At 49.7% G+C, this 54,545-nt stretch overlaps 1 protein-coding gene across 2 annotated transcripts; it reads left to right on the top strand.

The window, feature by feature from the left end:
• Positions 1-17,196: 17,196 nt before the first annotated feature.
• TMPRSS2 (transmembrane serine protease 2) lies at positions 17,197-51,835 on the top strand. 2 transcript variants are annotated; one of them, XM_082393626.1, is made up of 14 exons: positions 17,197-17,594; positions 26,161-26,231; positions 28,973-29,195; positions 32,683-32,769; positions 33,458-33,571; positions 37,237-37,363; positions 38,530-38,640; positions 42,073-42,116; positions 43,144-43,315; positions 45,316-45,491; positions 46,174-46,269; positions 48,255-48,397; positions 48,825-48,977; positions 50,303-51,835. In XM_082393626.1, exons 2-14 carry the CDS (start codon positions 26,217-26,219, stop codon positions 50,312-50,314), a joined length of 1,473 nt encoding a protein of 490 aa, XP_082249752.1. In that variant the 5' UTR covers positions 17,197-17,594; positions 26,161-26,216; the 3' UTR covers positions 50,315-51,835. The 2 variants fall into 2 exon arrangements, with proteins under 2 accessions (XP_082249752.1, XP_082249753.1); XM_082393627.1 differs by lacking the exon at positions 17,197-17,594 and adding an exon at positions 17,827-17,907.
• Positions 51,836-54,545: the final 2,710 nt, after the last annotated feature.

Here is a 54,545-nt window from a genome sequence, read left to right on the forward strand (position 1 = left end):
GCAGGTGTTTCCCAGCCAAAAATCATGCATAAATCAGCTTCTCCCCAACTTCCTGGGAACAGTTTCCTCAGAGCTGCTATAAGGCTGTCTACCGGGCTATACTCCACAGAAAGTCCCTGAATAAAACTTAAACTCACAACTCATACGTGCTGTGTTTTTTTCTTTAAGTAGACAGGCACGGGGCTCCTGGGGCCACCCCAGTTCCATCTAAAAGGTGTGGGCCCACTCACCCAGAACTTTCAAGTCTTAAAGAGAAGCTGAAAAGCTGGATTTATGTGACGTTTCCTGATTTTAAACTGTTGGTTCAAAATGGTTTTAGAATGTTGTGTTTCTGGGAAGACATGTCATACCTGGCTTGGCCACTACAAACAATTAAGAGCTTTGTTCTAGATCAATCTAAAGTGCCTTGGCACATTTTTAAAGTGATTGACACTTTTACGTCTGGCCTCTAGCCATATAGTTAAGTCAAAGAGAAATTAGGACACAAAAACAGTGATTTAACTTTGCAAACCATGGAGAGGAGAATACTGCCGTAGGGTTCATTCCTCCTACTTACAAGATGCTGTGGGGACAGGCAACCTCACCACTAGCTTGTTCAGCACTTTCACGTGAATTAGAATGTCACTCTTTCCACAAGACACTTTCTGACTTCTGCTGCAAACTGTCATGTTAAAGATACGCATCCCTCATGACTACAGATGTGACCGGCACCCCCTGGAGTTGTGCAGTCCACAACCTGCACATCCACACATGACACCCTAGGTATGGATGCCTCTCTCCAGCCCTTTCCAGACCTACACCAGTTTGAGAGTTGTCTGAATTCTCCACTCCTTGGAAAAGATGAAATCTTGGATTTGCCTAGCTCTTTTCAATTTGCAAAGTCTCTCCTTATTCACTGGTTAATCTAACAGAAGTATTTATGTTATTATGCCTATTTTGTGGATAAAGGCACTAGTTAAGCAATTTGCCTGTGAGATTACAGAAGGAGTTAGAGGCAGAGGGAGCTGGAACCTCAGCGCTCTGACCTCAGGGGTCCCTGGAGGTGTGGAATGTTCCACCCTGTGTGGCTCTGGACATCCCCTTCCTTATCCTTTGGGTAGGTGGTGCTTTCACTCCCATCCCAGCACCCAGAGTTCACTGGGGGGCCATCTCCAATCCCCACCAGGGCACCTCCTGGGGGGGACTGGAGAGGACTGGGAGCCATCCTTTTTGAAGGACATAGTAAAGGAGAAAAGAGATTGTTGTTCTCTTCCATCTTTAATGCACAGTGATTTATTGTTTTACAGCAGACATTTTGTACCCAGGATTGAAAGACTTTTACAGCCGGGAACATGACTGCTGTTTAATTTTCTTTATTAGCTCTATTGAGTAATTTATCACTGTCCATCTACAGAAAATTGGCCCATTACTGTCAGGTGCAGGCTCCCTCGATAGCCCTCACCCTCCGAGACAAAGCCCAGCTCGCTAGTCATGGTGGAAAGGCAGAGTTCGCCTGTGTGGGAGAGGGGGGCAGGTGGGATCTGCTCTGGACTGGAAATTGGGGGCTCTTAGGGGGTGGGGGTCTGGGGGTGGGGACAGGTATGATTAGGGTTGGGTGTGGATCATGCTACCAGAGCCGGATTGGTGGGAACAGCCAGGCAAGGAATTTGAGGCAGGGGTTCAAAGAACCTTAGGGCACAAACTGTTGATACTTTCCATTGAAGAATTGGTGGGCCGAAATGGACAAATTCTTAGAAAGGTATAACCTTCCAAGACTGAACCAGGAAGAAATAGACAATATGAACAGACCAATCACAAGCACTGAAATTGAAACTGTGATTAAAAATCTTCCAACATACAAAGTCCAGGACCAGATGGCTTCACAGGTGAATTCTATCAAACATTTAGAAAAGAGCTACCACCCATCTTTCTCAAACTCTTCCAAAAAATTGCAGAGGAAGGAACACTCCCAAACTCATTCTATGAGGCCACCATCACCTTAATTCCACAACCAGAAAAAATACTACAAAAAAAGAAAATTACAGACCAATATCACTGATGAATATAGATGCAAAAATCCTCAACAAAATACTAGCAAACAGAATCCAACAACACAATAAAAGGATCATACACCACGATCAAGTGCGATTTATCCCAGGGATACAAGGATTCTTCAATATATGCAAATCAGTCAATGTGATACACCATATTAACAAATTGAAGGAGAAAAACCATATGATCATCTCAATAGATGCAGAAAAAGCTTTTGACAAAATTCAACACCATTTATGATAAAAACTCTCCAGAAAGTGGGCATAGAAGGAACCTACCTCAACATAATAAAGGCCATATATGACAAACCCTCAGCAAACATCATTCTCAATGGTGAAAAACTGAAAGCATTTCCTCTAAGATCAGGAACAAGACAAGGATGTCCACTCTCACCACTATTATTCAACATAGTTTTGGAAGTCCTAACCATGGCAATCAAAGAAAAAAAAATAAAAGGAATACAAATTGGAAAAGAAGAAGTAAAACTGCCACTGTTTGCAGATGACATGATACTATACATAGAGAATCCTAAAGATGCCACTAGAAAACTACTAGAGCTAATTAGTGCATTTGGTAAAGTTGCAGGATACAAAATTGATGCACAGAAATCTCTTGCATTCCTATACACCAACAACGAAAGATCAGAAAGGAAATTAAGGGAACATTCCCATTCACCATTGCAACAAAAAGAACAAAATACCTAGGAATAAACCTACCTACAGAGGTAAAACACCTGTACTCAGAAAACTATAAGACACTGATGAAAGAAATCAAAGATGACACAAACAGATGGAGAGATATACCATGTTCTTGGATTGGAAGAATGAATATTGTGAAAATGGCTCTACTACCCAAAGCAATCTACAGATTCAATGCAATCCCTATCAAATTACGAGTGGTATTTTTTATAGAACTAGAACAAAAAGTCTTAAAATTTGTATGGGGCACAAAAGACCCCAAATAGCCAAAGCAGTCTTGAGGGAAAGAAACGGAGTTGGAGGAATCAGGCTCCCTGACTTCAGTCTATACTACAAAGCTACAGTAATCAAGACAGTATGGTACTGGCACAAAAACAGAAATATAGATCAATGGAACAGGATAGAAAGCCCACAGATAAACCCATGCACATATGGTCACCTTATCTTTGATAAAGGAGGCAAAATATACAATGGAGAAAAGACAGCCTCTTCAATAAGTGGTGCTGGGAAAACTGGACAGCTACATGTAAAAGAATGAAATTAGAACACTCCCTAACACCATACACAAAAATAAACTCAAAATGGATTAAAGACCTAAATGTAAGGCCAGACACTGTAAAACTCTTAGATGAAAACATAGGCAGAACACTCTATGTCATAAATCACAGCAAGATCCTTTTTGACCCATCTCCTAGAGAAATGGAAATAAAAACGAAAATAAACAAATGGGACCTAATGAAACTTCAAAGCTTTTGCACAGCAAAGGAAACCATAAACAAGACGAAAAGACAACCATCAGAATGCGAGAAAATATTTGCAAACGAAGCAACTGACAAAGGATTAATCTCCAAAATATACAAGCAGCTCATACAGCTCAATATCAAAAAAACAACAAACCCAATCCAAAAATGGGCAGAAGACCTAAATAGACATTTCTCCAAAGAAGACATACAGATGGCCAAGAAGCACATGAAAAGCTGCTCAACATCACTAATTATTAGATAAATGCAAATCAAAACTACAATGAGGTATCACCTCACACCAGTTAGAATAGGCATCATCAGAAAATCTACAAACAACAAATGCTGGAGAGGGTGTGGAGAAAAGGGAACCCTCTTGCTCTATTGGTGGGAATGTAAATTGATACAGCCACTATGGAGAACAGCATGGAGGTTCCTTAAAAAACTAAAATTAGAATTGCCATACGACCCAGCAATCCCACTACTGGGCATATACCCAGAGAAAACCACAATTCAAAAAGACACATGCACCCCAATATTCATTGCAGCACTATTTACAATAGCCAGGTCATGGAAGCAACCTAAATGCCCATCGACATATGAATGGATAAAGAAGATGTGGTACATATATACAATGGAATATTACTCAGCCATAAAAAGGAACAAAATTGGGTCATTTGTAGAGACATGGGTGGATCTAGAGACTGTCATACAGAGTGAAGTAAGTCAGAAAGAGAAAAACAAATATGGTATATTAACGCATGTATATGGAACCTAGAAAAATGGTACAGATGAACTGGTTTGCAGGGCAGAAATAGAGACACAGATGTAGAGAACAGACATATGGACACCAAGACGGGGAAAGCAGGGGTGGGGGGTAGTAGTGGTGGGATGAATTGGGAGATTGGGATTGACATGTATACACTGATGTGTATAAAATTGATGACTAATAAGAACCTGCTGCATAAAAAAAAAAAACTAAATTAAAAATTAAAAAATAAATAAAATAAAATAAACAGAAAAAAAAAAAAAACCAACCAGTGGGCCTTTTGGAGTTTTCTGGAATGAATGAGCAAGTCATGTGCCTGGGCCTCCTGGAATAGCAGTCATGCTATGAAGCCAGTGGAAGTAAAATCTTGTTGATGCAGAGACAGGGAGGTCTGGGCGTGGGCATGGGTGCTTTCAGTGTTTGTATTTTAAAGGACAGAGTCACTGAAGCAGCTACAATTTCTAAAAACCAGTGAGAAAAGGAATATCTGTGTATTTGGATCTTAAAAAAAATATACACACACATTACATATACATACTGTGTATTTATACGTGTATGCACATGTATGGGTTTATGCACACATACATATGCATACATATATGTGCATAGATATCGAAATTGTGCTCAGTGGGTCACACATCTCAAATGAACTGAACTAGAGGCATGTGAGTGCAGATGAACTGGGCGGCGTATTGATCAGTTACAGTTCGTTTCCACACGGAGAGCAGCCTCCTGCCTTGAGAAGCGGAAGGAGGGCCAGGCGGTCCCTGCAAGCTGCGGGCCACCCCGGGGTTGCTTCTGTTCCGCTTGGCAGCACGTGGCCCCCATCCCAACAGAGCAGCCGCCTCTCTCACGTTCTGCATAGACTCACGGCTGGACACTGTGTCTCTCAGGGGAGAAAGAGATTGAAGGGTTTTATGAAACTTTGGGCCAGCCATTAACAGGGAGAAAGAACCCAGAAAACAGATGCAGCTCCCGAAGTTGCCTTCCTGACCCAGAGCAGGAGGGGTTTTTAGCGGAGAGAACGTACTAGGGGTGGTACATTCAGCCAGTGCCAAGGTCTGACTATCGAAGCTTGGGGATCCCCAAAGTCTCCTCAAAGTCTGAAGGGGCATTTAGGCATGAGTGCCAAAAAGAGCGTCTGTAGCATCACCAGCCAGGCTGAATCCTTTTCCAAAAGGTTATTTGAATGCTTATGAGCCAGAAAAGAGAAATCAGGTACAAGCATGAAAAAATCAAGCATGTTTTATAATGAGAAATACTTGTGAAAAACAAAACTTCTGAGTTTTAGATCTTTAAGAACTTACTATGAATGGAATAACATTTCTAAGTTTTCTCTTTTGCAAGGAAAAAAATTATCCGGATCATCGGCACCACTCTTTGTCAGCAGGGTGAAGATTCAGGGCTCACATAGGGGTTCAGTGGGGTCCATTTCATCAGAGCAACCTTTCTGCAAATATATTGCATTTGGTAATGAGCACCTTTTAATTTCTCTTGACTGTAATGTGCGTTCTGCAAAGAATAATGAAAACAGTATCGCTCATTTAGAAAACAATTTTAACAAAATGCTAAGAAACGTAGGAGGGGTGGAATATTATTTGCTATGTAAATGAAGCTTATCAGAAGAGCCTCCTGGGTGTCTGACCTCACTGAACACCCCTCCCCCACAAGCACCTCCCCCCTCCTGCTGTATACCTGTGGGGGAAGGGCAGAGAGAAGAAACCAGGGCAGCAAATCCATCTCATCTCCCCTCTTAAGCCCTTGAAGGATGGCCCTGCACTGAGGTCCAACCAAGCTCTTCTAATGGGTCTGTGAGGTCTCCGAGGTCTGACCCAACCCCATGTTTTCAAAGCAGCACATTTCCAATGAAATCTTGTCCACGCTCCAAAATGGACCCAAGCAGATGTGGACAAAGGAGAGAGTTCGGACCTGCCGGGATTGTCCCACCTTGGCCCCTATGCGCCCACAGGACTTGGTCCTCTCCAAGCATGTGCAGTGGTTACAGGCCTCCCTGCCGGGGCTGGGGAGAAGCAGCTTCTTTATGCTGTCTCTGTCCCCCACTGGAGCCACTCACTGGCCCCCCTCCTCCCCCATCTTGCCAAGACTGCCAGCCTGGCCTTAGTCCTGGTCCTGGTTGGGAACTCCCAGCCCCTGGACAGTCCCCGAGGGACGAGCTGGCCAGCAGAGCTGCTGGCCTCGGTCTTCTGGAAAGCACGAAGCTTGAAAGGAAAGGATCTGTGACCACGACCTCCCCCGAAAAGTGGCCCTTTATGCCTCAGCACCTGGCCGTATATAATCTTTCATTCAACTCTGCGGTTTTCAAAAAGCTCAAGATGTGGGCTTGAAATGTAACTCTGCTGCCTGACCTTTAGGGAAGTTAATTTAACAATAAATTGTTATTGTGAGAGTAGTGGGGCATCTACTAAAACGCTTTAAAGGGCATGGCAGGCACCTGTATATAAGCTCGCATTTGCACTTTACCTGCAGTTCTGCTGCCATTTCTTGTCTGAAAATATTGGCATTCAACGATATGATGAAAATATTAGTCTTGACTTGATAAAAAAAGTCTTTCACTCACTAAGGCATAGAAACACAATCCACTGGTCTCTTGACAGAGGGTAGGTATTGGGGGGTCTGATGATAACAGTCTTTGGTGCTCTGAGGTAGAAATGTGGTTTGACAAGAGACAGAGCTTGAAACTCACCAGGCTGAGGTTGATGGTTCCTCCATCAAGGGGTTAATTCCAGAGTGGATTAGTTAGAAATGGATGAATTCACATACGTAGGAAGTGAATACCCTTAATTTATGGTTCTTAGGCGCATGGGTACCATCTTGAGAGTCAGGAACACGTCGCCATGATGATGTGGGTCCGAGTCAGGGGAGAGGTTTTGCTAGAGGGGTAGCAGGTCATGTTTTAGGGGGAGGTGCTGTGTCCTGAGAACTACTAGTAGTACTACCAGTAGTAACAACGGGGTAAGAGTAATACTTTTTCTAAACCTTTTATGTGCTGCTCGCTCTTCATTTTAACCAAACTCCCTCTCCATGGCTTTTCCACTGAGGCACTGAGAGGTTGAGTGACTTCTGTCCTGTGCCAGGTTCCCCGGGAGGCGGGAAGTTTCTTGAGGAGTGTTACTGGGGTCAGTGTTTTGGGAGTGAAGGAAGCAGAGTTGGACAGGGGATGGGCTGAGCTGTGGTGCCGTCACCACAGAGGCCTCGGCCACCCCTTGGGGAGCAGAGACCTCCTACTCAGCGGTCATTGTGCAGACGCCCTCCTGGGAGAGGGGGGTCCTGGGTCTGGGAATCTGGTGCATCAGGGCCGGAGGTGGGCGTTTGGGCGGGACGCAGCGGGAGCCGCACAGGATGTCATGGAAGAGCCGGTGCCCTCAGAAGCACTGCAGTTAGAGGGTTACAGGGCTGTCCCTTCATCGTTGTGAGAGGGGACAGTCACGGGTGAATAAACCTATCAGCTCAAGAGTTCATATTCTTGAGAAGAGAAAGAATATCAAGCGAGAAAAAAAGTCACAGAATCATGGAAAAAGCCAGAGCGTGGCGCATGCCCCTGGCCTGGCCGGCACAGGGGAGGCCTTGGGAGGGAGTGGGGTCCCTTCCCAGCACCCTTCGTTGTCTGCACCAGGCCACCGGCCAGTCAGGGCCAAGGACCAGGCCTGGGTCTAGCTGTGAGGAGCCCGTCTGACCAGAACTGGTTGATGGAAACCAAAACCCAGCAAGCTGGCCACAGACCTGGAACCTGCATTTCCAGAGATGCCCCATGCAGCGTGGAAAAGCCATAAAGCCTCCGCCCGGAACTGCAAAAGGAAGTCACTCCAGGGCGGAGCTGGGGGCCACCAGCACCTCTCAGGACGACAGCAGGGCAGGGAGTCCCGGTCCTCCCCACTGGAAGGGGGTAAGGGACGGCCAGGGGGCCACCAGATGCTGCTCTCCTCCTCCCCTTTTCCAAGTGGCATTTTTTATTGCCATTGTCCTGTTTTCTGCCATCATTATGAATCTGGTGTGTGGGGGACAAAGTTGGAACTTAGCCCCCAGAGCCAGGCTCAAGGAGGCCTGCTGACCTGAGTGAGTGCACATCCGCCATTGCCCGGTCCTAGGTCCCTGGGTGCGGGGTGTCTCCCGTGGAGGTGAGAGCAGCTGGGTGGGGAGGGCCAAGTTCACATGCATGGGACCCAGGGCACTGGAGGAGGCCGGCAGAGGGAAGCAGGAGGTAGGGAGGGCTGTTCCTCACTCACTGCCAGCTGCTGTGGGTTCTCCCCACGCCCCTGGCACACCCTGTGCCCTTGCAGTTGTCTCTCCCTGGGTTCTGGGGCAAAGGGGGCCAGTAGGACTTGGGACAGACTGGGAACACTGGCCCCTCCCACATCCTCATGCCAGGAGCCCCGGCCCCTGTCTGATGCAGCCACCCAAGCAATGGCTGAGCCCATAGACCCAGTTCTAGTCTCAGCACCACCTGTGTGTGGAAGGCAGGTCAGGTCCCACCCCCCGCCCACTGCCCTGAGCCCCAGGGTCCTCAGCTGTAAAATGGGGAAATCAATGTACCTGTCTCACAGTGAGGCAGTGTAAACTCCAGTGTGGTGACTGGCACAGTAAATGTTTAACGAAAGGTAATTGTTATTTTTACAGGGCCAGAGACCCAGGACACGCTGAGCCTTGGAGCAAAGCCTTACAACTGGCTCCAGCCACGAAAAACAACAAACATTGAAAACTTTTTCCTTGTTTGAACAAGTGGGATCTGAATTCACCCAAAGAACTTGCTGAAAGCACGGAGACGGTACCAAGCAACCATGGGAGATGCTTTTCCAGCAGTGGCGTTTGGGTAAGGGACCTCATCCACTTCAGAAGGACGGGCCAAAGGTCCTGAGCTCGCCCAGGGATGGCTTCATGTGTCTTCTGAACAGTCCTCCCCATCATTTTGGCTTGGAATAAATTCTCTGTGTCCTGCATCCCTATATTTCAATAGACTCGATTCTTTTTTGCTCCTTCTGAGTCTGGGTACCCATGGGGCTCTTGGAGCTGGTGAGCACCAAAACCACAGCACAGGACTTCCCTGGTGGTCCAGTGGTTAAGACTCTGCACTTCTACTGCAGGGGAAACGGGTTCAATCCCTGGTCGGGGAACTAAGATCCCACGTGCCGTGCAGCGCAGCCAAAAACAAACAGACAAACAAACACCACAGCACAGAATTATCATCTCCATCTTAAGCAGTGTGGGCCCAGAGATGGTCTTATTACTGACAGATCATGACTAGCTCCATCATTCCCATCAGGGGAGTCATGTTCAGTTACACACATTTTAAAACCAATTTGGTTAATGATATCACATCAGTTGTAAAATTATGAAATATTCCATGCATGCAATAGCATATATATAACGCAAAAAGCTATAAAGAAAACATAAAGGGAACCTTTATGTTTACCTACTAGGTAGTCACCATCCAGGTTAAGAAACATGTTATCACTGATACATTATGCATTATGTCCAGTCCCCCCAGTTTGCATCTCCCCCCCACTGAACCCTATCCATTTCCACTGGGGGAAAACCACAATACTGAATTGGGTGTTTATCCATTTCTTTCTCTTTTCCACAGTTTTGTCATGTATGTATATACCTCTAAAAACGTTATTTAATATTGAATGTTTAGAACTTTATATAAATGGAATCCTCTGTATGTTGCCCTCCTGCAACTTGCTTTTTTGCTCCACATGTTGTGAGATTTATCCTTGGTAATGGGTACAGTTGTAGTTTGCCCATTCTAATTGCATCATCTGAATAGATCAATACATACTTATTTCTTTTCCCATTAGAAGGGACTGACAGGAGTTTCCTGACAGTAATTAGGTTGTTTCCAGGCTTTTGCAATAGAAATAGTGCTTCTGTAAACATTCCTGTAGAAGGTTCTGGGCACTTTGCAAGAATTCTTCAGGGCACAAACTTGGGGGTGAAATTGCCAGGTGAAAGATTTAAACAACTTCAACGTTACTGCAGAACTCTGAAGTTTTTCAAAGTGTGTTCATCAATTACATCCTCCTCCTTTATCCTCCCCTCCTCTCCAGCTGACTCAGTTTGGGCCATACATGGTAGCGAGTAATTTTGATTTTTGCCAATCTGGTATGTGTTTGTTTTTGTGGTAAAATATACATTACATGAAATTTACCGTTTTAACCATCTTTAGGTGCACAGGTCAATGGCATTAAGCGCATTCCCAGCGTTGTGCGACCATCACCACCATCCATCTCCAGAATTTTCCACCTTCCTCAACTGAAACTCAGTCCCCATTAAACACTAACTGCCCATTCCCCGCCCCCAGCTCCTGCCACACACCATCTACTTTCTGTTTCTATGCACTTGACTCCTCTAGGGACCTCATATAAGCAGAATCCCACAGTATTTGTGTTTTTGTGTCTGATTTCTTTCACTCAGCATAATGTCCTCAAGCTTCCTCCATGTTGGAGCCCTCACTAAGTTTTAATTTGCGTTCCACATTCTACAATGATATATCTACAAAGATATGTCTGTTCTACAGTGATAACAACCCCCAAAAGGAGTTGGTTAGAGGATTTGACCTTGTGCTTGAGGAAGTTGTCTAACCAGTCTCTGACTGGTTCTTGTGTTCTCATCTGATGTTGAAGCTCACAGACCACAGGGCACTGAGTGATCTCGTATCACTCTGCTCAGGCCACCATAAAAACATATCACAGATTGGGTGGCTTAAACAGCAGACATTTTTTCCTCACAGCTCTGGAGGCTGGAAGTCCAAGATCAGGGTGCCGGCCTGTTTGGTTCCTGGTGAGGACCCTCTTCCTGGTTTGCAGACAGCCGCCTTCTTGCTGTGTCTTCACATGGCCTTTCCTCTGTGTGTACAGAGTGAGAGAGAGAAAGAGATCTTCTTTCTATAAGGCCATCAATCCTATCAGTCACCAATCTACCTATGACCTCATTAAAACTTGATTATCTGAAAGTTCTATCTCCAAATACAGTCACATTGGGTTGGGGCTTCAGTGTATGAATTTGGGGTTCATAATTCTGTCCACAACAGGTGTAAAATGGGGGAGGGCGAGGACAAGCTGTAGCCCACAAGGTTAGACTGTTACCCCTGACCTTGACAGGGGTGTCCTGCAGAAGCTGATGTGGGGCTCATCATCACAGAGGTAAACACATGTGGCCAGGAGTCCCAGAAGTGGGAGGGTCGGGGGAAGGGCCTGGCCACTGCCTCATGCAGGAGGTGAGCCAGCTGACCAGCAACAAGTGTGGGAAACATTTCATTCCTGCTTCATTTCTCCCCAAATCTCCTTTATCAGGTAAGAAAACTTCCTTTTATTTATCTTTGCAAAGGACTTTTGTCATGAATCCATTTTAAATTTTATTGAATGCTCTTTCTGTACATATTAAGAGGGTTTTATGATTTTTCTGTTTTAATGTGTTATTGTGTTGAATTACACTAATAGCTTTTCTAACGTGAAATCAGTATTACATTCCTAGGACAAACCCAATTTAGTCATAATCTTTTTTGATACATTGTTGGATTCATTTTCCTAATTTTTAAAAGGATTTTCACTTTTATATTCATGAATTAGATTGGCTTATAATTTTTCTTGAACTTTCTTTGCTGGCTTAGGCACTGATGAGCTGGAGAGTATTTTCTAAATCCCTATTCCTTGGAAAAAATATTTGAAGACTGGAATATTGTGTTTCTTAACTCTTTCTAAGAATTAACCTGGAAAATCCTCTGGCCAATTATTTGGTGTAGGCATCTGTATATGTCCATTAATAAAGTTTGCTCATTGCATTGTTCAAATCTTCTATATCTTTACTGATTTTTTATTTGTTTGTTTGTTTGGTTGACCTATCATGACTAAGAGAGATGATGGTGGATTTGAAAAGATCTTGCAGTTCTATAAATTTTTCTTTGTACATTTTTTGGAGACTATGTTGTTAGGTATAGGCAAGTTCACAACTGTTATATTTCTCAAGTGATTTGTTTCTTTTACCATTACTAAGTGACTCTCCTTATTCTCAATAAAGCCTTTTATTCAAAAGTCTGTTTTGTCCATTATTAAATTAGCCAAGCCAGTTTTCTTTTACATATGTTCATTCTACATAGGTCTCATAAATTGCATGTTTCTGTCTTTAAAAATTAGACAATCTGGTAATCTATATCTTTCAAAAAATCTATTCATATTAACTGGACAGTTGGGAGTATTTACATGTATTATGATTACTGATGTATTTGTATATATTTTTAGGTTTGTATTTTATGCTTTCTATTTGTCTTATTTTTTTCTGGGTTTGATTTTACTCCTCTTCCTCCCCTCATCTTTCTTTACTTTATTTTGTTAAATTTCACGGAGTGTTTTCTTCCTTATCTCACTTTTTTCTTCTTTGGGTTTGGACTAGGTCAACATACATTCTATTTTTGTTCTTTTACAATTTTCCTTTTAACAAGCATACTCAAAGAAGTCTCAAGTTAAGCTATGTGTTTATTCTCCTCCAGAAGATTACAATTATTACAATGCTGTAATTCTGTTCCTCCCACTTAGAGGAACAGAATTAAAGCATTTTCCAATATTTTAGTTCTACTTTTTGTTGTTGCTGTCACTGCTTTACCTATATAGATTAACCATTATCAGCAGTGCTTTTTTAGGGTGTCAATATTTGTTTAGATTTATTTACATTTTTACCTTATTCTTGCCTCACCATTTCCTTTTGCATGTGAGACTTGCCTTCTGGGATTATTTTTCTTCTTCCTGGACTTCATCCTTTTTCATCCTTTTTCTTTGTTGTGGTCAACACTGTCTTGGTTTGTCTGTAAATGCCTTTTCCCTCTTTCTTGAAGGACAGTTTTACAGGATATAACATTTTAGGTTGACAGTCATTTTTTTCTAACACTTTGAATATTTTATTCCACCATATTCTGTCTTCCATCTGGGGGCTAGGTCTTTCACTTCAGGATGTTTTTTAGATCTTTTCTTTATTTTAAGAGTTCTGCAGTTTCACTATATTACATTTAACTCTGGATTCCTCTTTTTTCTGCTCAGAATTTGTTGTGCTTCAACAATCTAAGGATTCATGACATATCAATTTTGGAAAAAAATTTAATCATTATTGCTTTTACCTTTGTTCTCTCCATTTTCACATTTTCGAGGTCTAATCAGACATATTTTAGATCTTCTTACTCTGTTCTCCATACCACTTAGCTTCTTTGTCATATGTTTTTAAAAATAATTTTGTCCTTCTATGTGAATTTTGGATAATTTCTTCAGGTCTATATTCCAAGTCACCAATTCCCTCTTCAGCTATTGAAAATTTACATTGTTGTTTGTTTGTTTCTAGAAGTTCTGTTTAGTATTTTACCCCTAATTCTGTTAATTTTAAACAATCCTTGCTTCTCATTCATTTTTAGAGTCTCTGCTTTATTTTTTCACCTAGCAAACATATTTATTTTGTCATTTGTATCTAATAACGCCAATATCTCTGGCCTGATTCCACTTTTTGTTATGCTTGTTGATTTTTTTCATGGTGTCTTATTTTAATTGTTTTTAATTAAATCAAGCTCATTTTAATTGACTGTGTGGGAGTTTCTCCTGGGTTGAGGAGTGTATTAGTCAGGGTTCTCCAGAGGAAAAGCAGCCAGTAAGAGATATATGTTATGTGTGTGTGTGTATATGTGTGTGAGTTTATTATTATAGAAATTAGCTCACCTGATTATGGAAAACAGGTCTCATGACATGCTGTTTGCAAGCTGGAGAACCAGGAAAGCCAGTGGCAGAATTTAGTTTGGGTCCAAAGGTCTAAGAACCGGGAGCATTGATGTTGGAAAGCAGAAGATGGATGTCCCACATTGGACAGAGAGAGCAAATTGGCCCTTCCTCTGCTTTTTAGTTTTATTTAAGCCCTCAAAGAAATGGATGAGGTCCACCCTCATTGTTGAGGATAGATCTTTACTCAGTCTATGGATTCAAATGCTAATTTCTTCCAGAAACACCCTCAAACACACCCAGAAATAATATTTTACCAACTACCTGGGCATCCTTTAGCCTAGTCAAGTCAACACATAAAATTATCCATCACGAGTGCATTCCACTAGAGAGGCTATGAGTTTGCTTCTGCCATGTGCCTGGGGCATTGCCAATCTGGGACCACTTTTGAATAAATTCTTGACTTGATGTTTTTCTGACTACAAAGATAGTGGGAATTAGGGTTCAAAACTTAAATTCTCGTAAGAGGACTTGCTGGTAGTTATCAATTCTCAGGAGAGCATTAGTCCCCCTCTGCTGAGAGCTAGGACTAAGATATAGACAAGTTTATTGGTCATCACCCATCAGTGGGGTAGATACAATTATTTTTTAATCATCCTTTTTCTGAGGGTAGGGCTTTTGGGTGTTGACGTTGTGGTATCCTAGCAACCTCCCACCTTGCTGAGGCCTGTGACTTTGTTTGTCATTCACCCCACACCCTGCCCACAAAACTCTGCAGGACTAGAGGTGTTTAGGTGATTTCAGGATGCCTGCCACTGCCCTGACTTCCCTGCATATCTGCTCCCACTTCACTTTTGTGTCTGAGTATTTTCCAAGTTTTCTTGCAAAATCAGCTGTAATTTTAAGCATAGTAACAATATATATTCTATCGAGCCCTTTTGGTTATTTTGTAGTATGAGCATTATTTCAGGATATCTGGCCTGCACATTGCCATGAACAGAATTCTGCTACTTATTTTTAACCTATAATAATATTGTTTTGTTTTCATTGTATTATGGCTACTCCCCTTGGTCGAGAATTCTGACTTCCACTTGTGTTCATGGAAGATGTGGTAAAGGGTGCTTAGCTTCAGAGCTGGTTGGATTCAGTTGTTCAATGCTGTCATCAAGAATTGGGTTTCTTGTCACCTCTATGCTGTGGGTTTTTTTTTTAATTGAAGGATAGTTAATTTACAAAGTTCTGTTAGTTTCAAGTGTACAGCAAAGTGATTCAGTTATATATATATTCTTTTCCATTATAGGTTATTATATGATATTGAGTACTGTGCTATACAGTAGGTCCTTGCTGTTTATCTATTTTATATATAGTAGTCTATATATGTTAATCCCAAACTCTTAATTTATATCTCCCTCACCCCACTATCCCTTTTAGTAACCATAAGTTTGTTTGCTATGTCTGTAAATCTATTTCTGTTTTGTAAATAAGTTCATTTGTACCATTTTTTTAGATTCCACATATAAATGATATCATATGATATTTGTCTTTCTCTCTCTGACTTACTTCACTTAATATGATAATCTCTAGGTCCATCCATGTTGCTGCAAATGGCATTATTTCATTCTTTTTTATGGCTGAGTAATATTCCATTGTATATATGTACCACATCTTCTTTATCTAGTCATCTGTCAATGGACATTTTGGTTGCTTCCATGTCTTGGCTATTGTAAATAGTGCTGCAACAAACATTGGGGAGCATATATCTTTTCAAATTAGAGTTTTCTCCAGAGATATGCCCAGGAGTGGGATTGCAGGATCATATAGTAACTCTATTTTTAGTTTTTTAAGGAACCGCCATACCTTTCTCCATAGTGGCTGTAACAATTTACATTCCCACCAACAGTGTAGGAGGGTTCCCTTTTTCTCCACCCCCTCTCCAGCATTTGTTATTTGTAGACTTTTTAATGATGGCCATTCTGACTGGTGTGAAGTGTATGCTGTGCTTTTTGGTGGAGGAGCTATCTTCATCCTGGTACTAGCTCCCTGGTGATGGAAAGATGGCTATCAACAGTTCCTGTGACTATTTGCTTCTTCTTCCTCCAAGCACAAGGAAGAGGGTCTCTGGAAGCTCCAGCAGAGGAGTAAAAAAATACCAGCTTCCCCACTCTGACCCCAAACCTCAGAAAACCTCTCTTCCAAGTCTCACTGGCCAAAAGTGGGTTGTGTGTTCTCCCTGAAGCACGAATTCGGGCAGGGATGGGATTCAGCTGCTGAGCCAGACACTGGCCACGTGCTCCCCTCTAGCAGTGGGGTGGAGTTGGCTCCCCAAGCCGGTGATCTGCTCCTGGGAGATGTGTAAACTCCAACAAAAGTTCGGGAAAGTTGCCAAAAGAAGGGAAAATGAATAGTGAGAAAACAACCACAAGAGGGATGAAGGTACAGACGCACATACCGCCTGGTGTGTAGGTGGACTTTGGGGTTTGCTGGAGCAATGGTGCCATTCCCAGAGGGCTCCAATTATGCTGTTTAAAACAGAAATAAGTGAGTCGCCACCAGAAGACCACCTGACCTGACCTATCTGCTGGAGACGGTCCTCAAGGGTCTTCTACTTGGACAACCTGGACACCAGCGATGGGAGAGAGATGGGAAGGGCTGGGGCATATGCAGGATGGTCTCCTGTTGTGGATATAAGGATGGGAGCCAAAGGAGAGGGTGAAAAGAACTTACTAGGAAAGTCCAGTCCCAGGTCACCTGCTCAGGAAGGAGCGCTGAGCCAATGCAGCATGTGACTTGGAATGAATCGGGCTTTCTTCAGCTTCTACCTGATTCTAAAGCAATCCACGTTAATTTGCGTATTGCAAACAGCATTGAAAAGAGCCTCTTAAAAGGAGGCAAGATTTATCTTACCCTCTTTCCTCACCCCCTGTCTCTTGCCTTAGGTGGGCGGGAAGACCTCAAGCCACTCTTGGGGACGTTCTGAGGGAGGAGGAGGGAGTTGGGACCTGAGGGCGGAGAAAAGCCGCCCAAGAGGACTGGGGAGGGTCCTTGGCGAAGAGGGCTGCGTCTTGGGCTCTAGTGTCCGGGCCAGCGGCCCTTGGGAGCAGACTCCTGGGTCCTCTCCGAGGGCACAGAGGCCAAGCGGGTCCCCAGAGCCAGGGTTCGGCGGGGTCATACGAGACTCGGTCAGCACTCCCCAGAATCTCCCTCCTGAATCCAGACTTGAGTGTTCGGGCGCGAAGCGCCGGCGACCGGTTCGGTCCAGGGGAAGTGCGGAGGGAGATGCGCTCCTCCCCAACCCTAAAAGGCCGGCTGGGGACGAAAGCGTCCCCGGGCTCCCTCTGGGTCCCGCCGAGAGCGCGTCCCGGGCTTTCCCAGGAAGAAACTCCTCCTCCTGCCGCCCCCGCCCGGACCAGCCTCGCCCGGGACAGCCGTTCCGGTCCGTCCCTCCCCCTGCCCGAGGTGACCCGGGACCGGCGCTTGGGGGTGTCACCCTGGGCACTCGGACACCGCCTCCCGGATTAAAGCGAGAGCCGGGGAGGATCAGGGACTCCGAGCTGGGCCGAGGAAGACGCGAACTCCGGCAGAGGCGGAGGAGAAGGAGGAGGAGGAGGAAGGCACAGGGGCGGGAAGCGCCGGGCCTGGAGCTCCGCAGGTAAGCGGCGCGCGCGGTGGGTTCCTGGGGGTCCAGGGCGCGAGGGAGGCCCTGGGCGCCGGGGAGCGAGCTAACCGCCCCCCGCGCTGGGTGGGAGTAGCGGGAGGTGAAGTCAGGTGTGAGCAGCTCCTGCCCGGCAGGTGCGTCCTGCCGCCCGCGGGACGCACGGGGCTGAGCCGAGCAAAGCGACCTGCGTGAGGTCAAGAGGGCTGCGCGCGCCTGGGACGCCTTGGCGCGCGGGTCAGAGGCCCCCGGCTGCCCCGTTGGCATCACTCGCCCGGGACAGGTTGCCCTGCGGGTCCTTAGCCAATTGGTAGGAGACAAGAGTGCCGCGGGGTCCCTCGGGGTGGGTCCGCTCGGCTGAAGTCGGTTCCTGCTCCCCTGGCCTCTGGGCCCCGAGCTGGGGACGAGGACTGCGCCTTTTCCCTTTGGGGACGAGGAAGAGGGAGGCTCGTCCCTCCGCTTCTTTGTTTCGGGAAAATCTCTGCAGCCCCGTAGTGTTACCTGAACTCCTGCTTCTTGGCTCCCTCCCGAAGTAGGGAGAAACTGGAAACTCTCTGAGATGCCGGGAGCGATACGGCCGGCGCGGCGGGGACGGGCCCGCAGGGCCCCCGGGCGAGGTGCTAACGGCTCGGTAGCCCCGGGAAGGCACTGCCCACAGCCCGAGCCCCACTGCGGCGACCCGGAGGCGACGATCAGGGCTGGGCCGCCCGGACACCGGGCACCCCTGCCCCGGGAGGAGTGGTCCTGGTCTCTAGGCGCACGCTCCCCGCCAGGGACAGGGCCAGGCACCGGGGCGCTACGGTCCACGGCAGGACCCCGGACCGGGGCCGGGAGGCTGAGCGCGCCAGCCAGATAGTGGGCGCCCTTACCGCGGCTTCGTGGGCCCTGCGGAAGAATTGCCTTATGGCCCCAAATTGCGTGCTTCCAGGCCCCAGAGGGGCCGGCACTGGCTTGAGCCGGGGCTTTTGCGAAGGGCCCGCCGCGCCGAAGGGCGCAGCGCGGTGATCCCCAATCCCGAATCCGTTTCAATTCCGTTTCGGACGCCCAGGCGGCGGCGGGCCTGTCAGGTGGAATCCCAGTGGATCGTTTGGGAGGGAAAGGATTGCGACCCGAGGTCTGCCTATCGGGCTGGGGTCCCCCAGGGCTCTGCCTCCAGCCTGCGAAGCCCGCCCGGATCGAAGCCCGCGCGGTAGTCCCCGGGCCAAGTACGGTAGGGGGCACACCGGGGCGCCAGTGCGTCCAGGGTCTGCCGGCGGTCACGGCTGCAGAGAGCCAAACAAATGACGGAAAATTACACAGGCTGCTAAGGAGAGTTTCCAGGTGTTTAGGAAACCTGCCGTGAGGGGAGGGTTGTTGACTTAGCCTGGGAGGCCGGAGAAGGCTCTCCGAGAAGTGAGGAGGGAGCCAACAGCCCACCGCAGCCGGAGGAGAATGGGGGCTGGGAGTGTGCGCAGGGCTGACACAACCAAGGGACCTGGGGGCGCAGGCTCTGCTGCTGCTGAGTGAGGTGGAGGGGTTGGGGGGGCCCAGGGGATCACTGAAGGGATGCTTGCCTTCCTCAGCTTTACCAGGGGCGGGGCAGGCCTGTGTCCCCCTGCCCCGGCCAAGCTTGCTGGACCCCCGAGGTCAGGTTGAAAGGCCGGGGAGCACCAGCAAGTACTCAACACAGGAGTCCGGGAGCTGCGGTAAATATCACCTGGTGAGCAGCGTCGCCAGCAACGTCTTTCTTATTGACGCCTCCAGGGTCAGTCTTCTAGCAAGTTTGTGTAGTTGCCGGGAGCCTACAGAGCCCAGGAGATGGCGTGGAGCTTGGCCCCCCCGGCACCCTGGGCTCAGTCGCCTTAATTGTAGGAGAAAGTTGGGCCGCACTGGTGTTATCATAATAACAGCAAATGTGGATGTGGCGTTTTCTTCCAGCCAGGCCTCATTCCAAGCTCTTTATGATGTATTTAACTCAGGTGAGAGGAAACTGAGGCAGAGGGGTGAACTAACTTGCTGCAGCCCCATGGCCTGTAGGGAGAACTGGAGATGCAGGCAGGCCACCTGTCTCCAGGAAAGCTGAGCGATGCCTGGAATCCTCGCGGGAGGGCGACTTGCTCACGAGCCAGGCTGGCGTCCCCATGACCCAGCCCCACCTGGGCTCCGTGCTGCCCGCTTCCGGGGTGACCCGGGCAGGAGAGGCTGGGGCAATGCAGAGGGTTGACCTCCCCGGGCGATGGGGCCAAGGGTGAAAATGTCTTGCAGGCAAGGAAGCCTAGACACACGAAGGACATTATGTCGCTTGTCACCGTCATCATCCTGTAAGCATACTGACCGCGACTCTGGGCCTGGCCTGGGGCACGGGGGTCTATCAGGATGTGCAAGCCAGGGCTCCGGGCTGGTGTCTGTCACTCTTTTCCACCTAAGCCTGGGGCAGGGGTCCTGGGGGCTTTGTAACCATTTGGGGTCATTGCCTTGGTTTCAACTGCTGCATCAGACTCGGAAGGAATAGGAAATCTGTTTTTCTAAGTCCCCTAGAAAGTTCCAGGCTTGCGAACCAGGGCATGCCTGAGCCTTAGGCAGGGAAGTAGAAAGGAAAGGCGACTGGCTCAACATAGTGTCTGCTCAGCCTCGCTTACCTAAGGAGGGGAAGCTGGCCCTGCTTGAGTGGGGGATGGAGAAGGGCACTCAAGTCCCACATACCCATCTGCCCTCTGCTGCTCTCACAGCTCTGGGTCTCCTGGGGTGCTGCTGCTTCCCACAATTGCTGAGCCTTTGCTGCTCTTCCTGGGCACCTGCCAGGGGACCCCTGCCACTGGGCCGGCCCCAGGACAAGCTAAGTGGCCTCTGGGGATAGGGAGCAAGGGTGTCACACACCTGAGTGCTGAGATGTGAATTGGGCCAGGCTTGGTGAGCCCCTTTCTAGCTCGGGGTTGGGAGCCCTATACGTAAGCCATCTTGGGGAACCCTGGCTTGCAAGCCCCCCGGGGCTGTAGGCCTGGGTGTGTGGGAGGGGACTCCGGGTGCCCCCTGTGCCATTGACCATCCAACTACACATGGAGTAGCAAAGGGCTCGGCTGATCACACAGGCAGTTCCGGGGAACAACCCAGAGACAGAGCTTGAGGTCAGGAGGAAGGGGAGGTGACCGAGGACTTGGTTTGCCCCGGCCACTGGACAGCGGTGGGAGAAGAGGAATCGGGAGCGTGGAAATGTCACGGGCAGCCTTACAGACATCCAGGGAGAACGGCAGACGCCGATATTCTGGTGAGGGTGTGGGCAGTTCCTTGGACTGTAAACAGTGTGGATTTTGAAGAGGGAAGGTGACCCAAGGACATGCTTTTTGCTCCTGTTAGAGGCAAGTCGAGGAGAAGGAGGGAAGGACTTGCTGTGGGTGGAAACTGCAGGCATTTAGTTTGTGTGTACCATCAGGCATCAGTGGGGTGGGGTAGGGTGCAGGAGGGGTGAGGGTGCAGAAGTGTGATATGAAAGCAGGAAATGTTTGAAAGGCACCAGCTGAAGTCTAGGAACTCACGCAAGGGCAGAGTGGACAGAATCGTTGGGAGCTCAACCAGGTGGGCCTGGGAAGAGAGACCGCGCGTGGCCTTCCAGTGGACGTTTGTTAGAGAAATATTTTCTAGTGAGCTCTGATCTGGAAGATGAGACTAAGCCCAGGCTTTGTGATTACTTGTTTGTATGTGACCCCATGTCAGAATCCCTTTAAGGTCCTTGATTCCCGAGGGGCCCTCCTGGCAGGGCTCACACCTGGCCTCATTGGAGACTGGATCTGTACATGGGGCACATGGAGCCTGTGTTTTCTAGGGATGCATTTAGAGTTTATCCTTTGCATTTCCCATCAAAAAGAATAAAAGATCGTCATGTCTGGCCTCACAGCTGAAGCCTAATTTGGTTCTAGAATGTGCTGGAGAAACGACCTTCCAGTGTTGGATCAAACTTTTTCTTTGGTTTGAGGAACTGTTTCTTCCAAGGCAACCCAGTCGATATTGAAACTTTCTCATTGTTGGAAACTTGGTTTCCCTGGATTGAGTTAAATCTGCCTTCCTGATATTTCTGACCATTTTGATCCTGGATTCTTCCTTTGGATTTTCACAGAAAAAATCGAGTCCCCTTTCCACACAGCAGTCCCTTAGCTGCTACCATTATGTTATTCCTGAGGGCGCATCATGTGAAGGGCACGGTGCTAGGACACGTACACACTTAATCCTGGCAAAAACCCCATTGACGTGTTATGCCCATTTCACAGATTGACTCGGGCAAGTTCTTCAAACCTTAGACAGTGGCTTTTGCACTTTGTCGAGGCCTCCTCCCTCCCCGAGGGATTGGGACACCTCTCCGGCCTGCCTGTCGTATTCAGCATGCAGTCAGCTCTGTACACCTGGACCTGTGAGGTCACCCACATCCTCAATTTGGAGGCTGTTTTTGTCCAGGTGCAGGCTTTCCGGCACTCTCTCTTTCTCTTAAATTTCATCCTACTCATTTGGCCTTTGGGATGCAAATATATATATATATATATACGGGAATGCTTTCTTTGTATGGTACAAAGCTAGATTTGAAAAAAAAAAAAAAGGACCAGACCCAATTCCTGCCCTAAAAAGTTTGTAATCTCATTTGCACCATGAGGCATTCATAGAAAAAGAAACTTGGATGACGCAGGCAGTACTTCTGAGCTGCTGTCTCTCTCCCTCTCCCTCTTTCTCTCATTCCTGTGTCAATCACAGTGTGTGCCGTTTTTCTGATGGTCTTATACTTGTTTATATTGAACTGTTACTTAAATCCACCACGGTCTGTTACCTTCCCTCTAACAGCGCATTTTGTCCCCAACAGGACACGAAAACATCTTTACATGTAAGGTGATTTTATGCAGTGGTTGAGGCATAAGGAGTTCCATTGGTCAGGGATCATCGGATAGGGAGTGTCTGTTGGTGTCTGGAGTTTGCAGAAAGGATAGTGGACCTGAGGTCAAGGAAGGTGGGGCTTCTTCCTCCCATCACACCTCATCACACCACCAGCATCTCGAAGGTACCTGGCGGGGCCCAGTGCAGGAGCCCCTGTGTGAACGGTGTGTCGGGGGAAAGTCAGTGGAGCCTTCATTACAGGGAAAACCCCTGACCCCCGGATGGGGGTCAGTATCTATGAGGCTGACCTCATTTGCGTTGGCTTGGTAGTTTTCAAAATAAACCTCCAGCAAATGCGTTCTGAGGTCCAGAGGAAAGACAGGACAGTGTAAGGAGAGGCTCTTCCTGTTTGGAAATAACTTCATTACTTCATGGGAAGCTGGTAGGATTCCACGGCAGCATTCTGTTGAGTGGTGGCCGGGCAGGTGACTCGAGGCATGAGCCAGCCCTCTGAAAGGAGAGCCCGGGGTGGCCCGGGACAGCCGTGCTCTGTTGTGTGACTCAGGTGGGTGAAGTTGGAGCGGGACCTCGCCGGGAACAAAGAGGGGGACCGAGCTTCGGCACACGTGCTCTTTGTCGCTTCAAGGAAAAGTGCTTCATTGAGGCTGGCTTTCTGGAATCGCGGGCAATCATCTGTGTCCTTTAACTGACAGGAAGGAACGTTGGAGAAGCAGTGTTGTCTCTCACCATCTGGGTTGTCTTTCTCCTTTCAGAAACCAGTTAAAGAGATTTACTATCTTGTGTGGGCGTGGAATTGCCTGTTTCAAAGATGAACCACACAGAACGTGATCTCCTGGTCCTTTTGGACAGCAGTGCGTCTCCCATCAGGTCCAGTTCCCGAGGGAGACATTTCCCCCTTCCTTTGTCTTTGGCCACAGAGAGTTAGAGGGGGCACAACTCTCGTCTTTCCTTCCAAAGTCCATGCAGCCGACCTGGGCACACTTGGTGTTCCGGGTTCTAAGGGTTTGTGGGCCGTGGGATCGCTGGGTGAGACCGGCTTGTGCTGCGATTGCTTCTGGGTCCTGGGCTTTTACGGGACAATTCCCGGCCGCGGCTCCCGGTGCCCCTGGAGCTCCTGGCTTCCTGGTCTCCCGCTGTTAGGGATCTTGAATGAATAGGGAGCGTGGATTTCGGGCACTGATTCATCACTCCTTTCAGAGGGCTCTTAAACTGGGAAAGCCGCCAGTGGGATCAAATTTTCATTTCCTGAAACTTCAACCAACCCTATAACTGGCGAGATAGCTCAGAGGCACAGGAGTGACAGTCACCGAGGGCAGAGAAACCAGTGGTTAGAATGTTCGCTGGGGCAGGACTCGCCTGAAACTAATCCGAGGAAGGTGCGAGCTTTTCCTGCTTAGACTAGAGGGTATTGTGCTGCTGTCATGTCTCAGAACCCTCTCTCTTTACAGAGCAGACGTATGAAAGGTTATTAATATGTGATAATCACACCCACTTAAAGGCTTAAACGTCATATATATTCTGAATGGTGATCTCTTCCTCCTGTATATTGCTCAGGTTTATTTCCTCATACTCGGAAAAGTGTTGACTCTTTTTTTAAATCTTAAAAAAATCTGAAAGCTATCAGTACAAACGGGTTCTTTTATTTTATCTTTGCATGAAGAGTAAATAAATGATCTGGTGCATCTTTCTTGTGACTTGTTCAACGAGGTTTCCTGAGATTAAACAGCCATACTTACGTTTTTATTTATAGCAAGTTAATATTTTTTTAACACCTTTATTGGAGTATAATTGCTTTACAATGGTGTGTTAGTTTCTGCTTTGTAACATAGTGAATCAGCTATACATTTACATATGTCCCCAGGGTTTTCTTTTTTTAATGTAACGAGTCAAAGAATAATTTTGCTCTGGAGTCAGAGAGGCAGTGCCTGGCAGGAACTGGCTCAGTTGCCTTTGGCTCCATTGGATTTTCAGAGCTGGTGGAGTTGGTATCTTGAGCACCCTTTCCAGATGCAAATCTGCAAATCTGCAAATGCTACCAATCAGGCCCATCCTGCCTCTGTGGGCTGTTCAACATTTATCAGCTTTATGATCACTTGTTTTTTTTTTTTTGGCTGCGTTGGGTCTTCGTTGCTGCGCGCGGGCTTTCTCTAGTTGCGGTGAGCGGGGGCTACTCTTCGTTGCGGTGCGCGGGCTGCTCATTGCGGTGACTTCTCTTGTTGCGGAGCACGGGCTCAGTAGTTGTGGCTCGCGGGCTCTAGAGCGCGGGCTCAGTAGTTGTGGTGTACGGGCTTAGTTGCTCCGTGGCATGTGGGATCTTCCAGACCAGGGCTTGAACCCGTGTCCCCTGCATTGGCAGGCGGATTCTTAACCACTGCGCCCCCAGGGAAGCCCTTTCTGCTCACTTTCATTTAACAAAAGCGTATGTAGCACTTCCTGTGTGCCAGGCACTAAGAGCTTCTTTATCAACTCATTTTACGGCCCTAACAACCCTGTAGTGGGCGCTACTGTTAACCCCTTTTGCAGACAAGGAAACCAAGGCCCAGAAACGTTAACTGAGTTGCCCCAGGTCACAGGTAGTGAGTGACTGAGCTGGGGTTTGGATCCAGAGTCTAGTCATCTTGCTGTCTGCATCTGCTGTGTGCCAGGCACTTTACAGATGAAAAATGATCAGACCTGATCTGGCCAGCTCTGAAACCCAGAGCTTCCTCACTGTGGATGGGGTCCTGTGGAGGCGTGATTGTGAAGGGCTTTTCTTGGAGTATTGTTCGGTCAATTCAGGGCAGCCAGGAGTGGTGGACAAAGGCCATTATTTGCTTATGATGGGAAGAGTGACATCAGATAAGCCTTTACTATAAAACTTTTTACGTTGATGGTCTTTCTAGATACTGCTGTTCACAAACGTCTGCAAACAAGGTGACCCAGGGCTTTCTCTTCATTACCGATATCCTTAGAAACCACCCAAATGGTTAGTTCTGAATTTCTTTCTTTTCTGGATTTGGGATAGTGAGTGGAGGAGCACGTGGGTATGGGTGTGTTTTATGGAATTTCTCAATATATTTGTTTATTAAGATTGGGGCGGTTCCGTGCGGATTATTTGAAAAGTCAGGTGTGGCCCCCACGTGGGTCTAAGCTCTAGACCACGTGCTCCACGGTGGGGTCGGTGGCGGCTCCATCGTCCCAGTGGATGCTCTGCAGAATCTTATCACACCTGCCATGGCCCGGGCACGTGCGGTGTCTGCCTGCGCCCTCGCGTTGAATCCTCACTTGAGCAATCCAGAGTGATGGCTGCGTCCGCTTCTGTCCGAGATTCAGAGAGGTCGGCTGCCCAAGGACACCTCAGGGTGTGACACTGCCAGGAGCTGACCCGGATTTTTGCCTTCCTTCACCCCCACCTGACTCAACGGTCTACAAGTCCCTGTGCATGTTTCTCTTTTCCTGGATTCTCCTTGGGGTGGAGGTGACGTCGGGGAAGTCTGGGCCTCCCGGTGGGAGCTGGGTGAGTGCCGCAGGCCCTGAGCTTAACAAGCAAGTGGGTCCCAGTCTTCTTCAGGGTAAACAGCGGCAGGAGGAGGTGGTGAGGTGAAGGCAAAGGTGAGCGGGCAGAACTGCCGTGCTTCTGGCGAGAGGTGATCCTTTACTCCATTCTCGACTCATCGTCTGCGAACTCACCGGTACGGAAATAGCACAGTCTTGTCGTTGTTTCTTTCAGGTCAGCTTGGACGTTCCAAACACCTCCCTTTACCTGATGCTGCTGATAAAATCAGGATGGCTTTAAACTCAGTAAGTGGTTAATCATTACCTTCCTGGCCTTTCCTCTGTTCCCGGTTCCTTCTGTTATTTCCAGCTATGCGTGTGGGTCAGCGTTTTCAGGGCTGCTTGCAGGACTGCCTTTGCTCCCTGGGTGCTGTGAAGGCATTCTTGGGGTGAGGGGTGAGCAGGGGTTGCGGGGGGGGGAACCACGTGACAGCTGCACAGCTGGGCATCGCAGAGCTCTTGGAGGGGGTGTGGTTGTGTGATTCTCCCCTGGGCCTCTTCTCTTCCTGTTCAGATTGGGGTGGGGCAAGGGACAGGGGTGAGGGTGTGGGGACAGATAGGGCAGGACAGTGGTGAGAGGGAGTGAGTCCTGGGGAGAAAAGAGCGCTTGGGACACCGCCGGCCAGCAGAGCACAGAGTAGCCTTGCTTCCTGGTAGCCTGAGACAGGCTACGGCTGCCCCTCTCCCTGCGACCCTGCCCCCCCAACCACACACACTTCGGAGACAAATGCACTATCTTTATTCCCCATCGCATCTCACTCATCGTCTCATACCTGGGAATAAGTGCATTTAGTAGTTATTCTACTGGTTAATGACAAAAGTTTTCTCTCTCTTCTATCTGGAAAATAGACGTTTGCTTCCCCTGCCCCTTTATTTAGTATTATGTCTTTATTTAGACTAGATCCTTTTTAAATTTTAAATCCACAGCACAGGAATTCACTGGGCCAAACTGCTGTGCCGGCTCCCACCTTTCCTGGGAAGGACGGCATGTTCTTAGATGCTTCAGATGGAGGCCAAATGCCTGCGCCGCTTTTTGGCCTCTGGTTCCCCCATTTAGATGAGAGATTACATTTCGTATTCCCTTTCTGTTACTGCTCTGGTTTCGAGTGTAATCTTTGGACTTTGGAAGGAGCGCATTGGTGAGTTATTAAACTCGCATTTGGCCCATTGCTTTCTAATCACGCTGCCCTGGAGGCCCTGTTTAAAATTCTCAGCATCAGGTCGCCTCTGCTCAGAATACTGGTCCTCTCTGAGCTCTCAGTCAACAAGGAGCAAGGGGAGAAATTACTGAGTGGGGAGGAGTGTTGCACGTGGACACTCAGATAAGAGGGCAAGTGTGGCTCCCGGAGTGGCCCAGCCAGTGGGTGGTTCAGGGGGGCTGAAGCAGGACAAGGCGGCAGGCTGCGGGGGTCCGGAGTGTCCAGTGGGGGGCAGGGCCTGGAGAGGGCAATTTTTAAGTAGGCAGAGGGGGAGGGGAGGGCATTCTAAGAAGATAGAAACCAGCCAAAGGATGGAGCTGAGAGGGAAATGGAGTAGCTGGGCCCCCCTTTCCACGTTTATGTGTGTACACACTGTGTCCCAGAAATTCCACTCACAGGGACGGAGCTGCTGAACTCCACACACTCTCAACATAAACGCACGTGCCCTAGAAAGATGCTCGTGGGAGCAGATCTGCTAGCCGCCCCCCCAATTGTAAATCCTTCAGGTAGATTTCTTAATCTCTGTCACTCACGTTCCTGTCTGCAAAATGGGTATATCCATCACAGCTGTACCATCTTAGGGGGTTATGGTCACGCTTCAAGGAGGGCATGAATACAGATGCCCAAAGCAGGTGAGTTCTCGAATGTCAGCTATTATTATTCTCATTATAATTCTGGCATTGCTAGCCCATAACTTTGTACCCCACTCTCAGGGGATAGGGTATTGGCTCATTCCCAGACTTCTACACATTTTTTTACTCAGTCTCAATGTCAGCCATTTGTTTTTTTTCTTTATTTCAAAAGATGCATAGTAAACAAACAAACCCAAAAACTATTGCCAATTAATTGGAAACGCTGGTGAGTTTTCATTCTATGTGAGTTCAATGTTTGGCATAATTAAAGATGTCCTAAAAGAATCTGCAGCACTGACCCAGCAATCCCACTACTGGGCATATACCCTGAGAAAACCATAATTCAAAAAGAGTCATGTACCAAAATGTTCATTGCAGCTGTATTTAAAATAGCCAGGACATGGAAGCAACCTAAGTGTCCATCGACAGATGAATGGATAAAGAAGATGTGGCACATATATACAATGGAATATTACTCAGCCATAAAAAGAAATGAAATTGAGTTATTTGTAGTCAGGTGGATGGACCTAGAGTCTGTCATACACAGTGAAGTAAGTCAGAAAGAGAAAAACAAATACCGTATGTTAACACATATATATGGAATCTAAAAAAAAAAAAAAAGGTTCTGAAGAACCTAGGGCCAGGACAGGAATAAAGACGCAGATGTAGAGAATGGACTTGAGGCCATGGGGAGGGGGAAGGGTAAGCTGGGACGAAGTGAGAGAGTGGCATGGACATATATACACTACCAAATGTAAAATAGCTAGCTAGTGGGAAGCAGCCGGCCGCATAGCACAGGGAGATCAGCTCGGTGCTCTGTGACCACCTAGAGGGGTGGGATAGGGAGGGTGGGAGGGAGACACAAAAGGGAGAAGATATGGGGATATATGTATACGTATAGCTGATTCATTCTGTTATACAGCAGAAACTAACACACCACTGTAAAGCAATTATACTCCAATAAAGATGTTAAAAAAAAAAGAATCTGCAGCGCTGTCCCAATGTCTTGTCTGAGTGTGATGGGGTGTATATTTAACCTTCAGGATAATTAATGTTTTGTATCATTCATCTTCCTTTTTAATTTTTTAAAAAAATTTTTAGTGAGGTATAGTTGCTTTACAATGCTGTGTCATTCATCTTCTTTTTAATTATTCAGGGATCACCACCAGGTGTCGGGCCTTACTATGAGAACCATGGATTCCAACCCGAAAGCCTCTACCCTCCACAGCCGCCCATGGTCCGCCGTGCCTACGCGGGGTACCCGGCTCAGTACTACCCGCCCGCGGTACCCCAGTACACCCCGAGGGTTCAGACGCACACCTCGACACCCGTCATCCTCATGCAGCCCAAACCCCCGTCGGGGACAGCATGCACCTCAAGTAGGACCCTTTTTGCATTTATTTCCTCTAATGGAGCCCGAGTTTTGGGTCTGCCTTCTCCGGTGGCCCGTCTGCCCCACCGGCTCTGGTGCCAGCTCTCCTCTGCCAGGCTGGTCTGGCTCTGCATACCTCTCCCCTCCACCTCTCTGTGTCGAAGCTGTGGGCCTGGGTCTCGCCTCCTGTGGGCCTTTGGGGGCCTCTCGGCTGCTAAGACCTTCATCTCCCACTAATGCTCTGGTACTGGCTTGGCCTGTACCACCCAGGGTGGTCTTTCTAGCTGGGCTTCTCTGAACTGCTTCTTGTCTGTGTGGTTTATCGCTGAATCATCTTGAGTAGATGGTAAACCCCAATGCAGGGAGAAACGATTTCACCTTTCTCTGTGTACCATTCCCTGGGCACTGCAAGTCACATTCAAGGTGCTCAAAGAGTAGCTTGTGTATTTTGTGTTTGGTGAATGAAGTGGCCGGTGGAATTGTTGTACAGAAGCCTCTTCAACATTTCTCTTGGCTCGAAAGAGTAGCCAGACCTGACTGGGCCACGGAGGAGGGTTGAGGGACTGAAAGTGGTGTGTCCTCTGCCCATCACCTTAATCCCATATCTTTCTTACCCTCTCATTCATCTGCTTTCTTTGCATTGCATTTTACCTCTTCTCCCTCTAGACCCCTTCCTGTCGCACCCCTCCCCAAGCTTTTAATGCAGGCTAGTTGACGTGGTAAGAACTGCCCAGGCAGGAGTAGTACTGCCAGTACTAGTATGAGCACAGAGCTAGTACAGTGGCTGGACCAAGGAACATTTTCACTGATAACGTTTTTATTTTAATTCATGAGACATGCCTACCTATGCACACAACTTGCACAGTTAAAGATTAATGACAGAGTGAATTTCCACGCGCCACCACCATGCCATAAATAATGGCAGTAAGGGATAGTGAATAAGACCCGCACCCTTTGAAGACGCCCCTCTGCAGACCGCTCCAGCTCTTCACAAGTGCCGTCGCCCTTGGATTTCTGCCTCAGTCCTTGCCTCTGCCTCCTTCACGCTTCACAGATGGCTCCTCCATCCCTCCTTCTCCCCACCGCTACTCTCTTCCATTCCTGTGTTTTCTGCCCCTGCTCCTTTCCTGTGTGGTTCTCTTTCCCTCCATTAATTTGTCTTGGATCAAGGAAACACTTGTCTCTGCACTAATGTCTTTCTGGTGGTGGTTGGTAGATTGAGACCAGTGGCTGCTAATCGGGGTGATTCTGACCCCCAGGGACATCTGGCAATGTCTGGAGACAGTTCTGGCGGTTATAACTGGGCTGGGGGTGCTCCTGGCATCTCCTGGGTAGATGCCAGCGACACTGCTAAACATGCTCCAGGGCATAGGATGACCACTCCCCCACCAAGAATGACCCAGCCAAGATGTCCATGGTACCCAGCTGAGGGAGGACCCCTAGTCTTAGCCTATCATGGTCTTAGCTCATCCTTCCCTCTCTTCCCCAACACTTGGCAACCACTGATCTAACTGTCTCCACAGTTTTGCCTTTTCCAGAATGTAGAGTTGGAATCATGCAGCATGTAGCCTGTCAGAGCCTTGACAGTATTTTGCAAGTTACTTAAACAGCACAAACTCAAAAGAACCCCAGCAGGAATACAAGGGAAATTTTTATCTTAATGGCTCTATTTGTTTTAGCAAGAGTCATAGGTGTTTCACATTGAACCACAATGCATACACATGTTAATGTTTGGGTTTTGGAGGACTGAAGGTCAACAATCCTGTGATACTAACACTTGACCCTGGACACGATAGGGCTGCATCAACTATTGATAACAATGAAGGTAAATGATTAGTCAGTTATAATGACACTCACAATCTGTACAATTGCAAACCAACACCCAGTCATGTCTGATCGACCAGACAATGATTCCGAAATGCCTGTCCACCAACGGTGAGATCCGGGGCTCCCGCTGCCCACGCTCCTAGTGAGGGCTGGGCAGGTTGCCACCCTCTCAACGAGAGGTTCAGGATACCTAAGTTTAATATCCCTCAACTCACCAGGCACGTTATTTTATCTTGGGTAAGATGACACATAGGGAAGTCTGCTAAAGGATGAAATCGTCCTTGACTAATGGGTCAAATTGGCCATTTGGAATTTCCCCTGAGCTTCCTTGGTGACCCTGCCCTGCCTTCGGTAAGACGCAACCACCGTACCAAGTCCTGATAATGCGGCTGGCGGCACGCGGAGCTCCTCAGACCGGCGGCTGTGACCTCACCCCTGAGCCTGTGGCACTGCAGACTCATGCCTCCTTCCCCCGAGCTGAGTCAGAATCTCTGGGTAACAGGCTCCCCGGTGATTTCTAAGCCGGTTTGAGCACAGACTGTGGAATTTGCAGAACATGGTAACAAAATGAGAGGCGAGGCTTTGAGCCCTGATCAGATGGGTCAGCTCTGGTCTATCAACTCCAGAAGCTGAATGTCTTGGTCTGGTGGACCTCTGGAAGCAAGAATGTGCACAGGTGGGGCGCAAGGCCCCCCCGCACTCCACCTCTGCCGCCTGGGTGTCCTCCTGTATGAACTAAGGAGCTGGAGGTTCTGTGTGAGAGCCTTCGCCCCAACTCTTCCCTCCGCCTCTCCGCCTATCCCAAGGGAGCCCTGGGCCTGGGGCTGCTCTCTGCACAGGAACTGCTGAGGGCGGCGGTGGTGGGTGCCTTCCTCTGAACCTTGGCATGACGTTTGGCTTACACTCTGACCAACAATGGCGTGTTGGTTTGTTTTGACTAGAGAGCGCTGGTGACCTTCTCCAAAGACTTGTATTCTTAGCTGAAATGTGAGCCCAGAGTTCCTGCCCCCAGACCCGGGAGCGACGCCAGCGCTGCCCAGTGGAACTTCCTGCAGTGATGGAATGTCCTGCCTCTTCACAGTCCCGTGCAGTAGCCACTGGTCACATGGGATCACTGAGTAGCTGAATTTACAGAACGATTTAATATCATTTAACGATAATTAATTGAAGCGCAAATAGCCACATGTGCCCAGTGACTGTTAAATGAGTCAGTGTCACTCTGTCCCGTCCATCCCTAAACCACCTTGAGGAAGAGGCTTTTTTCCTGCTGCCTTGGGTACCACTGACATGGAGATGATAGTCTGAGGAGCATTATTAGTATTTTGCTTATGCTTATAATCACCGGAACAAGGTATGTTTCCTTTTTTCAGCCATTTTTTTTTACATTCAGCATTTATTTGACTACCTTCAGGCCAAACTTTTTGAAGAGCTTAATTTTAATGTATGTTGCTTCATATCACGGCTTCCTGCTTCGGTTCTCAAAAAAGCCTGAAGTTCAGTGCTGTGGAAGAAGTAAGACCTCCCAGGATACGTTCTTAAAGAGAAAAGTCACATTTTTAAATGTATAAGAAATTATTATTCCTTGATAGGACATACCATATGTATTTGAGAGTCTAACTTCTAAGAAACTTGGCGACTAAGTTGTTTACTCGACTCTTTTCTTCCAGGGACTAAGAAAGTCCTGTGTGTCACCTTCACCCTGGGGGCCCTGCTGGCGGGAGCAGTCCTGGCTGCTGTACTGCTGTGGGAGCTCTGTAAGTACAGGCCAGGGCCGAGTCGTGGTGTGCCGGCCCTTTAGCGGCCCTCCTCTCTGGGCTGGGGACTCACCTACAGCCCCTCGTGAAGTTCCTCATCTCTTTCCTCCTGTTTGGTTACGTGACGCATGAATAACCTTTCTCGGAAGCGGCCAATCTCGTTTGCATGCTTCCTCCTAATCCGTGGGTTGTCAAGATCCCATGCCCTTTGGGTGTGATATTGATACACGTGGGAGAAGCACGTTGAGTTTACCCCGTGCTTCAGGGTGCTAGGCGGCACCTGGCACTCGTGAGCACAGTGAGTGCAGCGCCTCGGGGCCACACCTGGTCCCTGTGTCTCAGTGTACAGCGGTGGCTGCCACAGGCCCCTCCCGTACCCACAGCCAGGTCTCCTCCATCAGCCCGGGGCAGGGTTTGTGGATCCCAGGACTACTCACCTGTGTGGCAGAGAGGGCGGGTGCTGTCCAGATCCGAGGCGAGGGGTCCTCCCCTGACCAAAGTGACAGACCCGAGGGGTTCAGGATCTCTGCGGCCAGCCCCGCTTCCTGTGACGTACGTTGTCGGTAAGGGCTCAGCCCCTCCTTTTACACTAAAGGAGGAGAAGCTCACTCCCTCTTGTCACCTGGGTGCTGGGAGGTTTTCTCGGTTTCTCAGCCTGACGGACATCTCCCTTCCATTTCTCTGCCAGTGGAGGACCAGTGCTTGGGGATAGAATGCAGCTCCTCGGGGACCTGCGTCAGCCCCTCTCACTGGTGCGACGGCATCCTGCACTGTCCCGGCGGCGAGGACGAGAACCGGTGCGGTGAGTGGCGGGGTCATGCCGGCCGCCTCGGGAGGGGACCGCTCTGCCCCACCACAGGGGCCACAGCAGGGCAGGCGTGACGGTGTCAGACCCGTGTCCCGAACGTCGAGCGTTCCACAACTGAGTCCCTTCCTGGAGGCCGAGCCTTGCGTCTAAGCCCGGTTTTCAGATGAGGAGACAGGCTCAGAGGGGGCGAGCGCCAGCCCTCCACCAGCATCGCACAGCATGGGGGAAGGGAGACCACAGCCCAGGGCCAGGCCAACGTGCCTGCCCCGGCTGCCACAGGAAGTCACTAAAACAGGCAAACTGTTTAAAACATAAAGCTGGGAGTGGGCTCTGCGTTTTCTAAACAAGCTGCCTTTCAAGTGATCTATGTCTGTTGTCACGGGGTGGGCACCTCTTCTGCTTTTATTATTTTCAATGAATTATTTCATGGATGGTAAAGTGGTCACGCCAGGGAAAATGATGCTTGAGGACGAGGCTTGTGCTAATACCCACAGAGGGCCATACCCAGAGCCTAAAGCCTGCTGCGTCCTCTGGGAGCTGTTAACTCTGAATGCAGGTGATGCCAGACAAAGGCCGGGCTCTACCCCCACTCTACCTTCCTTCTGCAGCCATCCTGGTGGAGGATGGATCTCCCGTACATCCCGTTTCCAGGTCAGGGCACCTGTGTGAGATGCAGTGTGGACTTGGCCGTGGCATCCTCAGGGTTGGGCGTTACGCCGGAGGTCAGCCTCTGCTCCACCTGCACGGAGCCGCGTCCACGCTGGTGCCTTGGCCTCTGAGCGCCGAGCTCCTGCAGTTCCTTCCCGGAGAGGGTTTGCACTTGGCAGTGACTCTCTCACTCTGTAAACTGTCGACAGAGTGCCTTGCCTTTATTTTGGTGATAATATATTTGTCACCATTTTCTTAAGTAAAGTAGGGAGTTTTTGAGGTTGAGCAGACGTGGTTTAGCAATCAGGCGGAATGACCTTTGATGCTTTCCTACCTGTGCACGTGCATGTGTTGATAAACTCTAGCAAGACAAACTCATGTTACCTGGAGAGACTTTCTCTCTCTCCTCTTAATACTGAAGTTGTATTTATTTAAATACATTAAGAGTTTATGTACTCAAATAGATCATAATTCAGGAAGTCCCTAAGGGTATGCAGTGAAAAATCTCATCTCCCCCATTTCACTTACACTCTTGCACACTCACACATAACGCACACACACACACACACACTCACACATTCACACATAATATATACTCACACACTGTGAGATAATAGAGAATAGGTATTGGTCTCTGGCCCAGATTCCCGGCACAGGGCTCCTGAAACTCTGGTGATTCCTAAGTGAAAAGACCACCAGGAGCATCTTTGGTTCTAGTATTGGGTCCTTGACCCCAGTTCCTGACACAGAGCTCTTAAAACCCTTGTCATTTCCTGGATGATAGGAGTGTCTTTTGTTCAAACGAGGTGACTCTGGGTGGGCTCCTGAATGGCTCCTGGATGGGGGCTGGTCACCACAAAGAACGAGCTCCGGTTAGAAGCTTAGAACTGTCAGCCCTGCACCCCACTGTCTTGAGAGGGGGAGAGGCTGAAAATGGAGTTAATGATCGAGCATGCCTACATGATGGAGCCTCCATAAAATCCCTAAAGCACAGGGTTGGGGAGCTTCCGGGTTGGTGACCCCATGAAGATCTGGGGAGACCAGTGTGCCCAGAGAGGGCACGGAAGCTCCTGCCCCGCCCCACATACCTTGCCCTATGCTTCTCTTCCTCCGGATGTGCATCTGTGTCCTTTATCCTATCCTTTATAATGAACTGGTAAACAGTAAGTAAATGGTTTTCCTGAGTTCTGTGAGCTGTTCTAGCAAATTAACTGAACCTGAGGAGGGGGTCGTGGGAACCTCTGAGTGCTAGCCGGTTGGTCAGAAGCACAGGAGACAACCTGGACTTGGGGTTGGTATCTGAAGTGGGGGGGGGGTCAGTCTTGTGGGACTGAGCCCTCAACCTGTGGGATCTCACACTATCTCCAGGTAAAGAGTGTCAGAATTAAATTGTAGGACGCCCAGCTGGAGTCGTGGAGAATTGCTCAGTGTGGAGAAAACCCCCTACACATTTGGTGACCAGCCGTGTCAGGAGTGACACGTTCTGTGTGAGCAGTAAAGAAGACACACAGGAAACAAGGATGCGAGGAAGAGGAAAGAACGGGGTAGTTTTTCTAACACACACACACACACACAGACACACACAGACACACACACACACACACACACACACACGCCTGTTCATCAGCCAATCATGTTTTTTCCTTAGGGGCAACTAATAAGAGTATCTTGCTTCTCCTTGCACAGAGTTTTTGCACGAAAAAGTAAACACGTGTTTGCATTGTCAATGTGCCCATTTCCCGATGGTTACCGTCCAGCTGACTCCTCAGGACTTGATGACACACCCTGGAAGTCACTGTTCTGTTGGGACGTGAGCTTCCCCTTTCCCTCTGCTGCACTCACAGTGTTCCTTTGCACAGAGTCCTGAGCAGTTTCACGTGTGCAGAACGAGCAGCGTTCCCATTCCCCCCCCTCCACCCCTGCCCTCACTTACAGTCGCCCCTGTTTGTAACATCTTGCACTGGGGTGGTACATGCATTGTAAGTGGTAAGTCGATATTGATACATTATTATTGACTAAAGTCCTTAGTTTACATTAAAGTTTACCCGGTATTGCAGATAAATGTACAATGTATACATCTGGACAGTAGGTTTGGACAAATGTCTAACATGTATCCATCATTACAGTATCACACAAAGTAGTTTCACTGCCCTAAAAATCCTCTGAGCTCTACCTTTTCATCCCCTACTCCCCATCCCCAAGTAACCACTGATCTTCCTACTGTCTCCACGGTTTTGCCTTTCCCCAAGTATCTTAGAATTGGAATCCTACAGGATGGAGCCCTTTCAGATGCTTCTTTCACTGAATGATGTGCGTTTAAGGTTCCTCCACGTCTCTTCGTGGCCTGATAGCTCATTTCTTTTTAGTGTTGAATCGTATTCCATTGTCTAGATGTCCTACAGTTTGCTTATCCACTCACATGGTGTGTGGACTCACTCATCAGAGAAGCCGTAGGAAATGATCAGACCGAGGCTGGTCATTCCACAGCAGAATGAGCCCCAGATGCCAGGCCCTAAGCGACCACTAATGTACTTTCAGTCTCTATAGATTTCCTTCTCTAGACGTTTCACAGAAATGGGATCATACAGTGTGTGAGCCTTTGTGTCTGGCCTCTTTCACTCAGCAGAATGTCGTGGGTGTTGTATTGTGTCAGTGTTTCATCCCCTTTCATGAACAAATAATTCTCCATTATGCGGATGGACCATATTTTGTGCATTCATCAGTAGATGGACATTTGGGTTGTTTCCACCTCTTGGCTCTTGTGGATAATGCTTTCACGAACATTTGTGTACAATGTTCGTTTCTGTCTGAATACCTGTTTTCAGCTCTTTAGGGCATATTTTGCGGGGAAAGGCTGGATTCTCGGCACCCCTCATGTGTAGCTGGCGCCTTGGGAAGAGGGAGGCCAGCCCTGCCTCTGGGTCCCAGGGCCTCTGTGTCCCAGGGAAGGTGGGGCTCATGTGGCGGACAGGACGGTGGTTTGAGACTCACCAGAATCTCCCTTCCTGCAGTTCGTCTCTACGGACCCAACTTCATCCTTCAGGTGTACTCAGCTCAGAGGAAGTCCTGGCACCCCGTGTGCCAGGATGACTGGAGTGACAACTACGGGAGAGCAGCGTGCCAGGACATGGGCTACCCGTGAGTTCCGAGCCCCGTGGCCTCCGTGATGATGGTGACAGGCACAGAAACATAAGATCAGTGCTTCCCTCTGTCCCTCCCTGGAAGTGCCAACACAGGGGCACCATGAACCTTTGTCTCCTTTCCAAAGCTGCTCCGGGAAACCGGCAGGGGACTGTGGGCACCACACTGCCCCATCCCTGTCCATGGCACCCCCCAGGCCTGCCTCTGGGGCCTCCATCCACTCCTGGTTACTCGAGGCTGTCCAGTGCTGTGGTCACCAGGGTCCAGGGTGCTGGCCGAGGGCCTTGGGTGGCTCATTTCCTAAGGAGCCCCCAGGCAGGGTCGAAGCCTTGACTCCACTCACCTCCTGGGTGGAGGCGAGAGGGGAGGGCCGCAGGGAAGGTCGGAGGGAACAGATCTGCATAACCTTCACTGCGTGAGTGCAGAAGTTGCTGGAGGCCTTTGAACAGAAGAGAGCTGATCAACAGATTTATCCATTAGAGAATTCATTCCTCATGCAGCCACCAGAGGAGGTGGGAGAGGGGGATGGGAGTGCCCCCTCCTCGGGATTCCAGCCAGGGACACGCCAGACCATCCTTGTCAACGCGTGGCAGCCGTCTGGCCTCCCAGGGAAAGGCTGTGCAATTTCATTGCCACCGTCTCTTCCTTGGGGGTGTCACTGTGTGACTTCTGTGCAATTCTAGTGTGTTGCCTTTATGCCAGTTTTCAAAATGAATTACCGCTTGATAAGAAAGTTGGCATCTTAGCTAGTGAAATACTTCAAAATGCCAGCCCCCAGTAGCAGCGTATGTCACTGTGAATGACGTAGTGAGGCCCCATCGTGGTTCAGGGTCTGTATTTTATCACTGGGAGCATTTTAACATGTGTAATTTTGTTACATTATATGTACTCACACATCCTTATTCTTACTGCTTCTTTATCCTAATCCAGATTAGATTAGAAACACAACTGATGGAGGACTTTTCCCTGACACTTCAGGCTTATCGGATGGAAAGATGGTTATAACGCAGCGTCACTTGACTGGAAGTTGTGTTTTTGTTTTCCCAAATGCTAAGGTGTTCCTCATAACCAGAATGTCATATTCTGATATAGCTATAACATAGGATTAACGAATGCTCACCAAAAAACCCATTATTTTAAATAAGATTTTCTGTCTTTTTCAGGAACAGTTTTTTTTCTAGCCAAGGAATAGTGGATGACAGCGGGGCCACAAGCTTCATGAAGCTGAATGTCAGTGCCAACAATATCGATCTCTATAAAAAACTCTACCACAGGTATTTAATTTGGTGATTTCTTTTTTAAAATTTATTTCATTGAAGTATAGTTGATTTACAATGTTATGTTAATTTCTACTGTATGGCAAACTGATTCAGTTATATATACATTCTTTTTCATATTCTTTTTCCATTATGGTTTATTACAGGATATTGAATATAGTTCCCTGTGCTATACAGTAGGTCCTTATTGCTTATCCATCCTATATATACTAGTTTGCATCTGCTAATCCCAGACTCCCAATCCATCCTTCCCCCACCTCCCTCCCCACTTGGCAATCACAGGTCTATTCTCTACGTCTGTGAGTTTGTTTCTTAGATAAGGTCATTTGTGTCATATTTTAGATTCCACATATAAGTGATATATGGTATTTGTCTTTCTCTTTCTGATTTACTTTGCTTAGTATGATCATCTCTAGGTCCATCCGTGTTGCTGTAAATGGCATTATTTCATTCTTTATTATGGCTGAGTAATACTCCCTTGCATATATGTACCACATCTGCTTTATCCATTCCTCTGTCAATGGATATTTAGGTTGTTTCCATGTCTTGACTATTGTAAATAGTGCTGCAATGCACGTTGGGGTGCATGTATGTTATCGAATTGTAGTTTTGTCCAGATATATGTCCAGGGGTGGGATTGCTGGATCATATGGTAGCTCTATTTTTAGTTTTTTGAGGAACCTCCATACTGTTCTCCATAGTGGCTGTACCAACTTACATTCCCACCAACAGTGTAGGAGGGTTCCCTTATCTCCACACCCTCTCCAGCATTTGTTATTTGTAGACTTTTTGATGATGGCCTTTTTGACTGGTGTGAGGTGGTACCTCATTGTAGTTTTGATTTGCATTCCTCTAATAATTAGTAATGTTGAGCATCTTTTCACGTGCCTGTTGGCCATGGTGATTTCCTCTTTCCTTTCAAAAACTGTGTAATGGGAACGAGCACGAGACATCAGGGAGAATCACTGTACAGAGTTTGATTTCTCTGCTGCAGCTGCGGGTTTGTCTGAGTTTCTCACGGGGAGGAGGTTGGACTTTAAGTAGGACCCGTCCCTCTCAGCAGCTCTGGGTTTATTCTAGGGAAGTGGCTAAGGTCTATTTGCCATCTTGTTTGTGCCCTCTGCCCTCTGCCCTCCATGATACTGGGTAACATGGCACAATTGAAATTCCTCTTTCCTGATTTTTTTCTCTCTCCGGGCATTAGACATGTACCTTACTGTGTGTCAGGGTGTGTGTCTAGGAGTCCAAAAGAATGTCTCAGGGTCCCCACTGGGGTGATCAACTCATCCTGGTTTGCCCAGGACTCTGCCGGTTTCACACTGGAAATCCTGCTTCCCAAGAAGCCCCTCAGCCCCAGGCAGCAGGGGTGGTTGGTCCCCCAGCCCAGGCAATCGTGTCAGAGGATGCTGTGCAAGGGGTGGGCCTGGGAGCGAGCGGCTGGTCCAGTGCACCAATGTTTCCTCTACCTGGAGGCCCACTTGCAGCGCTGGGCGGGTCACAGTGCGTCTGGTGGGTGGAAATGAACCTGAGCTGGTCCCATGGCTGATGGCTTAACTGGTTAGGAGGGTGGGGGAGAGGGCTGGGCTTGAGCTACTCATTTTGTGTTGCATATGTTTAAAATGGTTGCAGTCTTCCTAGGATCATTATTACTATCCGAATGTTCCTTAACGTGAAAGATACACAGTGTCCTTCTTGCTTAAGTCTTCCTCAGCTCCCAGGTCCCTATCTCCCATCCCCAGGTGGCCAGCCAGGCCGTCACCCCCCCTGCTGGCCAGGTGCCAGATGCTGCATTTAGGGGAGGTTGGACGGGTCACACTTCCCCTCCTCCCCTGGGATGCTGGGAGCAGCTTTGCGTTCCTGGTGGCCCGGGGGGCTGACTCCTGCCTGGGGCGCCTGGTCTGGCTGTCCCCAGGAATGTGAGAGGGTGAGCCCAGGAGGAAGGGTGCACACGGCCAGGTGTGCCCATCCAAACAGCAGGCCGTGGTTTGCCCTCCCGAGAAGCTAAACACAGCTGCCTGGGCTCTTTGTAAATGCCCCCGACTGTCTCTTCATCGTCTTTGGTTACGTGGAATCAGGGCTGAGCAGGGCAGGGAAGGCTGCCACCTCTCGGTAACTCACAAGGTGGCTGCAGGGTTTGGAGGAAAGAAGGGAAGGTCATTGCCTTGCATGCGGTGGGAGAACTTCTTTCCTCTTTGCTTTCAGAAGTTGCTCTTTGATACCTGAGTCCTCGCAGGGTTTGTCTGAGTGGCTGCTTCGTGCCCTGATGCTGATGGCTGCACAGTGTACAGAGGAGGATGCAGAGGAGAAAGACCTCATGATGCTTAGAAAGCATCTTCTCTTAATGGGAACGTGTCTTCTCTTGGCATCCAATGCCCCCCAGCCAGAGACCACCAGGACATGCCTTGTCCTGGAACTGTGGGGTGTCTCCATGGAACGGGGTGAGAAGGGACTTATTACAGGATGTGGGCTTGTGTTGAGTCATTTTGGGGAAGGTTCCAGGAAGCAGGGCTTTGCCCTGCATTGGATGCTGTCCGGAAGTGAGGGTGATTCTGTAGTTGGTACCTTAATGGTTTTTTTTTTTTTTTTTTTAGAAGGTGGGTGGCAGGCATGAAGCCAGGCTATGGCTGGGATTGGCAAAGAAGTGCGGCCACTCGTGTCAGCCAGCATAGGGGCCTGTTGGTCACTGTGTGGTTTGGACCAGGTTCATGGGATTGTGCGGTGGGCGTGCCTGCACCCTGCTCCATCGTGTAACAGTGGTCTGGCCGCATGTTGATGCCCTGGGGACTGTTTACATTCAACGGAACATGGCCAGGTTCGAGCACGTGGATGTCAGGGCTGTTTCTCTTCTCCTCAGCATATTGGGGGAAAATTCAGTGTACAGTGGAACGCATTGGTTGTTTCTTTTTCATATGTAACCTGGAATGTCTGCCCCCCAAATGAGTAACTTTTCTTCTGTTCCCAGGCAAATGACTGACTGTATAGTTTCCTGTGCGGTAAATGTAAAGCAGTTATAGGAACCTGGAAGTTGACGAATGTCTTCCTTACAAAATTAAAGATGATTTTAAATCCCAAGGAAAAATAATAACAACTGATACGATGTGTGCTTATCTTCACAACCACCCTATGAGTTGGTACTATATTAGCCCATTCTGCAGATGGGGAAATTGAGGCACAGAGAGGTTAGGAAGCTTGTCCAAGGTCACACAGCTTGGATATGAACCCTGCACTTTGACTCAGTGTCTGCTCTTTACTACTGTCCCCTATGTATATAGATTTACTTTCCTTATTCAAGTCTTCAGCTGTGGACTCTTCTATGTCTGGGGAGGCAGAGAGGGAGAACAGTGGAAGAAAATATTTATTTCTAAGTATTTTGAGAATCAAGTGTCTCGTTTGTTAGAGTGACCAGAATTTTCCCCTTTTCTTTTGTAGTGATGTCTGTTCTTCAAAAACAGTGGTTTCTTTACGCTGTATAGGTAAGTGATTCTTGGTTTTCCTTTTTGTGTTTCTAAAATAGGAAACATTTGGTACTTATAGAAATGTATCTCCCTGTGTCTCTGGGGGATGTGGAGAGATGAGGTGGGGTAACAGGTCAGGACATGCCCAGCACTCTGCCCAAGGGGCTCCTTTCTTGAATCCTGATGCACTTGAGACGCCTTCAGCCTCAAGTCCAAGAAGCAGCTGTCCCATGAGGACGGGCAAGCTCAAGAAACTGACGGGGCCTCGCTCTAGGGCATCCCCGTGCTGGAGCTGGAGGCCTGTGGGTGTCCCCATCCCTGTGTTTGGATTATTTATAGTTTCCAAACCTCCTACTGGTATGCAGGACAGTGTCCGTGCGCTCCCTCCTCTGGGACAGCCCCATCCTGTTCCCATACGGGTCTCAGGCCTGAAGCTTGGCTTTTCAGTTTGAACAGGTGAAGCTAGCAGACGCCCCTAGGTGGACGCATGCCCCAGTGGTCCCGCTGGTACCTTCCCACCCAGGCTGGCTCAAGTTTCTTTAGGTACGGAGAAAGCATGGTGCCTGCCCTGCCTTCCCGCGCACACTACGCCATCCACCTCCTGGCAGCTTGAGAGCAGCACACATGAGAAAAGCCTGCTTAGCTCTGTTCAGGAATCTTGGGGCCTCTGAGCATTCGAGGGGGTTCCAGGGCCTTTGTTATCCAGGACCCCCGCCCCCGGGTGTACGGGAGACGCCGATGGAATCGCACAAGTGCCAAGGAGCAGGGGCACAGAGTGCCAGCAGAAGTGGTCCTTCCTGGGGGGAGGGGGGGCTGGAGGGCTGTCCTCTCACCCCACCCCCCAACCCAAAGAGACCAGGACACATTCTCTGAAAGTCGGACCCCCAACAAACAGCAGCAAGAGGAGACAACAATCACCCTCCGGCCAGGCAGGACCCTCGGCCTGGGGGCCGTCTGGGCACTCGATGTGACGGGCGTCAGGGGTCCGGGAGGGGGCGGCCCTGCTTCGCTCACTGGCCGGCTGCTCTGTGCTTGTCGCCCTCAGAGTGCGGGGTCTCGGGGAAGACGAGACGCCAGAGCCGGATCGTGGGCGGGTCGAGCGCTGCCCCGGGGGACTGGCCCTGGCAGGTCAGCCTGCACGTGCAGGGTACCCACGTCTGCGGAGGCTCCATCATCACCCCCGAGTGGATCGTGACCGCCGCCCACTGCGTGGAGGAGTAAGTCCCGAGGGGGCGGGTCCCGGGGTTGAGAGGCGGAGGCTCTGGGCCCTGCGGCCTTGAGTGAAGTCTCCGACTCCTTCGAGTTCCGGTTTCCTTGTGGGCAAGTGGGGATTCTAAAGGCTCCCAGGTCGTTGCCTCGCTGGGAAGGTCAAATGACTCGTGAAGCGCGTGGCCAAGCCCATCCCTTCAGCGTGTGTCCATTACTTGCGGGGTCTGGCGCAGGGATGCGGTGTGGGGCTGGGGTGACGCTGTGATCAGAACTCCTTCTAGGGACTTCCCTGGTGGCGCAGTGGTTAAGAATCCGCCTGCCAAGGCAGGGAACACGGGTTCGAGCCCTGGTCTGGGAAGATCCCACATGCCGCAGAGCAATTGAGCCCGTGCTCCACAACTACTGAGCCTGCGCTCTAGAGCCCGCGAGCCACAACTACTGAGCCTGCGTGCTGCAACTACTGAAGCCCGCGCACCTAGAGCCCGTGCTCTGCAACAAGAGAAGCCACCGCAATGAGAAGCCCGTTCACCGCAACGAAGAGTAGCCCCCACTCACCGCAACTAGAGAAAGCCCGTGCGCAGCAACGAAGACCCAACACAGCCAAAAATAAAACAAATAAATTTATAAAAAAAAAACAAAAAAGAACTCCTTCTAGCCCACAGTCTTCTCAGCTCTGTCCCACCCTTCCTGAGGCCCCTGCCCTCTTGGGAGGCCTGGTCTCCCCTGGGTGCTCGTCCCCAGAGAGGGTGCACTCAGAGACACTCAGACCTCACGCTGCCATGCCGGAAGGTTCTCTCTGGTCCATTAAACACCCTGGGCCACAGCACTGCCCATACAGGTGGGGGGAGGGACGAGGGCAGCCATCATTATAGTGTCAGCTTTTGTAGAAGATACTGTTGCCCCTCCTTTTCTCTTAAACATGGAGGGTTTTTTTGGTTTTTTTGTTTGTTTGTTTTTTGGTCACATGGCTTTTTTTTTTTAAATTTTATTTATTTATTTATTTATTTATTTATTTATTTATTTATTTTTTGGCTGTGTTGGGTCTTCGTTTCTGTGCGAGGGCTTTCTCCAGTTCCAGCGAGCAGCGGCCACTCTTCATCGCGGTGCGCGGGCCTCTCACTACTGCGGCCTCTGTTGTTGCGGAGCACAGGCTCCAGACGCGCAGGCTCAGTCGTTGTAGCTCACGGGCCTAGTTGCTCCACGGCATGTGGGATCTTCCCAGGCCAGGGCTCGAACCCATGTCCCCTGCATTGGCAGGCAGATTCTCAACCACTGCGCCACCAGGGAAGTCCCACATGGCTATTTTGAAAAAGCCTCACTCATCAGAGCTATTTTTCTTTAGAGTGAGGCCGGGCCTGGCTTGGCCATTCTCTGGCTGAGTGGCTTCAGACAGTTCCCTCGAGGTGTCTGACTGTAGCATCTGCACCTGTAAGACAGGTGTGCTGCTCCAAGGGCTGTGGTATGGTTGAAGAAAGCAGTGTTTATTGCCCAAGAGCGTTCCCTTCCTTCCATCCAGCGTATTCCATGGGCTGTAGGATTTAGGATTTTCTTAGAAAGGAAACACCCAGATAAAGGTAATGCCTGGACGGCTATTAGACTCAGAGTCTATTCATCAGTACACACTTATTAAGCACCTACTGTGTGCCAGGAAATGCTCTAGCATGTAAAAGTCAGTAAGACCCAGCCACGCAGAAATGGGGTTTCAAACCTCAGGAAGGCACTTAGGCGCAGGAATAAGCGTTCTTGGAATTGCGAGGGTTTGCAGGCTGGCGCAGAAGCGCGGGAGGAATAGGGTTCACTGATGAGGTAAAGGAGGGGGGTGGGAGGCTGTGTGAGGTGGGGAGGCGGAAGGGCCTGAGACCACCTGGCCAGTCTTGTCCTGGGGCTTTTGACAGATCACGCCACCTTGGAGACCTTGGCTCCGGCGGATGACTTTTGAAGACCGTCAAATGAGCGTTTCATGTTTGTGGTTCTGACATGCTGAGTGGTGTTCATCTCTGTCTTCCAGACCTCTTAACAATCCCAGGATTTGGACGGCCTTTGCAGGAATTTTGAGACAATCTTTCATGTTCTATGGAAACGGATACCGAGTAGCAAAAGTGATTTCCCACCCAAATTACGATTCCAAGACCAAGAACAATGACATCGCTCTTATGAAGCTGCAGACGCCTCTGACTTTTAACGGTGCGTAGGTGTGTTCCTACAGCCCAGCGTATGTGAACAGTTTTGACCGCATCTTAAGGAGAGGTTGACTGGAAATAAAATGTGCCGTGATGACCAGAAGGAGGGAATTTGCACTGAGTTGTAGTGTGTGGAGCCAGGGGAGGGGTTGGCTGCTAGAAGAGGGCTCAGCAGAGGCCGAGTCACCCCAAAATGTGCCTTTGGCCACTGAGGGATGCATTCACTGCGGCACTTTTCCTCCTCGGCACGGTGACGACGTAATCAGCACACATGAACGTCTAGAAAAGTTGTTTCATAGTCAGCATCTGGTGGGTCAGACTTCACTCGGTGCTGGTTTGCAATTGCACCTGTTGTGAGTTTAATTATAAATTGCTAATCATTTACCTTCATCCTCATCAATTTAGTCTGATGCAGCCCTACCACGTCCAGTGTCAACTATTTGCATCACAGGACTCTTGATCTTCAATCTTCCAAAACCCTCACTTCCAGAGGGGGACGTCTTGCCTGTTAGAAGGGGGGTCCTGGCAGGGACAGGAAAGGGGATGCCAGGACACACTGGAATCCAGAAGTCTCCTTGGGCAGGAGGCTGGTGGTCCCAGGCCCAGGGAAGATCCAGGCAGACACTGTCGCCCGAGGCCTTCAGTTAGACCGGAACCGCTCACGTTGTTTTCCCTTCTTGAAACAGACAGAGTGAAACCAGTGTGTCTGCCCAACCCCGGCATGATGCTGGAACCGACACAGTCCTGCTGGATTTCCGGGTGGGGGTCCACCTACGAGAAAGGTGAGGCTCCCAGCAGGGGATCTGCGGGTCTCAGGAGCAGAGCACTGGGTCCTGAAGCGGGAGGTCTAGGTTTTGATCCTGGTTCCACCACTAAATGATTGGCCGACTTTGGGCAGTTCACCCAGTCTTTTTGCCTGTTTCCGCACGCGCTAGATGGGAAAATCCTAGCTGCCCTACCTACCCCATGCCCTTATTAAGACCAAATGGAACAATGCGCGGAAACTGCTTTTTGAAGGGTGAAGACCACCTAAATGTGAGGGGCACACGGCCCCCTATGTTTGTATCCCATGGTCGCTAACAGGCCGCCCGGAAGTCTGCCTGCCTTTGATGGCTGAGTGATAACGGACTCAGTGAGGATGGGCTTGTGTGACTGGCAATGCCAGCTGCAGGCGTCAGAGGCTCTGTCCTCCTGCCCTGACACCACAGACAGGGAAGAGGCACTAGACCCTCCTGACGCAGGCTGGCCCAGCTGCCTTCAGTTATGATTTGCTTTCATCTCAGGTAACGTTTTTCAAATGAAAGGATCCTTGCTGTTGAATTCTTATGGAGCATTGGATGGGCTTAGTCGTACATTTATATATTGTTTACATCTTTCCAAAAGTGTTTAGGGCACACCTACAAGGGATCCTTTAAAGCACGGTGAATAGCTCAAAGGCGGGGTGGCTTGGGGAGGTAGGGGGAGATGGTGGTGGCGCTGGGTGTCCCGGCATCTGGTCTAAAGAAAGCTCCTGGGTTGAGCCTTCCAACTGTGAGCAAGGTTTCCCAGCATCCAAGACAAGAGGGAAAGTCAGCCACGATTTGTGGAGCACCTACCAAGAGCTGGGAATGCAGCAGTGAACCAAATGAGACAAAAATCTCTGCCCGCAGGAACTTCACATTCTCCTATGGATGTGTGGGGGCAGGATGTGCTCAGACAGGAAATGAATAACTGAACTAGGTGCTTTCAAACAGCGGAGGTTTGCGACAGCGAGCGGTGGTCAGGGAAGGCTTCTCGGAAGAGAGGACACCTGAGCCAAGATCTGCATGACGAGAGTGCCTTAGGGACAGAAGGGCCAGTGTGGCCAGGGCACGATGAGCCAGGGTGAGGGGCAGGCGGGGGCCAGCTCGCATAGGGCCTTGTAGGCTATAATGAGGGTACTGGAGTGACTCGATCTGACAGCTGCGTAGGGAGTCACGGAAGGGTTAGGGGTGAGGGCAGACGGAACAGCATGATGAGGGGACCAGTGCTGTGTCCTGCGAGACAAGAAGGCGGCTCAGACCAGGGTGGGTGGTGTGGGAGCACGTTTGGGACGGAGCCACCGGATCTGCTGATGGATGGAGTGTCAGCAGGGAGAGGGTGACGGGTCACGGGAAGGCGGCTTCCGGCTGTGACCTGAGCCCCCCGGTGGGTGGTGGGACCATTTCCCGAGTCCGGAGGACGGGGTGGTGTGGCTGTGGGTGGAGGAGCCCTCTAGGAGAGGTACTGCTTCAGCACGGTAAGCCCACAGAGCCCAGAAGACATCCAGGTAGCAACCGGGGGACAGAGAGCGCAAGTCCCAGCCAGCGTCTAGGAAGTTTCCGCCTGCCGGGAGCCGAGGGCGGGTGGTCAGAGTGGAGGATCCTGTGGGGTTGAGGACGGCCGGGTGTTTGAGGTGGAGACACAGGGCCCCTCGGGTGGCCCTGGGAACGGTCCAGGGCCCCTTGGGTGGCCCTGGGAACGGTCCAGAGAAGAGGGAGCAATGGAGGAGGAAAACTGATCCCAGGGAACCAAGTGGCGGGGTGACGGGAGAGCATGACTCTAGGACACAGGTGGGGATCCCCAGCCCCAGAGGCAGGCAGTCTGCCCCAAAACCGAATCTGGAGCCGCTTTAAACACAGGCCCCAGCAGCTGGAAGATACCCCGGTGCCCCAGGAGCCGGTATGGGAGGAGGGGCGTGGGGGGTCTCTCCATGCCCCCGGGAGGGAGTCCAGGCTCCCTGGGAAAGCCAGGCCGTCCTCTGTGGCAGGGAAAACCTCGGATGTGCTGAACGCGGCGATGGTGCAGCTCATCGAGCCCTGGCGGTGCGACAGCAAGCAAGTGTACGGCGATCTCATCACGCCGGCCATGATCTGCGCGGGGTACCTGCAGGGAACCGTCGACTCCTGCCAGGTGATGACCAGCTTGTGTTCGGCCTCTGGGCCTTGCCTAGCTCCCACGGGGCCCGTGAGGAGCGCCTTCTCCCCGACCTGGGGCCCGGGGGGTGGCCGTGGGAAGTGACGGCCATGGACGGTGCGAAAGCCCTGGTACCGCCAACAATGCACGCCGCTGCTTCCTCCGGAAGGCGCTGTGTGGTCCAAGTGTCAGTGCCACAGAAATAAGTATTTTGACTATTTAAAAGTATGGACAGCCATTTATTTGGTAACTATTAACTGATGCAGACTAAAATCCGTCGCTGGTACAGTCTCTTTGGGGGATTATATTACTATCACCTCGTTGGAGGAGACCTGCAGACCCTCCCATTACCCCCACCTCCTTGCCCTCTGTGATGTACGGCTTGTGGTTTCACTTCTGCTCTGCAACCTGCTGTGTCCCCCAGGGTGACAGCGGAGGCCCTCTGGTCACTCTGAAGAGCAGCATCTGGTGGCTGATCGGGGACACGAGCTGGGGGTCTGGCTGTGCTAAGGCTTACCGACCGGGAGTGTACGGAAACGTGACCGTGTTTACAGACTGGATTTATCAACAAATGAGGGTAACTTTCCCGTCCTCCTGAGTGGGTTCTCTGACTCGCTGTGTCAAAGCCTAGGAGGTGTGGTCCCCGTGCCAGGTGGCATCCCCTCCCCCACTGTCCAGGGCCCACCACTGGTGTTTAGATGAAAACGTCTGGGGCTCAGCTTTGCAGGGTCCAGAGCTGACTGTGATGGGCTTCCTTGTGCTCTGCTGACCACGCTTAGTTCTGGCTCAGGTGGTTCTGTTTACCCACCCAGGCGTCACTGAATCAAACTTCTGGTGATGGGCAGAGAGCAGGGAGAGGCAGGTCAGCCAGCCGTGACTCTGCCCTGTCCTTTTCTGGGCTATCGAGTACGCCCTGGGGCAGGGGAGCAGCTGGGGTTCTCTGGTACAAGGAGAGGTGGTGAGGAGGGGAAAGATCCCAGGGGCTCCCAGGGACCCTGCCACCTCAGGCTCCTGGCCTGGCCCGCAATGCATAAGGGAGACCAGCCCTTGGGCTCTGCCTGGATCCTGGGTGAGGACCAGATGTCTGTCCATCGCACGGGCCTCGGGACTGGCAGAACTCCCAGATTTCGGCTCCTTCTAGGGGTAGGCTCCTGGTGGAAGTAAAAGTTCTATTCTGTCCCCTCTCAAGTCTCCAAAGGTACCCAGGTGCAGAACCAGAGGGCATTGCCCAATAAGGTCCAGCCTGCATCTCCCGAGAGTGAAACCGTAGGACCTAACACCTTCAAGTGGCCATGGGGCCCATCCAGTCCCCACCCCACAAAGGGCCGAGTGCTGGAAATAGATGACCCCCTCTGACCCGCGGCGGGCTATGTGGTGGAGGGAAGCTGGGGGGCTGCGGTGGGGCTGGGAGGAGAAGGCAGCCCGGACCCCTTGAGGGAGGTGAGCCAGGCCAAGGGGAGACTGTCCCTCCAGGATGAGAGAGCAAACGGGCAAGGTGTGTTAAGGTACTGCCGGTGGCTCAGCACGGCCAGAGCGGTGAGCGAGAGGGCTGGGTCGCAGCCGAGAAAGTGGGGTAGAAAGCAGGACTAATTAGACACTTGACGTCTTTCAGTGGCTAAGGTCACGCTCGGTTTGCCCAGAGAGGCCTGTGTCCCAGCTGTGCTGAATGATTGGATCCCTACCCACCCCGTTCCCCCTTATGCCTCAGGGCCTTTGCACATGCTGTCCTCCACTGTCAGCCTAACCCCTTGACCTTCATGCTGTAGAAAAACAATATCCCTTTGTCTTATTAAGCTTACTCATTGCTGTATAAGGGCCCCACGTTCATTTAGGGGAAAAAATAATTTTCTACCTTTGTTTGTCTCAAGAAAATAACATCGTTTCTTTTTCCTTTTTGAACAGGCAAACAGCTAATCCACACAGCCTGGGTCCTTGACACCATTCCACAAGAAAATGAAGGGGCTGATTTTTAATCGCCGTGCATAATTATTTTTAGAAATGACCCCCAGGTCCTTTTGTTTTTATTAAATAGTGAACCTATCTGCCTTTGGCACGCTCCACAGTTCTCTGCAGGCCACGTGGCCTCCCCCACCCTGGGCCCACACTCCCGGGCCCCTCATCCGACAGGGGAGGCCCAGCTGGGTGTGGGCACGCAGGGTCAGTGCAGAGCAGAGGGAAAGGGTCTGTCCCACGGGGACCTCCCTTCCAAGCCCCACTCCAGGGGCCCCTCTTGGATGCACATGGGGCTGCTGACTTCTCAGCTGTTGGACGGCTTGAGACGGGAAGGCAGGAAGCCAGGTAGAACCTGCAGGGGCCACCTTCTGGGGCCATAGCCAGTGAGGGCCACTTGGGGTAGCCCCAGGGCCTGTCTCCCCATGAGGGATTTTGCTGATCATTTTTTAGTGCCTTCTTAGCAGCCCTGGAAGGTGGCTGGAAATAAAGGGACCAGCCCTTCATGGGTGATGACTTGATAGCCACTTGTCAGGGCACTGAAACCTTTTTTCCTTCTTGGTGGGGGGGTGAGGGTGTAGACGGAGCCCTCAGAGCAGATGTGTTCAGTGCTGAGCACTGCTGGGGCAGGGGGCCCCTGCCTGTTGGGTGGGGCTCTGTCCAGGGAGACCAGCCTTACCCCATGTCTCCATCCTGTCCCTCTCCCCGGAGACTGTGCTACGCCCCACCCCCTACTGTGGTCCCCACCCCGAGTGGGGTGCCTGCTGACCCTCTTAAGTCCTGCTAATCACGTGGAAATTGAGGTGACCCAGGGCAATCAGGGATGCTGATTAAAGATACACTGTTTCCTGTAAAGTTTCTACATGTTACTACCTCAGTGCTCATGGAATCTGAGCCGTGATCCTCTAAGTAGCTCTACACTTGGCTCTCTGAAACTGTTGTCTTTGCCTGTGTGAACAGCGGCGGACTTGAGCTGCTTTTACAAAGTGCCTGGCTCCGAATTTAATGCTCTGTAAATGACACGCTAAAGCACAGCATCTGTGCTTGTGACAAAGGAGAGAGAGGAGTGTGTTGGACTCCCTGTGGCCCATTCCAGCCCCTAAAGTTTCCCTGGAGGGAAGGTCACGTTTCAGTTGCCAAGTGTGAAGCATAAACGCAGGGCCGTGAGGTTCTGCTCCCCCTTCAGACACACTGGTGTTTCCAAGAACAAACTGAGTGATTCTGTGCTAGGACTTAACCTCGGAACGGAAGGCTGTACGATCCACTCGCAGGATGCTCGGGCAGCAGCAACCGCAGGGACCATCCTCATGTGCCTGCTCCCCGAGGCGGATTTTAAAAAGCATTGTCATGGTGAGAAGGCGTTCCTTCTTTAGTGCTTCTCTTAATTTATGTGACCACTGTTTGTCTTCTGTTTTGTATCTTTTTTAAACTGTATAATTCAAGTGTGAAAAATTGTACAAATAAATTATGCATTCTTTTTCCAAACGTGTGTTGAGGCTCTGGCGATGTGTGGCCACCGCGAGCCAATCTGCATTACCTTGTAGGGCCGGGATGTTGGAGCAGCTGCTGCGTGGTGGGGCGGGTCTGAGGCGGGGGTGGGAGGGGGGTCTGAGGCCGGGGGGAGGGGGCGGGTCTGAGGCGGGGGGGGGGGGGGTCTGAGGCGTGGGGAGGGGGAGGGGGGAAGGGGGTGGGTCTGAGGCCCGGGGGGAAGGGGTGGGTGCTGGGCGGATGTGGTCTTCTGGTCGCCCTGCCAGCCCCCCTGGCCTGTCCTGTAGGAGGTGACCCCTGGTGAGCTCCTGAATGGGCATCGCCTGTACCTCCCACTTCTCCCAGATTCAGACCCCGAGACCCAACTCTCTTCTAGAACTCTCTGCCCAGTGTCCCAAGAGTTTTCAGAACCTGCCTTCCCAAACATGAGTCTAGCATCTCTTCCCCTAAAGCTGTCTTCCTAAAATCCCCGTGAGCTCACGGTGGCAGAGCTGCTTCCTTAACTAGCAAGCATCTCCGTCCCTGGCATTGTGACCACAAGTGGGAGAGAGAGATTGGGTAAATGTTTTCCTGCCTGGAACAAAAACCCATCCTCATTCTTCAAATTCTCCAAATCCAGCAGGTCCCAAAAGGTAACAGGTGATTGGAGAAAATGGCCATTGTCTTCATCATGTCAATTTGTGTTAAAATTATGGAAAAACTTGTAATTAAAAAAGAAAAGCACACGTTTTTGTTAGATAACGTTCAAAAATACAGTTGATTCTTGTTACTCGTGGCAATTATGTTGTACAAAGTCATCGCGAACCCTGAATTAGTGAATATTGAATCATGGCTCCTAAGGGACAAATAGGAGCAGGTGCCTGCCAGCCACTGGTCTTTGTCAACCCATCACTACATAACCTTGTTCAGTACGTGTTTGTTTAAAGACACCTTATGGGTATATATTGTTGGTTCGTTAACATTGAACTTATGGCCAACAGCCCTAAAACTCACTCCTGAAGGACGCTTCTCCATAGGGCACAGCCCAGCCTTCCTGCACTTAGCAAACTAGACAGCTCTTTCCCACTCTGCTTGGGGCCATTTCAAAAGTACGAAAATGCTAAAAAAAAACACTGCACTGAATAGACTGAAAATGATACTTCTTTACAGTCTGAGCTGAAACTCATTCAGCAACTCAAATTTTTTGCCCCTCTGTCCCTGTCCACAAGTGCTGCTAGTGTTGATTTTGGGGGGAACCAATACATTTTAGCAAGTAGGTGAATCCACCCATAAGGGATCTGCAAATAATAAAGATTGTATACCTAAAAACGTCCATGTGGGCAAGGCAGTTGACATTCTCTCCAGTCATATTTTTCATTTTGGAGTCCCCTCATGAATGGTTTTACTTTTGGATGAGGCTGATTTCACCTAAAAAGTCCAGCCAGAACGCTGAAAATATTGATATTTTTGTACTTAAACCTTTATAAAAGACATAGGTTAGATTTGCTTAATATAAATTAACCCAAAATAGTAATTAAAGTGGAAACGAGTATTAATGAAAGTGTGGAATCTGTGTTGATCATTTTGTGGCTTCTTGCAGCTGGGGCAGTAGGTGAGTTCGCAGCGTGGAAAATGAATGAACTTTGATTCACTTCTTGCTGAGCTGTTATGGAGGTCGGGGTACAGTCCTACCTTAAACTCAGGTCCCTGGTCTGTTCTCAGCTCCTTCTCTCTGGTTCTCCTGTGGTTTCCCTGACCTGGCTCTGATTTCAGAGACTTTTTCCTTATGACCAAGGCTTCACCCTGGAACCTGACTTTGTAAAGAGCCACACACACACACACCCCTGGTTGAAGTCAAATCCTTTGCTGCTTTGGACACAGAGAAGGTGATGTGGCACAGGCCAGAGCTCTTCTCCCAATGCACCCAGTGTTTTAAGGGCTGCGATTTATGCTACTTCCAAAGTAACACTTAAAACATTCACTGTTGTACCAGCTACCTCATTTTAAATGAATTAACCCCATAAACATGGGTGTTTGAGCCATTGCGTTGCTGTGATTAAAGAACCTGAACTTATAATCCCCTGAAAATCCACTGATCCATTTGAATCCACTGAAGGTGAGTGGATTCAAGGTCAGTGCCCCTTTTGCTGCTTTTATGGCTACCTGGTGGATGATTTGCCCCTGGGACTGGATTCCTTTCCTCCCAAACAAAAACTGACCATGGGGACTTTTCTGGCTGGCTGGCTGCTTTTGTCTTTGCTTTCTGCTCCAGAAGGAGAGAAATAAAGGGAGGTGCTCCATACCATCTTAGAAAATAGGCACCCAGCAAGTCATTTGGACAAGTGCCCAGCATCTCCTATGCCCACTCCACCCCTCACAGCATTTAGTAAGCACCTGCAGACCCTGCATTCTGGAAAACGGAGGCTTCCTACTTCGGTCAGTTCAATGTTGTCTGGCCCCTCTCCTTGCTCTGCTCCAGACTCAGCCCCATCCTATGGGATCAACTGAAGCCCAGGCTTGCCTGGAGGGAGGGACCATGAGTGGCCATCATTGCTATTCTAGTATATTCTGCACAGGTTGATGGACCTTCAAGCCGATGCTGTAGAGCAGGCAGCAGACTCTGGAGATGCAGGTTCTGATTCCGGTGGTGCCCCTCATGGGTGGAGATGGGAGATGGGAGATGGAGGATGGCGGAGGCAGTTCAACCCCTTGCCTGAGCCTCTCCGCC

Source organism: Balaenoptera borealis (genome assembly GCF_965194805.1).
Source record: "Balaenoptera borealis genome assembly, chromosome: 5".
Classification (NCBI taxonomy): Eukaryota; Metazoa; Chordata; class Mammalia; order Artiodactyla; family Balaenopteridae; genus Balaenoptera; species Balaenoptera borealis.

Coding starts and splice junctions, on each gene's coding strand:
- TMPRSS2 (XM_082393626.1), top strand. Junction 45,492..46,173: donor GACGCCTCTGACTTTTAACG/GTGCGTAGGTGT, acceptor TTCTTGAAACAG/ACAGAGTGAAACCAGTGTGT. Junction 46,270..48,254: donor GGGGTCCACCTACGAGAAAG/GTGAGGCTCCCA, acceptor CCTCTGTGGCAG/GGAAAACCTCGGATGTGCTG.